The following is a 56,302-nucleotide window of genomic DNA, read 5'->3' on the forward strand; positions in this document are numbered from 1 at the left end:
ATTATTAAACTAGTGATTGGCAACCAAGACATAAATTCGATGTTTAAATTTGTTCTGGTCTGTACAAAAACGAATACAGCTAATAAAAGTAATGATAAACCAAAAAATATACTAGAAAAGATAAGTAGAGTTTTTCGTCCTAACTTGTCAGTTAAGTACGGGGCAGGTAAACTAAAACAAAATATGGAAGCACCAACTATGAGGGAGCTAATATCTGAAGGTATGCTACTACCTGACATTTCAAAAATTGGTTGGAGATAAAAGGTGATAGCATTCCAACCAGACAGTTGCTGAAATATTATTAAAGATAAAGAAATGACAAACGCTTTCTTAATTCCCGGATTTATAAACATTTTCCATAAGCTTTCCGGTTCTGTCTGCCTTTCCTGATCTAAAGAGTATTTTATGTGCTGTAATTCACCTTCTACCCCAGTGCTGTCTTTACCCCTGAGTAACATTAATACTTTTTGTGCCTCGTCCAGTTTATTTGCACCAATTAAATAAAATGGTGTTTCTGTTCCCAACAGAAGAAAAATAACAAAAAATAGAAGCGCAACGCAAAGATTGACAAGATTGAATATTTGAACAGTAAGAAATGGACCTATCAGGTATGGTAGAAAATTTCCTAGTGCCCAAAATATAGCCAAAGTTACAGAGTAAGGTCCTCTTTTATTTTCTTCTGCTACTTCAGCAATATATAGCGGAAGTAAAGTATAACCAGCACCTACAGCTAAACCTCCAAGAATTCTTCCAAAGTAGAACAATTCCACGCATTGAGCAAAAGCCATTGTTGCATAAGCTACAATATGAAAAACACCAATAGCTAGAAGTGCAGTTTTTCTTCCATAACTTTCAGATAAGTAGCTAAAGGGAATTCCTCCAACCATTGCTCCAACATTAATCAATGACGCTATTAAAGCATCTTGCTCTTTGGTGATGGGTTGAGATAATGGGTTGATATTGGAATCATTTGAATACAATTTCGAAAACATTGGCGAAGTCCATGTCATTGTGATATCACCTGTGGTAGCTAGTAAGTCAACTGCAAAGAACATAAAAAATCAGCATTAAAAGGAAGAATTAAATAAAAGAACAAAAGACTTTACATTAAAAAAAAAGAGATGTCAACTAATTCCTCATTATAATATGCATATGGTTTTATTGGTTAATATTTTTGCCTGTCCCTTATATTTTATAGAAATATTATCCGAAATATGGATTTTAAATTTAATTTTAACATCAATATTGTTAGTAAAGTGCCTAAATATAGTGTTAGTAAATGTGTGAACTTTACCGTTATTGTATGATCTAGAAAGACGAAAACGGAATTCCAAAGGCGCTCGTCCTTTAATAGTTATTTGTTGATAGTTGATTTCATGAATTAAAGACCAAACAACTTTGGCAATGCCTAACCAAATTATTAAATACATAAATGACAAAAATGTACCTCTAAGTACTAAGTACTTAATTATGCAGTAAGAGAGCTTATTAGTCAGAGATATAAGTCAGAAAACTGCAATATCTGGGACATATCATGAGGGGCGAGCATTATAACTTGTTGCAATTAATAATGCAAGGAAGAATACAGGGTAGAAGGAGTCGCGGAAGAAGACGCATCTCCTGGTTAAACAATTCGAGAGCTTTGTTTAACTGGACTTCTGCTGGCCTCTTTAAAGCAACGGTATCGAAAGTGGGAATTGCCATGATGGTTGCCAACCTTCTTAGAGGAGATGGCACATGAAGAAGAAGAAGAGCTTATTCATAGCAACATTTTTTTGAAACAGTTTAACAAATTTATCATTTTTTTGGCCATAGTACCAAAAGATGGAATATATTATCAAGTTTTATATCAGATAATAAAAAGGAGGCTTTAACTTTACGATATCATTAAAAATATTGAACTCCACTAGATGAGTAGGACGTTATGATGCTTTTTGCATCAAAATTCAGTTTTTTGAAAGGCCAAAAAGCGCTAATAAAAACGATTCTATTAAATTGCAAATTAGATGAAAGAAAAGAAACTAATTCACTTAAGAAGAAGATTCAAAACTACAATTTTATTACGTTATAGTTTTTTTACTACAAAATCCTACAAACTATCAATTCAGCCTCTAAAGCATTTCAATCGAAAGCCAATACCGATCTTTCAAATAACTTAAAACGTTTGAAAATTTGTTTGGAAGAATTGTAAAGGTATCGACATAAACTTGAAAATTTAAGAAAGGAAGTAAATAATGTTGCAGAAAAGTGATCCATCAACCCTGAGTTTTCTAAAACTTGTCAGAGGAAGGTGAAATGCCGTTTTGACGAACATTGCGAAGATTAGCGTGTTCAGGATCCAGAAAGTTTTTCAAAGTGAACATATTTTATCATGTATTGGACATCATTATTAATCAACTGAAATCGCGTTTCCTTCCAATGAATGAAATTGTTTGCAATAAGACAAATGACGCAAAATTTAAATGATACTGGTCTATTAAATAAAGTACTAGAGTTTGTTGAAATATATAAAAAAGACACCTATCTGAATCATTTGCCAGAAGAATTCTCAATTTTCAGTTTACCTTTAGAGATAAAATAGAAAAGGCAACATGTATTAAAGAACTTGCTGATTTATTAATAATAAAGAATAATTCTATGTCATGTTAAAACTAAAATTAATAAAAACATATTTAAGAAACTACGGGACAAAACAGGCTACGTAACTTGGCTTTATTTATTTATTTTCAACGGGCTGCTTCCCAACGAGATTAACCCATTATACTGTCTATTGAAGATTCTATGACCCGATTTTTCAAATTTGATGATGTTATTAATATTTTTGTGAATTTTATTAACAAATATCTTGTTTAGATTAAGCTATTATAATAGTTTAGCTGCTTGCTTATTTTGTTATTAGTTATTATTATTTCATTTTGATTTAGTTGTTCATAGTCTGTTTTATGTTATTTTTAGCTCTACTTTTTACTAAACAAAGACCAACGTACTAGGGCCTGATGATGAAGCATATATTGTAAACCTTGAAACCGGTCGCCCAAAATTTACCATCAATGACAAATATACTTAATATTGTGAGTATTAACTCATTTACCATATACTAGTATTATGTACTCACACTGGCAACCTTTTCATCATTTATTATTTTAATAAAAAATGGAATACATATGCTTTTGAAAATTAGATATTTAACTTAAATGGATACTCTGGTGTAATCAGGAATCACTCTACCGCGCTTCAATGCTCCAGACCATCTCTTTTCCCCCTATAGCACTTTGATGCGCGATAGCCAAATGCTCTTCGTGTGGAAACCCTGGGTAGGTACAAGAACTCCAATACGATATCCTAACCCGATCGATGCAGGCTTGCGTGAGGAGCTCTTTTCCTAGTTTCTCTAGTGACGTATCATCGAACTAAAATTGCTTGCTCGGGCCTCGAGTATCCGCTCTGGGCTACGCGCAGTTCGGCGTCTCGGTGCCCGAGGATATGGGCCCTTAATGCCCAGGTTTAGGGGTTTTGTTCATTTTTTTTGGATTGATTTATTAAAATACATTGCAATATCACGATTTCTATTGAGGCCCATCAACTTAGCCATGGGCTTCAGATGGTATAGTTACACTACTGTAAGTAACGTGTGGCAAGAACTGGAGTAATATGCAAACCGCCATGAAAGTCATGAAATATTTGAAAAGTTAAATATTTGGCACGAGAGTTTAAGCCACAACTTCAAGCCATCCAAGATCATAATATAGAAGTATAAACGTACATAAAGGCATTGCAGAAACCTATAGAAATTACTATTTAGAATAAAAAAAAGACACTTCAAAAGATGCATCAATTTCAGAATACAAGAAACATGCAATTCAAGAGGCAAAACCAATAATTTTATAAGCATAAGTGGAGAAGGCTATTAACCAACTAAGAAACAAAAAAAATTCGGTGATAGATGGCATACCAGCGGCAACTCGAAAAGCAATAAGTGAGATTGTCATAGATGTATTACTAGATATATACAACATGATATAGATTACAGGTGAATAGCCTGATAAGTGATTCGAATCAACCTTTATCCCTATTCATAAAAAAACAAATGCGTTCAAAACAAAAAAATGGCTAGACAGGGCTGCACACTATCAGCATTATTATACAACATAGAATGAGGAAAGTAACATAACAGAGAACATCTGATATGCAAATGACACACATTATACTAGCCGCAGTGAAGTCTAAATGAGTACCATCATCTAACGACTAAGTCAAATTAGCAAAGAATTCGGACTTCAGATAAACACCTGAAGAAGAAAAAATTTGATGGTAGACAAGGCAAATAAAAAGCTATCGCACATAAAATAAGTGGCGAATTTCGAAGTGGTAGACAGACTTGTATACTTGGACTCCCTGATAGCCAACAATGGAGACAGCTCCTCAGAAATAAGCCTAGACTAGCAATATCCCGAACTACAACAGTTCAATTAATTTAAAATATAGAAAGACCAAACAATAACGAGGAATACTAAGCTCGGGTTGATCAATGCCCTTATTTTTTCCATTGCTACCTACGTAGCTGGAACATGGATTCCCAAAAGAATTGATAGAAGTAAGAATGAAGCTTTCGCAATGTAGGTCTACAGGAGAATTATACGTGTATCCTGGATACAACACAGAACCAACCTGTCAATTCTGGGAAAGCTCCATATAAATGACAGGCTATTAAAAAAGTAAACCCATCATAAATGTAGTTTGGCGACATAGCCAGAAGAACAGGGACTATGGAACTATTGGTAGTATAAGGAAAGATAGAAGACCAAAGTGAAGATCAAGGTGAAGATCCCCACAAGGATGAGCAGACCAAATAAAGACTCTGGTCGGAAAATCACTGCATGAAGCCATTCATCTGGCACAGGATCTAACCAATGGAGACAGCAAGTTAACAATATTTAGAGTGCTACCACGCCCTCACAAGGGCTCAAGGAATGAAGAGGACCCATATGAATTGTCTGTATCAATAAGCAAGTGAGTGATCATTACAAATACCTTGTTTAAACTTAGATTGTTTACTTATAAATCACTAGTTTAAAAAATAAATCTCACAGGAACGTAACGAAAGTTACTTTAGTACTTTAGTTTAGTAACGCTAGTTAATTATTGTTCTGAAAAGCCTGGACTGTAAATCTTAAGGCTCAAAAATATTTTAAAATGTTTAGTTTATTCAGAGGAACTTGTTCATAGGGTTTCGTTATAATATACTTTACCTGCTAAAGTTGTAACCAATGCATAACTAATAAACGATTTCATAATTAAAACTCTTTTTGACTAACTCTAATCTATAAATCTACACTGTAACACTTAATTTATTAAAGCATTTAAAAATTTTGGTCTCTCGAATAACTTAAATATACAAACCCAGAGCATGTTTATCTCGATAACCAAATATATTAGATATTACTAATTCCCGTTCTCATTGTACTCGTGGTTACACAGCAAATATGTTTACTTACAAAAAATTCCCGCGTCATAAATTTTAAATTCAGAAGAAGGATTAATTTTTTACGTAAAATCTAAATGTTTTAATAATATCTGGATAAAATGATATGGAAATTTACAAGTTTAAAAACTAACAACAAACGCTCAGAGTGCCCGAATTCTGTTTAAAGTACATTTATCAGACAACAAAAATGACATTGCAGCGATCACCACTGCTTAGAAAATAATTGGGAATCTAAAAGTTAGATAATAAATAATTGAATATGAGTATAAATAACCAGAAACAGAAGAACAAATTGGATTCAGGATTTAAGAGGATCATATATTCAATTCAAAATAAATAATTGAAAAGAAAGTAGAAGCCTCTATCTTTAACATTCCAAAACCTATAGAAAGTTTATGAAAATTTACCGGAAGTTAAACTGGGGAAAGCAATCAAAAGGACAAATATATATTAATAAAAGCTATAGAATAATTAAATAAATGCACACAAACATAATAATAAATATACCCAAAAAGGGATTCTTGTTATCTATCTTATTGTTATGATCCGAAAATGTGGAAAACTGAAATAGAAGTAACGTAGACAATAACGTTAATAATAGTAACTTGAGACTACATCTCAAGGGTCTCCTCTTGGACTTCGCCTCACAGGCCGATACAAATACCCTAGTAGTACTTTTGGGCATTGTTTTTTACGATTAAACAAAATTCAACACAAATATTGAAGAGGATGAAGAATCGTAAACAGGGACTCTACAACATGTTCTAACCATATTTAATAAAGTTACCCTACCCTTTTCCTAATGCGTAACATTGGTAGCAGGCCTAGAAATACTGGAAAGTTCTGCTCGAATATCAGGACAAAGCTCTGACTCGACAATGGCAAATGTAACGTTTCCGAAACGTTGTCAAAACAATGATTTTTCTAAAAACTAAAATTATTAATTATTGAACGAGGAGTCAAACCCAGGAAACTACAGAAGTCATACCAGAAGTCACAATATATATATATATATATATATATATATATATATATATATATATATATATATATATATATATATATATATATATATTTATATATATATATATATATATATATATATATATATATATATATATATATATATATATATGTGTGTACACACTGTCTATATGTATCTATGAATATATATTCAACGACATATTCAAACTATTCATTAATTTTAAAAATAAATCAAAAATTGAACATCAAATACAAAAAGTAATCGTATGTATATATGACATTGGTTTCTTGAAATAGACTTCATAGTATCCTTACCAAGCCATATATTCCTGCGTGCAGTATTGTGTTGGTTTTTCTCTTTCCAACATACTCTTTTTGACATAAATATATTCTTTTTAACTTTGAAGACCTTGTGAAGACAATTCAACGTGTTGGTAATACAACTAACATTTTTCATCTTCTTCTTCTTCAGTCTTAAGTAATCCAACTTTGGACATAGGCCTCCTTTAAATTAATCCAGTGTTTTTTATTTTGCGCCACTTGCTTCCAGTTGTGTCCTCCGATCTTCTTAATGTCATCAGATGATTTCATTTGTGGTCTTCCTCTGCTTTTTTTTCCTAACCATGGTCTCCATTGTTGTATTTCGTGGTTCCATCTTTTATCCTTTAGTCTGGCATTGTGCCCTGCGAAGCTCCATTTTAATTTGACAGCATGTTCTCCTGCGTCTTTTACTTTGGTTTTGCTTGTAATCCATTTATCCAGTTAATCCAGTTTGTTTTTTTGTCTATAAGTCTCACCCCGAGCATTGATCTTTCCATCGCTCTTTGTGCTTTTACTATTTTATCCATATTAGACTTGGTAAGAGTCCACGTCTGTGAACCATACGTGAGTATAGGGAAGATACACTGATCGTAAATTCTGGTTTTCAAATATTGTTCTATTTTAGTGCTTTTCAAGATCCAACTCAGTTTTCCAAATCCTGCCCATGCCAAACTTATTCTTCTGGTAATTTCGGCAATTTGATTTTCTTTGTTAACTCTTATTATCTGTCCCAGGTAGATGTATTCGCTTACTGTTTCTAAATTTATGTCGTTCAACGTTATTTCTCTAATGTTTGGTGTATTTGTCATTAGTTTTGTTTTTTCCAATTCATCTTAAGACCTACTTTCTCCGAAGCTTGAAAGCATCATGGTCTGTAGTTCTTCGAAACTTGTAGCGAATATTACAATGTCATCAGCGTATTTTAAATGACTCAGTTTGCTTCCATTAACATTTATTCCTTTATCTACCCAGTTAATGTCTTTGAACACGTATTCCAGTCCAATTGTGAATAGCTTTGGTGAGATAACATCTCCCTGGCGAACTCCTCTGTTGATTGGTATAGCTTTGGTTTTCGCATCTATTTGTATTTTCATTGTAGCTTTCTTGTAAATATTATGTATGAGCATTCGGGAGTCTATCCTGCAGTTGTTCATGCTCTCTATTGCCCAAAGTTCTAAGGAGTCAAATGCCTTTTCATAATCAACGAAGTCAATGTATAAGTTCAAGTGATATTCATTGGCTTTCTCTATTAGCGTTCTGACTGTAAGAAGATGATCCTCTGTACTGTAACCCTTTCGGAATCCTGCCTGCTCTACCGGTTGATAGCTATCGAGCTTCGACGTTAACCTGTTAGTTATTACTCTCGTAAACAGTTTGTATATTTGGGACAGCAGGGAGATTGGCCTAGAGGTCCTCAGATCTCTCCTGTCTCCCTTTTTGAAGAGAAATATTGACAGACTTTCTTTCCATTCATCTGGGACTTCTCCTCTGTGAAGATATTCGTTGAAAAAATTTTTCAATTCTTCGAGAATAATTTCACTCCCCTACTTCAACATTTCTACAAGTCTTACATCTGAGCCCGGAGCCTTAGTGTGCTTTAGTTGTGACATAGCTTGTTTTATTTCGAAGGATTCTATATTAGTGAGTATTTATGAGTAGTTGACATTCGTTATCTTTCTCTTAAGATCTTCCTTGGTAGTGATATCTGGGTTCTTGTGTGATGAATATAAATCACGGTAAAATGTTTGAGTAACTTTTAGGATTTGGTTCTTTTCTCTTATTTTTTTTCCATCTTTATCCTTCAATGAGATTATTATAGGCTATTTTGTTTGTTCGTATCTATTTTGGTGCGTTTTGTTGAGCTTGTGCCTCCCCAGAATCCGTGAGGCTGACCGGTTTTCCGGTGTGGGATTCTGAGCTGCTAGCTCTACCCACCTGGGATATCATCCCATTTCATTTCAAGTTCAACATGTTGTGTTTTGGGGGTATATTGGCATTAAAACACCACGCTTGCCGGACGGGTTGGTGAGTGTTCGCAGTATCACAGCCGATTAAATCAGTATTTGATTTTTGCCTGCTACTTTGTGGTACCGCACCTGTGGTATTTTCTTTAATTCAGCCCTGAAGAAGTGAATAACCATTCACTAAAACGTTATGCCTTACAATGATTCACAATCATACATCTTCAGCCTCATATACATATATACAGATAATTTCATGATCCACCTGAAGTCTAGCCACACATCTGAATATCCGCTTATCAGGCATAAATCCTTAGTAACATGGTATTTAAATCAATCAATCTTTCTGACCACCTCCTACATCAATCAATATAATCACACACCATTCAATTTTTCACTCGGTAAGAACACACATAATTCACAATATATAGTAATCTCCACATATTTGGTTAACTATATCATCACCAGTTCATCTTTACACTTTATTTTACTTATCCACATATATTTCCTTCAGGGTATGGTTTCGGATCTCTACAGATCTCAGCCTCTTATAGATTCTTTTCTCTTCTGACACCAATATTAAAACATCACATATTATTAGTTTAAATTTAACATAGCAACAACCCATCTACTTTTGCAGTTTTTACATATTTTGTCAATACACACCAACATTCTCTTAACTTTATCTATCCACCTTATGCTCACTAACTTATAACTTATACTTCTTATATTTCTCAGGTACCAAATGTTGCTTTTTAATATATAGGGCCTTTTCTTTTTGTTATAAGTTGAATAATATACGAACAATACATTACAAAACCACCTATTGGCCATCAATTTTTTGTTTGTTTTATGTATTTTGTTAACACACAATAACATCTAACCAACTTTATCCTTAAACACTTAATCAGTTATTTATGTTCATGACCTTATAACTTATATTGTTATATTTTCCAGGTAACTTTTTAACATAGAGGGTCTTCCATGCTTAAGTTATAAGTTAAGTACTACCTGAACAGTACATTGCAGAAATTTTATTTTATTGGCTTCGGCCACCTTCGGCCAATATTTAAACCTTCGGCCAAAATTCGGCTTCGGCCAAAACAAAGCCGAAGGTTTCGCCGAAGGTGGAATAATAAAATGCTCTGTCAGTATACTATACGAAGGAAATGAAATAATCTCTGAACAATATGCTTCGGCGAGTCTTTGATAATTTGAATAGTATTTACACCCTATTTTATACCCTTAACTAAAACGTTTTACAAACTTTCAGGTCAGGTAGTAGGTAGGATATAAATTTTAACAATAGGCCAAGATGTCTCAAAGATCATCATTTGAATATTTCTCACGTAGTAAAATTCCGATAATAATTTTATTGTATTTCTTAAAACTCATGATTACTGGCGCTTATACTACTTGGCGTTTTACCTAAATGGCAAAACATCGACCATCGACTATGAATGTTTCGAATTTAATGTTTTTTATTGTTATTTAATTTTTTATCGCTTCTATTACCAAATAATGTATAAATGTTTGACTTTTTTATCTCGTAATTTCATATTTTTGTTTATCACATATCAGGTAATAAAAATATAATGCACATTATTTAAATTATTAACATATAATAGGAAAATGTATATTTTTAGTCACCTTCGGCTTCGGCTTCGGCTGAAGGTATCCTACAGGCCGAACTTCGGCCAAAAAAATCACATTCGGTCGGTCTCTACTTTCAAATACATCATTTACCATTTCACTCTTCAACAATAAAATTTAAATAACCCAACTTCCTACATATATCTGTTTTTCCATTTTCCAGGTACCAAATGTTGCAAAAACATAAAGGACCTTTTGTAAAAATCGTTAGTTTACCACCACTTAATTTAGATAATTTTTATAGTTGGTTACCTATCAGTACCCACAAAATTTTACCCAACTTCAGTTCACCTACATTAATTTAAAAAAAAATTTCAATTTTATTAACGTAAATTTAGGATAAATTCATAATTCAAACTACAACCCTGATGGTTGCTAATGTTATTTTATTATAATTTTAACTTATTCAATTTTAAATATTGCTGGCTACTGTCATATTTAGACAAATACCTCAAGTTACACTGACTGCTTTGTTCTGACTTCCATCCTAACATGTCATTATTGTCATTTCAATCAATTCCTATCAACAAGTCCTCGTAGACACTCTGTCTCAGGACCAGCAACCTCCAGCGAAGTCTTACGTTGCCATGTTATCAATTACAGTTGTAACTTAAACGTCATAGCATATAAGATCCAATAATGTAACTTAAATTCAAATCAAAAACATTTAACGGGTTTTTACCCAAATATTTATTGGTTCAAAACATGTACAAAGTATTAACCACATTTTGTATCAACCTTGGTCAAAATTTTAAATTTCATGTTTTCGTTAATTAAAGTGGTTATGTACTTTTAAGACACACTGATGATGGAATATGATGGATGATGGGTGGTTTAATTATATACCTTTTATAAAGGATTTTTAAATAACTTTTTAACCCTATTTGTTTAATATATATTTAACAAGTAACTTTTTGGCTAATATCACCAAAGGCCTTTGACATAGTGACGTTATTAGGTATGATACACCTGCTATATAATAGATAAATACTATTGAATATCATAAAAATATAAAAGAAAATATACGAAAGAAACAACGTAAGTTTTAGTAAGTACAAGTAAAAACTCAAACAGAAACAACTGAACTGATAGACATTACAGCTAACTGAAATCAGACAAGGGGATTCATTAAAGATAAATAATAAATAAATATAAACAATAAGGATAATATGCAACGCCGACGACGCAGTTCTGATAACAAAGAGTAAAGATGATTTACAACGAATTCTACACCAGTTTAATACCAAAACATCGGAATTTAAAACACATAAAACGAAAAACTTAGTAATATCAAAGAAATCAGTAAAGTGAAAACTTAAGATTAAAAAGCAAATGAGAGAAGTAATGAAATTTAAATTTCTGGTAATAAAGTTATCGAGCGACATTAGGGATGTAGAGAAAGTAGTGGAATAAGTGTCAAAAAGCAAGCAGAGCAGCGAGATGTCGTAACAATACAATATGGAGAAACAGACACTTAAAAAAGAAAAGAAAAAGCGCTAATACACAAGTTTGTAATATGCCCTGTAATGACGTTTACCGCAAAAACCAGACCAGACCCAAGCACGACAAGAAGATATTTGGAGAATTGGAGGTAAATGAAATGAAAATGCCAAGAAGAATAGCCTAGAATACCAGACAAAACAAGTAATAATGAGATTAGAGACCTATGAAAACTAAAAAACATTAATAAATGGGTGAAAGAAGGAACAACAAAACTCTTTACTGTTTAATGAAGAACTTTGGACATCCCTGAAAACGTTGTATATATTTTTGACCAAATCAGTGGATTCTTCAATCAAGATCACACAAATACAACACAATCAAAATTTAAACTCTGTACCTATGAAAAGTTAACTAAATATAGATAAGGCATCCTTAAAACTGGAAATAACCAGATTTCTCTAAAAAAATGTGCTAAATATAAATGGATGTTTGGGTTTTTTTAAGTAATAATCTATTATAACATTGTATTAAGGTGTTATTTACTTTTTAATAACTTAATCCTACAATAGTATATTAAATAAGTTGAGAAAATAAAGATTACTATGCGGATATAGCTTCTAGAGACGAGCGAGCACAGCCATTAAATAAATTATAAGCTATTTCAAAATAGTAAAACTACTGAGAGTTATATTTGTTTATACTATATTTTTGCATATTATGTTAGTAAATTAGACTAAATAAACTAAATAGACCCATAGAAAATCTATTGGTCTAGAATTATCTAGAATTAATAAAAGCTATCAAATACCATACCACAATATCCGCCATATACCTGTCAATAGCCGTCAAATACCCATAACAAAAATAAAAACTGGGACACTAATAACAACAGAGTTTGGTTTGCAACGTCAGAGGGATTGAAGCGAGAATGTTGTCTGTCCCCACTTTATTTAAAATATACTTCGAAAGTGCTTTAAAAAGATGATAACAAAAATGTAGAACAATGCGTATACCACTAACCAATTCTATGATAAATACGCTCAATTTTGTAGACAACTAAGTAATAGTGGCTCAAGATTATGATGATTTAAACAAATGACTCGAAAATTAATTGAAGAATACGATATATGGGGTCTAAAAGTCAATCAAAAGAAAATTGAATACTTGTGTATTTCAGGACAACAAAAAGATCTCATATTATACGACAGAAAGAAATTCGGCAAGTAGAAAAACCATTACAATGTTAAACAGTATTTTATCGGGACAATCAATCAGCAAAATCAGCAAAGAAAATAAAAGAGGATACAGAAGACTACACTGTAAAGTACAGCTGTGAGGAATGGTCACTGAAAGAAAGAACATTGGAAACGCTGAGAGCAACGGAAATGGATTTTTAGAACACATTAGAGAATCAAACGAACAATCACAAATGACTCATCAACAAAACAACTTATCTGGTTCGAACATATACAAAGAATGGTTTAACAATGAATACAAAAGTAAATACTAAAATGGCAACCAAAAGCAAGAGAAAACGTGATAGATCGAGAACAAGTTGGAGATAAGGAATAAACAAAGAGACAAGAAAAAGAAACATAGTAGTGTTAAAACCTAAATGACCTGACAACGCCCCTGTCATCTTATGCAAAATTTAATCCCGGCGACAGTTTGTCGCGAAGATAAGATAATCGACCACGGCTGATCGTGAAGAGATCTGGCTGAAATCAACCCTCCTGTTGGCAAAGACATTCGGTTTCAAAAAGCTGAACAAGCAAAATATATTAATATATTTGTAACATTTATTTGTAATTTATTATTACAAACAATTAAGTTTTTTATATTTTTACATTTACATAGAAGTATTAAACAGTTTCATTTATGGCCTTGAGTTCTTTACTAAAACCACGGAAAGTCCTAATAACATTAACCAACACGTAACTGGAAGAATTCAAGATTCCGTTTTCCACTGGACATTTACCATCAAGTAGTAATTCAAGTCCTTGGAGCTTGTTAACTTGTGTAACAGGAACAGACCTGTTATATATGTGCTCTCTACCAACACCTATAAACCTTTTATTAGGCCCCGGTACAACACCGTGAGCAGTGAAAAAACGCTCACAAGAAGGGATTTAAAGATGACAACAATACCATATGTAATGGGCTTATCAGAAAAACTAAAACGGATAGAAAATGAATACAACATCACGGCAGCATTTAAACCAACCAATACACTGAGATTTATTCTGTCCAAAACCAAACCAAGATCACACAAAAGAGAATATAGAACTGCATATAAAAAAACCTGTGGATGCAGCAATGTTTACGTGCGAGAAAGCCCAAGAGCGCTTACTGACAGATTACAGATATATGCAAACATGCCTGGGATAATGTGCACAGAGTATAATGTAAAGATGCGTCAATAGTCATAAAAGAATCAGACATGAAAAAAAGAAAAGCAGCGAAGCAGCTATCACCTTACGAAATTAAGAAAAGTGTGTAGCAAACACATCAGCAGAATATCGCAGGTTCTGGTTGCCAATACTAAAGGAAGAAGCAAGCAGCAAGAATATACCAACATTAATGGATTAATAGAAGGTCAGAGATACATCATCTATACACATATAATACACAATACATTCACATACAATACACAAACACAGAACACATAAACACAGAACAAATCAGAACTTGATATCGACCCCAAGGTAAAAAAATTCAAAACATGGCTATCTGCCTGCAAAATCGATGCCAGGTCAGTTGCTTGTCAAATTTGTTCAAAGCGTAAATCTAATATATATATATATATATATATATATATATATATATATATATATATATATATATATAAATATATATATATATATATATATATATAAATATATATATATATATATATATATATATATATATATATATATATATATAACATAAGGAGGTGTAATAACTTCCTTATTTTAATTTTAAATTTTTGTTTAATTTCTGGGGTAGAAGTTGAAACGTCAAAAACAAATAAAAATTGTAATTTTTATTATAATAAATTGTGATTTAATCCTATATAAATGTAATATTTAAGTAGTACCATAAAGCCTAGCCATTGAAACAATAGCACATTGACGATATCTATAACATTACTCCTTTGTCATTAGTTCTGGTTTAACCATATCCTCTGTAAATGAAATTCATTATTGTCGTAGCCTGCCAATGCTTTGAATAAGGATAATGGATAATATTCCCGAAACATGTGGAATTCATGTCTTCATTATATACCCCCGTGTTCTTCAATATAAAAACAAGTTCACCATTTTGCAGAAAATTCATATCCCTGCTAATATGGACTACAATTAGATGATGGTAGTTACCTGACGAACAAAGGTGTGTAACTTTGAACTGTGGTGTTACAGAAGAATCCTATAAATATCATGGATTCAAAGAATTTTATAATTAAAACAACTTAAAGATGATAATGTAACATCACAAAATGCTTTGTTATGGCTACTAAATGTCTTATTGAAGAAAAGCTTTTATCTTCTCCTTTGGTGCCGTATCCGTATTCGTTGGCCGTCATTAAGTTTACAATTTCCCTTTTCTATCGCTTCTTAAGTTTCTATACTGGCGTTGTATTACTTTTTATCTATTGTAAAATGCTGAGAACCCAAAATATGTGGTTTATGCAAGATGGTACACCACTACTTTCTAGAGAGAGGGCAGTGAGAACATACTTAAATACAACTTTTCTGAACGTTGGATTGGTTTGGATTGGTCGTGTAGTCATATTCCTTGGCAATGTGGTGAGATATTGATATAATTATTTAATTTATAAAAAATCCCAAAAGGATGCCTAAAAATTTATTAGGACAATTAGAAACCAGAGCACAGTTATTGAATAACACATATGTGTCTTGTTTCATAATACTCTTGCTACAAATCTAACCTTAAAGACTCAGCATTCTTACAATAACATCATCGTTGGCCTAATAACCGATATTGTTATAAATATAGTAAACACACAAGCAATTTAGTTCAGCATAATATTAGTCCATTAGTAAATCATAATAGTCCATTTGTTCGAGATGTAATTAAAGTTACTCGTAAGCTGTAACGTAATCATATAAATAAGTAATGTCATCAATACGTTGAATATAAGTATCCGTGTGAATATAAGTAACCAATAAACGAGATACATCACAGTTGAATACATTAATCAACCTCTACGACAACTAAGATGTAGTGTCATAATATACCATAAGATTTGGATATGTATCCAAACGAATATATTCATCCATTATACATTATAGCCACCACGTAACCCAGAATTAAATCCGCCCGATTTTGGTGTATGGTGCGCATTAAAACAACATGTCTATAATAATCCCATAAACAGTCACAACCAACTATGGGAAGAAATATATACTGCAACATTATTTAGAACCAATGATGCTATTTAATGTGAGACGATATTTTATGCAATATATTAATAAATGAATTAAAGAAAATGGTAGACATATCGAACAGTTACTTTGACAAAAAGTTATGTTATTTAGTTGAACTATTTCTTAATTTGGTTTGTAAATAAAATGTTTTGATTATGACTTTAATTTAATATAAAACGTAAAATGTTTTCTTATTCGGTTATTTTGTCAAATCCTATTATTAATAAATTATCCTGCTGATATATTTATTTTATTTAATATTTCTGTAATTATTAACTTTAGTTAAAGGTATTTTATACCAAAATTCAGAAGTATTGATGTTTTTGTGTATTTTTCCTTAGTTGCCTGGAGTAATTGCGTTAAATCAGAATTATGCAGCTGATTTGTAAAATACGATTATCTCGAAAACTGTTGAGTTTTGAAGTTATTAACAGGTATACCATATTTTGGTTAAAATAATGTATCTATAATATTTTTTGTCATAAATACAGGTAACTTGGGGAGTAAAAAAGTTAAGGGCAAATGTATGCCACATATGTGACATGTGTGGCGCCTCTATGAGCTACATTAAATTGTGCATCCAATTATAATTTCTCATATTTAAAAGTACCCAGTTCTAAATTTTTATATATAAATGTTTATAAGTATGAAAGTTATAGCAAAAAATAAAATTTTAAATTTGCACTTTAACACCCTGTATCTTTCTTAATATCAACATTTTATTAAAACAATTTGGATTACATCGTAATATTTTAAAGTGTAGAATCTACTGTTTCTTTATGTACAATTACTTAAGGACCACCCTGTATATATATATATATATATATATATATATATATATATATATATTATAAATATATATATATATATATATACATATATATATATATATATATATATATATATATATATTATAAATATATATATATATATATATATATATATATATATATATATATATATATATATAGATTATAGGATTATAGAATAAATCTTTTAGCAAAAGCTGCTTTCGCTTTGTTGAATTAAATGGCCAAATATATGGCGTAGGAGAACAAATTCGGTAAACTTCCCGTGCTCGAATTGGTATCAATAGAGTGTTATGACTCATTTCAGCATCCCTGCTTCATCAGACTTGTTTTTTTATCAGCCCGAGTGTCTATTTGGGAGGAAGTACCGATAGGGTATATCTCTTTTTAATTAAATGTTATACGCTTATTGTAGATATTGAAAAGATGCACTTATTTTTAAAGTATAACAATAATAGGACCACAATTAAGAAGATTTACTATATGAGAATATTTACTATATGAGAATTTTATTTTAATATTAATATATTTATATATTGCATTTTTCTGCTTTGAACAGTCCTGTGTAAAAGACGGTTATAATCTTATTATCTTCAAATAATAAACATGTGCTATCAGGTATTTCCAAATCGAGCATAACAAATAGTTTATAATAATTCTCGAGCTCCCATTTGATCTAACCAATTCTAAATATTTCTTTGTCTAGACCTCTTTAGCATTTTTAAGAAACTTAATATTTTTGTAAATGCCAAAATAGGTCGATTTTTATTTTTAAATTACGACTTTTTTGACACATATAACCAATTTGGCATGAGGTTAACCTCAAATTATATCTGACCTCAATGTCAGATTTGCATCTCAAAAATTAACTAGACAAAAAAATATAATTCATTTTTAGCCAGTTTCTCCCTCAAACAAGTAATGTAGTCTACTTTTGTACACTACAAAAAAACTGCAGTTTTGCGGAATAATGCTAGATTTACGTAATCAAAATCCACGCTTCATTAATCAAAACCTTTTTTGGAACAACCTTCTTTTTACATGGAACAGTAAATCAAAACTGCAGCTATTGAATCCTACCCCCAATATCCCCATATCTTACACCACTTAATTTTTTTCTATGGAATTACTTAAAATCGAAAATTTACATCGATCGTCGACAAAATTTAAAAGATTTAAAAATATAACTAGATTAGAAATTCGTAATACAACTCCAGAAATGATCCATAACGTTCAAGAAGATTATCGTCCTCGCTTCAATTACTGCTAAGATTCAAATGGGAGGCAATTTGAACATTTAATTTAAGCTAAAAACAAATTTTAATTAGTAAAATTCACATTTTTTTTCTGTTTTCTATCAGTAGTTAAATATATTTATTATTAAAAAAAATAAATATGTAATTCAAAAATTAAATATTTTTGGCCACCCTGTGTAAATAAATATGGTAATGTATATATTACTGAATAAATAATTAAATAAGCTTTCAAATGAGCTAGCACATGACACCTATTCTCTTTTAAAGAAATCATCGTCATCATCCATTACGTCATCACTACAAGATGATATCGTCACTAGTAAGTATGATATACAATGTCAAAAAATCATAATTTAAAAATAAAAATCGATCTGATTCAAATTGATTTGTCTTTAGAATCGCTCATTCTCGAAAAAAAAATAATTTATTCCATAGTTTTGCCCGTCACTATATGTATGTGATAAGCCATAACGTGATCGTTTCTATACAAATACTAACAATTTATTCATGAATTTTTATTTATTCACCCTTACAAATTAAGTAACTAAAACTAATCTTAATAGTTTTATATGTCTGTAGCCAACTGGTTATTGCCATCTCTAAAAATTTTGGACACAAATCGGCCCACTCATTAGTTTCACAAAAAACCTGAATACCTTGGAATTATATTATTATATTTAATTATTTGATTACATGTTCAAAACAAAACACATTTAAGAAAATACAAGATCCTACGAATGGGAAGTAGTTTTTATTTAAATACATTTTAATAGGTATCAAATTCCAAGAATTAATAAACATTCGAATATACTTCCTCGATATAATCAAGCCTGGTATACGTAATACATTATATTCTCTGACTTGCAATAATTTGATTTATACAAAGTTCGATAATTAAAAGTCCAAGATAAATGCATAAAAATAGGTATTTTATCATAAAATTCATTATTTTTCGTAAAATTATTCTAAGCTCCATTTTATTCTACTACAAATAGCCGTAGATACCAATATATAAGCAGTATGGTTTAAGATCTTCACTAGGCATTACAGTGATGTACACTCAAGGAAGCTGATAAATGTTAAAATTCCTTAGAAAGGCTGACTGACAAAAGCCGTTAATCAAATATAATCATTTTTATGAGTTTTTAACGTAGCAAATGAAAATTGGAACATCTAAGGGAGACATCTAACACAAAAGAAGACACATCTGAAAGAGACGTAAAGTAAAAACTAAGACAAAGCTGGATACAAACACTCACCTCATTATTTTGGTCTACTAAAATTAGCCTTAAAATAAAAAATGTTAATCTAAATTATGACCAAAACAGACATTAAATTATTCTCCAAGGAATACAAAGAGAGGAATACCAGCATTGGAATGGAGAGAAAGAATTAAAGCAATAATGGCCACTGCTTGACCAGTCTCATTTTCAAAGAAGTATGGTACAATGATGCCTACATCCCAAAATCCGTACCAGACACACGTTGTGTGTTCTCAGAACCCGAAATGCAGCAATGTTGACGATTAACAAAGCCATCAAGGTGAAAACGTGCTTCATCGCTTGGATAATTTTGCTCGAAAAATCAGCATCCACTTGTTGATGTTCAATTATCCATTCAACGAACTCTCTTTTGCTGTGTATGGTCAATAGGCTTCAGTTTTTGTGTCAATTAAACTTTTTAAGCATGGAAATACAGATCTTCAATGAGTATACGCTGTAAAGAGATTCTTAAAATTTATAATTCTTGTCCAAGACGCCGAATTGATGTTCCTGGAATTTCACCAACACTCTCACGCACTACTTGGATTTTGACATTTGAGCGGGTTGTTTTTGGATGACCAGTATGTTTAGTGTCACCAATTAATCCAGTCTCCCTGAATGTTTAAATTCCTATCTTCACAATTACCAAAGTTAAATCAATATTCCCACTATATTTTGCACGAAATTTTCGAACTGTAATCGCTAAACTTTCATTATTTTTAAGATATTGTTCAACAATGAAAAGTCGTTGCTCACTCGTATAACGCTCCATTTTTACTAACCCTAAACGGCCAGCTGTCAAACTGATATTGTTGTTAACACTTCACTGTACAAATGGAGACAAATTCCAATACTTCGTGAATTTTAGGACAGCTTTTATATACAGTGGTGGAGCCATATTTCAATAATTTATTAAAATCAAGAAAAAAACTGTATGTAATACAATAATGTATACAAAACGTATTTTGGAGTGGAGACCAAGGCAAAAAGCAATACGGAGCAGAGGACACTCACCAACTAGATGGGCTGACGACCTGAAGCGTGTTAGCAATAACTGGATGCAAGCCGCACAAGAGAGAGACAGTTGGAAAGCAAAATATAAACAATATAAAAACGAAGAACCGAAAACGCACTAGGTACCTTACTACTTAAAATTAACACTAAAATTGAGGACCCTAGAAGAAAAGGGGTATAAGTGACATTTTTGTAAATATTGAGATAACTGCATCGCCGAACTGGAAATCTTTCATTCTATTTGGATGTAAAGAAATCTAAGCGATAAGTCTAACATGTGCTGCGTTCTAGCGGCAAGTTGTTGCCGCTCACATGTGCTGCTGTTGCTAGCCAACTAGCAGTAGGGCTTGGAAGAGAAGAGGTACAAGTGCACTTGTACCCCTTTTCCACCGTGTCAGACTGTTAGTTGAGTTTGTTATCATTTTGGATGGGTAGTAATATTATAGCTTCTCTAAAGCACTATTAATTTGTTGTTATTAAACTACAGTGTTTTTAAGAAGAGTTCGTTTTTTTAAGCTTTAAAGGACATGGATGTATGTAACCTAAAAACTGAACGTAAGTTAAAAAAAAAGTCCCTCAGGCATGGCATGCATAGAAAAAAGACGAAAGAAATCACCCATGAACAAAATTTCTGAAAGGCCAATTGAAATCATAAAAGAGCATATTAATAAATTCCCTAGGTACACAAGCCACTTCACTAGAAATTAGACTTCGAATAGGAGGTATCTTCCTCGGGAGTGTCAATTTGAAAATAATGTACAAACTTTATTATGATTTCTTTAAGGAGGAAAAACAGGAAGAACCTGTAAAGGAAAGCTTTTACAGGAATATTTGTAATACTCAACCTTACTCTAGTTCAACCTTAGTGTCAAAAGACCAAATGCAGACGTCTGTGACAAATTTCAGATAAAAATAAATCTTACTTTTACTCTTTTTACTCTTACTTACAGAAAGACCTACACTTGCGTAAGGCGAAAATCATAAGAACAGCAAAAGATGAGTGTCATGACCTAAAGATTACTAGCAAAATTGGGATCATCTTTGACTGAAACGACCCATTTCTTTATCTGGCACGAAGGTCAGGCGTCACGTGGATGTCAGAAAATATCATCTTGTCTTAAAATACTAATATTTAAACAGTAGATCTTCGCTTGTTTATAAGTGGCCATTCTTATAATGAGTGTAACCAAAACTTTGGTTTAATAAAGTTAAAAAAGAAAAGAACCAAAAAGAACCTTTATGTACATCAACATTGGATGGAGCTGGTCACTTTCTAAGTAGAAAGTTCTTTACAGTACAGATGAAAAATGATGATTTTTTGGACTTCCAAACACTTGCGCCATACTTCAAGAAGAGCGTAAACGGAATACAAAGTATGCAATGGTTACATTTTCAGCAGGACAAACCTTTCACCCAGTTTTACAAAAACAACAGCTGGAGGTAAAGAGTTTAGTGAGCTATCTATGAGACCCACTCGAGCTGGCAAAAATTCTGTCCTGCCAGATCTCTTGCCATTACCGATTGACTAAGGCCTCTCATTAAGCAAGCTAAATATTCAAATTTTCAACAGTTATTTAACTACGTACCTACAATTTATCATGAGTTCTTCATAAATCTGCGACATGATGGTCAACAAGCTGAAGAACTAGCAAACTCAGAAGAAGCAGAAGTCGAAAATGACGATTTAGATCAACATTACTACACTGATATTGACGAATCATAAGTCAACTATGTATTAGTGTTATGATGAAAAATAAATTTGTATAAAAACTTTATGATTTATTTATATTTTTACCTTTATGTTGCATTTCTTAGAATGTGCTACTTAGCAACCTACAAATAACTCCAAAATGAATAAAGTCATCAATCAAATTATGAGTTTTTGTAACAAATAATAATAATAATGCCTAGTTACTAAACCGAAGAAGAAAAACTAGCATTAAATAATCATGGCAATTACAGTGAAGGCTCAACTTTGAACGGCGTTTACTCAAAATTTACTTTTTGTCACTTAAAAAAAACTTCTAGGGTCCTCAGTTGTTATAGAGCTCACGAACATTAACAATTAATAAAGTACTTACAATAAAACTAGCGGAGTATCCAGCATTGTGTTCTTAAGTCAAAGTGGAGGAAATCAATGGCGAAGAAGGTAACTACGAAGAACAACGTAATAAAAAAATGGAATGAAATAAAATTAAATGAAAACACTACAAAGAAAAGCATATTAAAATATCTCCCTGTATATTACACTGACACATAAAGATAAATCTAAAACTGCTAAGTTAACCAAAACTATCTCAAAACTATGTAAGACGCATAACTAAATTTTTATAGTAACTAAAAATAAACAAAAAATAAAACTACAATATGATCACGTACTCACCTCTGGCCAGAAGGTTTTTAATCATGGTATAGATACCAAAATCTACTCTTCTACAGTGAATTTATCACCAATAAATACTGGCTACCCCTATCGATTAGATAATTTAAGGCCTGCAAATTACACTTCTTCTTCTTCCTATGCCGTCCCCATTAACGGAGGTTGGCGACCACATTTTTAAAAGCTTCAACGTGGAATAATTCGTCTACAGTCATGTTTGTCCAGTCTCGAATATTTCGCAACCATGACTTCCTCTTTCTACCTATTCCCTTTTTGCCATCGACTCTACCCTGCATGATGACCTGCAGAAGACTATATTTATTATTTCTTAGTATGTGTCCAAGGTATGCAGTCTTGCGTACTTTTATCGTTCTCAACAATTTTTTGTCTCGACCCATCCTTCTCAGCACTTCCTCATTGGTGACCCTGGCAGTCCATGGAATTCTCAACATTCTCCGGTATATCCAAAGTTCAAAGGCTTCAATCTTTTTAACTATTTGCGCTTTTAGTGTCCATGTTTCTACCCCGTACAATAATTACGACCAGACGTAACATTCAACAAACTTCAGTCTCAGCGCAGTATTGAGATTTTTGTCACAGAACAATTGTTTGAATTTTAAGAACGCTGCCCTTGCCATTTCTATTCGTACCCGGATCTCTTGGTCTGGATCTAATTCTGTGTTGATGTAAGCTCCCAGATATTTATATTTTGTCACTCTCTCTATTTGCTGTCCACCAAGAGTTAGTTGTTCATTATTTATTGGACTCCTTGATACTATCATAAATTTGGTCTTATCTGTGTTGATGTCAAGTCCCATTTGAATGCATTCACTATTTATTGAAATTACACTAAAAAAAATATTTAACTCTCAGAGAACACTAATACACAAAAATATGTTTGTATATCAACAATAGGCTTATTGTAGTGCAAAAGAAAATGTATTACACATACATGATGTTATATTTCTTTACGGTGGATTCAGAAATCATTCCAGTCTACCTGTGAAATGGTAGCGTGGATGTATCTCCCGTAAAATACGGCTTAAGCTTAGCAACTACTCAAAATATACCTACAGTAACACTCCAATATGCCTTCAAGTTATAGAACATAAGTTCAAGCTAATATTCCCAGGGTGATCTATACAAAACCAATTGTCTGATAACTTATTTTCCATTTCCCACCAAATACCAAAAACAACCCTTGTCAAATTAAAAAAGCTACTACCCAAATATCACTAACATAAATAAATTGGGACACAATATGTTTACTGCAACAACTTTTGCATATGGGATAATGGAGTAATCTTCTTGACAGAAATAATATTTTATTTGGATGGTTGAATTTTTAAAACGTAACAACTTAACCCCTTTTACTACTTAAAATTAAGGGACTAGCTGTCACCTGATAAGATTGCATCAAAATTCCGAAACTTTGGTACCATTAGATATTAGTGTCCAATAGTGTCATCGAACCAAGGGTTACACGAAGCCGAACAACTAGCCCAGGACAAAGAAGGATGGAGAGAAATCGTTAAAAAACTGTAAAGGCCTGATGGTGTCACCACATCCCAAAAGGGATTAGGACTGAGGAGGAGGAGTGTCATCGAGTGTCCAAGCGATGTTGTTTTATATTTAAAATAAACACACTGAGAGAGAGATGTAAGACTTATTTTCTTATTGTATATTCTTGTACTAATTATTATTGAGTGGTAAACAGTTTTTAATAACGCTCACAGTCTAAAAATATGAATATGAATATTACTATTAATTTCATAAACAGCTTTCAGTAACACAGTTCATGATTCAGAAAAGTTATGTATAGTGTTTTTTCTCTTATTAACACTAGAATAATAATATTACCTTTCTTGTCGCATTATATCGGTAAATTCAATGTTTTAGCACTTACAGTTCATAAATATACTTTCCTTTCAATTTGTTTTCTTACCGTTGAACAAAACGTCATCCTACTTCTGACGCCAATTGTAACAATCTTTTAAAAAATTGTAGAAACGTAAATTTGCTGAATCATCAGAAATTCGAAATAGCCTCAATCATTGCATAAAAATTGTTTTAAAAACAAATTATTTAGAAATAAATCTTTTCGTTTATTAAGTTATTCCTTATTATTATTTTTTAAATATTTAAAACAAATTAAAGTTTAATCATTATTGCAGAAAAAACAGTTAATCTACAAACTAATTTAAATTAACTAAAATAATTTTAACCTAATAAAATAAAAATAAGATTATAATGATTGTTACAAAAAAATTAACTTATATAAACATATTATGTTTATATAAGTTAATTTTTTTGTAACAATTATTATACTCTTATTGAACTAATACATTTAATCAAGATTAAAAACATCAGACTGAACTTGATTTTAGAAAATGTATCAAGCTGTACATCGCCATGTATATATTAATAAGATATCCGACACTCCAAGATAGAGCTCTAGCTGGTTGAGGAATAGGAACAACAGCGTATACGATAGTATGTAAATATCTCGTGACTACATATACTACAAATATCACCTTGGCTGCTGTTTCTCCAGGATTTGCAAAAGTGTATATTAACCCAGCAACGAAAAAGAGTGGGATGTTTTCCAGGTCATTTAAATGTGCCCTAAAAATAATTAAACAATGTCATGAATCTTCTTTAAGAGTCAAAGTAAAAACAACAATAAAAACGAGTTCAAGCAACTTTACTAATATTTTTCTAAAAATTATATTTTTCTCATCCAAAACGTTTTTGATTCACTCAAGTTTAGCGATGGTCACAAATTCGAGCTTAGCTCGGCTTGCTTCGAGGTTCAGCTCATTTGACGAATCGAGCTCAAGCCGGTTTGTTTCTTGCGAGCTGAGCTTCGAGCCGAACCAAATTTTTTTTGAGTCGAACAAAATTTTTTTCGAGTCGAACCGAGCTGAATTTGAAATGAGCCGAGCTGAATTCGAAACGAGCCGAGCTTTCCTTAACGAGCTTGTAAATATTTTAGCTCAGCGATTCCCTAACTGTGGTACGCGTACCACCAGTGGTACGCGACGATTATTAAGGTGGTACGCAAGCAGCCATAGGACATACACAGTAAAATTTACTGAGTTAATAACCCCACGGCGCGTGGGGGCGCCGTCGCGTCTAGTTTGCATTAAGCTCCGCCTATTTTGCTGGCCAGCGCATCTTTCTCTTTCTGCGACCGCGACGCGAGTCAAACAGTGACAAAGCTATCGAGCGTCCGCACGCACGTTATTACCTATCTAATTTGTTTTAAGTCAAGTTTAATATATTTGAATTAACATGGATAAGTGGCTTAGTAGTGTAAAAAGACCTTGTGCTCAAAATAATGTACCACCAAGTTCATCTCAAGAATTAAATTGTGCAGTGATTCAAGATGATGTTAAAAATTCTTTACCATCGAGTTCCACTTCGGAGCCAGATTGTGCGGTAATTCAAGAATATGAAATACCTACTAAAATTCGAAAAATTACTAGAAAATATGACCCAGAATACATAAATATTGGATTTACGGTGACGGATGTAAATAATGAGCCACGCCCTCAGTGTGTCATCTGCTTTGAAACTTTATCAAATCAAAGTATGAAACCCTCATTACTGAATCGTCATTTTAACACAAAACATTCTACATTAGTAAGAAAACCGAAGGATTTTTTCACCCGAAAATTAACAGAAATGAAAAGCACTAAGAAAGTCATGTCTTCATTTACTGGTAGTACCGAAAAATCAGTAGAGGCATCATTCTTAGTTAGCCTAAGAATTGCAAAGTCAGGAAAAGCTCACACAATTGGCGAAGAGTTGTTGTTACCTGCAGCAAAAGATATGGTTACCTGTATGTTGGGTGAGGCGTCAGCTAAAAAGCTAGAACTGATATCACTGTCCAATAATACTGTTCAACGTAGGATCGACAGTATGGCATCAAATGTTAAAAATAAAGTCATCAATCATGTAAAAAGTAGCGATTTCTTTTCGATACAACTTCATGAGAGTACAGATGTAACGAACTATGCTCAACTTATGGTTTACGTGCGGTATATACATGAAAATAAAACAATTAAGAAAGATTATTTATTCTGTGAGCCGTTATCAACACGAACTACAGCGGATGAAATTTTCAACAAACTGGATGAATTCTTTGCTGAAAATGGACTTGACTGGATGAATTGCGTTGGCTTCTGCTCTGATGGCGCTCGAGATATGACAGGTAGATTCGGTGGTGTAGCCACAAAAGTAAAATCTATTGCTAAGAATTGTACTTTTATGCACTGCAGTATACACAGACAAGCGTTAGCAGTAAAACGAATGCCCGAACAATTTAAAAATGTTCTCCAAGATGCAATCAAGGTGGTAAATTTTATTAAATCTCGCGCACTTAACTCTCGTTTATTTTCAAACTTGTGTTCCAAAATGGGCAGTAACCATATTCAGTTGCTGCTACATACAGAGGTTAGATGGCTTTCGCGAGGCAAAATGCTGAACAGATTATTCCAGTTACGTTCTGAGGTGCAGCTGTTCCTGATGGGGACTGATTTTGAATTACGCAATCGACTGAAAGACGAACACTGGCTTATATCATTGGCTTACTTATCAAACATTTTCAATCGCATCAACGACCTAAATCTAAGTTTGCAAGGTAGATCTACAAATAGATTTTCAGTAAATGACAAAATAAAAGCATTTATCAAAAAATTTCAAATGATTGAAAAGAGCCTGTCGAATGAGAACCTAAACCCTATTCATTCTACAAATTCCCAATCGTCAACATAACCACGTGTAAGCCAAACAGGGTCGTACTGATGTACGACCTATGTATCATATGATTTTTAAAAATATTTACTTTTGAAACTGTTAGTGTAAGAATTTCTTGAAATTTAATCATTATATCACAATTAAACTAAACTCTAAAAAATAACACGACCAGTAAATAACTTAACAATAACTATAACATAAATATAACACAATATATTAACTTAAAAATCAACACGATACAATTTGAATTTAAAATGATGGCAAGTTAGGATCTGTAACATGAGAATATGTCTCGCTTACGGTAATAAATTATATTTTATAGCCTCTTGACGAATGAGACGGCGAATATCAACACGTGCTCATGTTTACTGATGGGAATTTGGTAAACGAATAAACTTTAGCATCTTTTTCTAATTTAGAAAAATTTATAACTGAAAATGAACTTACAGTGAGTGAAATTGTGATCAATAACATCAAAAATCACAGCCCTATGATCGTTGAAATATTTGAAGAATATTTTAAAGAAGATTATTCGGAGTTCAATTGGATAAGGAACCCATTCGTTTCGGATCTGGATAGTGTTCGTGAAAATTTAAGTGTAAATGAAAAGGAATCTCTGATAGAGTTATCTTGCGATGGAGCTTTGCAAGTGGAATTCAACAAAGAAGAGCTGTGTGAATTTTGGCTAAAAGTTAAAAATGAATACCCATTGCTGTCCAGAAAAGCATTACTGTTTCTAATTCCATTTACAACCACATATCTCTGTGAGAGCGGATTTTCTGCTATGTTGATAATAAAAAATAAATATCGTAACAAGCTTAACATAGACACTAATTTGCGCCTGAAATTAAGTACAACTGAGCCAGATATTTCCTCTCTTGTCTCGAACATGCAGCATCATTTTTCGCACTGAGTATATTGTGTTTTATCCTATAATTAATAAATAATAATGTTGTCATAAACAGTTGTTGCAGTTTTTATTACTTTACCATTTTCAAGGTTTTTTAAAGATTACCACAGTTCAGTGGTACGCTACTAATTTATAATTTCGTGTGTGGTACGCGAGATTAAAAGTTTGGGAACCACTGTTTTAGCTAATACTCTATTACTTTTTCTAGTTTATTTCTGCTCGGCCTGATCATTTTGTTTGTGAATAAGTAATTCAGACTACAACTATGTATTTTCAATATACAATGCGTCTGTAAAGTATGGAATAAATTGAATACAACAGTCCAGAAATAATATTATAACATACTCTATATTAACGAAAATACTAAAACATTAATTAACAAAGTAATATTTACCTTCTCACCCTCTCCACATTTTCATTTACTTGTGGTTCTACTGCCATTTGTTTTGTGTCTTCGGGACTTGCAAAAGCCTATAAAAATTTAATTAGTCAATAAATTTGATGGTTAATACCTTTAAAATAAATTAAACAAAACGAATAACTAAATATTCTAGACTTATAATTTTCAAGACTAGGTCAAAGTGAACTCTAATAGCTTCCGTCATATTGTGTAACCAGAGGTTAGCGAACTTGAAATTGTTGAGTTCAATATCATATATGTTTTATTTTACTATGTCATCATATACGTCTTATTTTACCTTTTACTTGGTATCTTTTACTTATTGCATTTTTCCATTATAAATTGAAGTAGAGATACAGGGAATTTTATCGATACCTTCTACCTGTGTACAGATTTAAAAACAGTTTATAGTCTCATAAGAAAACATATATTTCGAGCAATTTTACACATCTGATTCTTATCAGGTTGATACAATGAATAAATATGATAATGCCAAAAGATACATGTAAAGTAAAAGTACGGTAGACAAGTGAGGTAACAGGGCTAGTGCTACACTTCAACCGTTCTCGCTGGCGCTGGGATTCGATCCTCACTCGATTCTACGTGGAAGTTAGACACTATATAGCCTAAGCTATCCGGCTCCTATTCGGCATAATTTTTAATATTGAGCTAATGACAGGTATACCGAATATACACTGAACAACAGAAGTACTGTATTTAATAAATCGATCTAAATATTGACATATGCAGATAACTTCAAGAAGCTGTTTGATATATAATGAATATATGTTTGATAAGCAACAAAGACAAAAAATAATCATAATATCCGAGACAGACCACAGAACCAGCAACATAAGACAAAACTTTAATATTGACCATATCATCATCATCATTATCATCATTGGTGCTACAGCCCTATAAAAGAGCCTCGACCTTCCCAAGTCTATTACGCCAGTCAGTTCTATCCATTGCCAACTGTTGCCAGTTTGCTGCGCCTATTTTTCTACCATCCTCATCTACACCATCCCTCCATCTGAGTTTTGGCCTACCCCTACTTCTACTTCCCACAGATTACGACATAGGGATTCTTTTAGGAGTGTTGTTCTGCTGTGATCTTGCCAGATGTCCTGCCCATCTTAGTCTTCCTACTTTTATAAGTACGTCTACGTCTTTACCACCAAATATATGTTTATATCTGTGATATATCTCGTAGTTGATCTCCAAATACCATTTTCACAGATGCCACCGAATATTCTTCTCAGGATCCTTCGTTCAAATATAAGCAGAAGGTTTTCATCTGCCTTGGAAATGGTCCATGTCTCCGACCCATCAACATTCGTCAACACTGGTTGTATAAGGGTTTTGTATATGGTTATTTTTGTTTTTTGGCTTAAAGTTCTTCTTCTCATAGGTCTACTCAGTCCAAAATAGCATTAGTTTGCTAGGATTATTTTTCGCTTGATTTCTTCCGTCCTGACGTTCTCCTTGATGATCAGGGAGCCTAAGTATGTGAATTTGTCCACCACTTCAAAGGTAGATTTATCAACCGTAAATTGGTGGCCGATGTTTCTGGCTCTATTGTTGGGTGTTGATGCCATTACCTTAGTTTTCTCCTCATTTACTTGCAGGCCCATATTTTTTGAGGCATTTGACAGGGTGGTATACATTTCTTCTAGCTTGCGTGTTGTGCGGGCAACTAGCTCAACATCATCTGCATATGCCAAAATTTGGGATGATTTATTAAAAATGTTTCTTCTGTTGTCTATTTGGGCATCCCTGGCCGCCTTTTCCAGAGCTATGTCCCAGCGCATCTCCCTGTCGCAGCCCAACATGCGTTTCAAATGCCTGATTGTTCGCCCTGTATTTCGACTTTGCAAACAACTTTACGCATTGTAGCCTTAACCAATCTTATCAGTTTATCGGGGATGTGGAATTCATCCATGGCTTCATACAATTTGTTTTTTAGGACACTATCATAGGCCAATTTAAAATCTACGAAAAGATGATATGTGTCGATATTGAATTCATTGGTTTTTTTTTCCAGTATTTACCTTAGCACAAAGATCTGGTCTGTTCTGTTAGGACTTTGATATTCGCCAAGAAGCTCCTCTGAATATGTACTTAGGCGACCATATAAAATACTCGAAAATATTTTGTATGCTGTATTAAGGAGGGTTATTCCCCTATAGTTTCTACATTCCAATTGATTACCCTTTTTGTGTAGCGGGCCAACGATCCCAATACACCACTCTTCCGGGATTTGTTCCTCATTCCAGGCTCTCAGTATGATTTTATATATATGATTAGTCAGAGTAGCACCTCCACATTTAATAAGTTCCGCGGATATACCATCACTTCCTGGAGATTTATTATTTTTTAGGTGTATTATTGCATCCCGTACTTCTTGCATTGATGAAGGTTCCAATGGTGTATTGTTGCTTGCTCCTGGATGTGGTTGATTTGGATCTTCTACTTCGATAATAAGTAGTTCTTTATAGTGTTCCACCCACCTTTTCAATACTTCTTCTTTTGTATTGGGTATATGCTTCTCCTTATCCTTACATAGTCCGATTCTTGGTTTAAATTCTTTTCTTGCTTTATTTAGATTTTAATAGAATTTTCTTGTTTGATTTTCCTTTTTTAATGACTCAAGTTCTTCCAATATTCTATTTTCATAAGTTTGCTTTTTTCTCCGATGGATGTACTTCTCTTCTCTTCTGAGATCTTTATATTTTTGTTCTTTTTCTCGGGTTTTTCTTTGCTGCATCAGTTTATATGCATTGTTCTTTCTTTTTGTAATGTCCTCGCACTCAACATCGAACCACTCATTGCGTGGTGGTGGTCTTTGCGGCCCTAGAATGTTATTTGCTGCGTCTTTAATATAATTTTTACACACTTCCCATTGTTCACTAATTGTAAGATTCTCTTTAGTTATGTATTTAGTTTCGATATTGACGATATAGTTTGGGTAAACAGCTGAAGTCGAAGATTCCATTACTGCAATAAAAACTAGACATCGCGTCGGCAGGTGGCAGTACACGTAAATGAAGTCTGAGGAAAGTAATGATAAATCAAAAAATTAAGATGGATGGATGATATGAATGCCATAAAATTTAATATGGTTAAATCACATAAAGCTGCATGAAGTAAGACCAAATAGAGAAGTAAGCTTAGAGAATTGCTTAATTAAAATCATACAACCAATAATAATAATTATATTTATTATTTTTATCATTTTTCTGTAAAGTTTACTGATGATAGTTTTCTACGATAAAAAACTCAATTAAGTCAGGTATCTTGATTGTGTCCGTCGGCCAATCGATGGCTATGTCCATAAATAAAATCGTATTTTAATCGTTTTGTGATGTCATAAGCTATTTAGCTTTATTTGTAGTTAATCTGGTACCTCAGTCGACATGTTTTGTATTAAAGTTGCCTCCTATAATGATTATTTGACCTTAATCTATCAAGAAACTTTATATAGCTTTCCTCTTTTAATGAATGACACGGATGCAATAAAATACCAGGGTGCAAACTATATAATATATCATTGCTGCGTTGACAGCTGTGGACTGAAACCTCGGAGTCTAATTTCCACTATCTTGAGAGTGTTAAATAGTTTCTTTTTTGTAGTAACCGCAGTGCCCCCATGGTATATTTTATACCCCTTAGAATCTGATATATGATTCTCTAGTAAAATGTGTTTCTAAGATAAGACTTTTTTTGATGAGGAACTGTTTGTAATTGGTATTGGTGATTTAAGAGCATACTGGGGTTTCATTGATTGGCCATTTTTATTTTTGACTCCTTTTTAACGTTTTTCTAAATAAAGCATTCCATCATCCACTTTATTCAGACTATCGACAATTTGCTGTAGTAATACTGAGGTATATAATATAATATAATACTAGGTGATCTAAACGCAAAGGTGGGCATAGAAGACTACGTAATACCGGTGGCAGGAAAATATAGTCTACATGAAGTTACAAACGATAATGGATCACGTTTGGTCGATTTTGTAACAGGCTGCAACTTAGCAATCAAAAGCACCCAGTTCGCTAGAAAAAAGATCTACAAGGCAACATGGAGATCAAACGATGGAAGAACAAATAATCAAATAGATCACGTATTGATTGATGGAAGACATTCTAGCAGCATAATAAGTGTAAGAACTATGAGAGGGTCGGACAGCGACACAGACCATTTTCTCGTAAAGACCAAGCTCAGAACAAGAATTTCAACACAAACAATAGATAAACACACAAAGATCGAACGATAGAATGTGGCGAAGCTGAAAAAAGAAAATAATCAAAGACAGTACCAAGCAGAATTAAGAAATAGGATTCAGGTTTTAGAAATAAATGAAAATGAAAGTGAAGATATAGATCAGCGATGGAACTCCATAAAAACAACTATTAAAGAAGCAGCAGAGAAATCTATCGGAAGAACGAAAAAAACAAAAAAGAAAAAATGGTTCGACGACGAATGTGAAAGAACTCTAAAAGAAGCAAACAAAAGAAGAATTGATTATCTGTCGAATCTATCACAAGAAAAACGTATACGATTCCACAGAGAGAGGGCTGCAGCTAGAAGAAGACTTAGCCAAAAAATGAGACAATATCTACAGCAACAAAAAACGATAAATCCTCTGGTCTGGACAATATTGATGCCGAGCTAATTAAAACAGCCGGTCATGAACTCATAAGTAAAACCCACCAATTAATAGAAATGGCCTGGCAACAAGAAATAATGCCGAAAGAATGGTGTGGTAGTATTATTGTACCAATACACAAGAAAGGAAAAAAGGAATCATGCATGAATTACAAAGGAGTCTCACTAATCAACACTACATATAAAATATTGGCTTCGATATTATTAAAAAGATTAGTACCATACGCCGAAGAAATAGTTGGTGACTACCAGTGTGGTTTCAGGCCTGGCAGATCGACTATTGATCAAATATTTACAATAAGACAAATGCTTGAAAAGTATTGGGAATATAATCACGACGTGCATCAGATATCAGAGTAATATTAGACTCAAAGCTTCCTTGAAATAAGCAGATAGCTCGCAATAACCAAGAGAGTAATTATGTTAATGGTATCCCTGTTGGGCATCCTTAAACTAAGCAAGGTGTATATATGTACTTACTTTCCTTGAAATCATAAGGGCTATGAGAAACAGACCAATGGCAGCTGTGGAGGCTCTACTAGACCTCCCTGCTTTACACAAGTTATACGGGGGAGACAAGAATGGGATATTATTGACTGTGAGAAAACCTGAGCAACGTACCAGATACAGAGGTAAATTACCTTTCCAAGTAGACGTTTTTCCATAAAAGGGATGTGACAAAGAACACTCAACCCAGAGTGCAGGGATATAGTTTGAATACAGAGGGGTTTGTGTGTGTGTTTGGCTTCGAACTATCTTCATTAGCCACAGATGATATTCATCACATATTACTAACTTAAATTAAATGTATTGTAATACACCTATTATTAAAGAGTACGTAAGTACTTGTACGTATCGTTTATTTTTTAGTGACTCAAAAATTTTTAACCTATTTATGATAAAGATTTATTTTCGTTTTCCTGAGAAATTCAATTAAGAGATCATTCAATGATTTGTTGAATAAGACAATTAAACATAATATATATTAACTAGACCCTTAATGTGTAGTCTGTACAATTAGATAATAACTCTTTGGATGATCCCATGTGTTTGGTAAAAACCCGAAAAATATATGGTTTAAGTCTGCCACTGAATTTCTGTTACACTCACAAAAAGGGGCTTTTAAATTCTCATAGTTTAAATAGATGAGCTAGAAAGCAACCATGATGAATTTTAATTCTAGTAATGGTGGAAGCGTATGCTTTGTAAGCAGAAAAGGTTAGGTAAGGAATGCTATTGGACAGAGTTGGATGAATTGAATAATAGTGACTGTTATGAGCTTACTTTTATATAAAGTTTTTCATTTATTCCTAACATATTTTTTTATTAGTGGCAAGAAATCATTATTACTTTTAATCGTTGCTTATATTCGAGTGTCACAAGCAGAGTTTCATCACTCTGTAATAGTGTCACAGAGGGGTTTAAACCTGCAGAAGGGTCGCGAGCAGAAATATTCAGTAATGGTTGAAATTACTGGTTGAACACTTATATTCCACAAGGACAATCTATCTTTGTATTTCAGGTAAAAATCCTGGATATCCTGCACTGTGCAAGAGAAAATAACTTAAGGGCTTTCGAATTGAAGCAGGTCAAAATGTATACAGATAGCCAAGCCTCCTTGAGTCTCTTACAAACCTTAAGATGGACTCTAGTCTGGTGTAAAAATGCCGAGGAGAACTCAATGTACTGGTGGATCATAACAGTGTCATACTAGTATGAGTTCTATGTCATAGTGGAATACACGGCAATGAAAAACCTAATGAACTTGCCAGAAGAGCACAGACTATAAAATACTTCGGCCATGGGGGTGCCAAAGAGTATTGTCCTCGACTGGAAAAAGGCAACTGACTCCGAAGGCAACATAAGTATCACTGGAATAATATAACCGGTAAAGCATATAGCAAAATGTATATTGAGCCGACATGTTCTAGTTGGGCTGAAGTTCGGCGAAAAATAAGCAGGAATCAGCTGAAGGAATCAGAACATGCGCCAGTCAAGGGACAGCTGAATATAATCGAATTGTTTCATGAAGACTTAAGCTTAACTCTGTAGTAGAGGGCCTAAAACAATCAACCATATCTTGCATGACCGAGAGGCATTAGATTACTGCCAGCAAACATTTTTCGTAGATTACCTAGTGACAAAAAATATGGTATCCATCGTCTAGACCTGTAGACGCTGTTATAGAGTTCCAGAATCCTGTAATAGATATCATGAGTAACTGGAATATATACAATCAGTCAACCGGCTGCAGTTCGACTGGTTTACATAAGAGTGCTTCTAAAATGTCTCTTATTAGTAATTTCTTCTTCCGTATCTCAAAAGTATGGCTTATATCTTTTATTGTTATCGAACACGCCGAGCACTTTGAAGGTTATCTTATTATCAAATTATTAATGTATCGCTCAATGTGTTTTTACTGTTCTAGGTTTAAGTTGCATTTTTTATATTATTTTTTTATTGTTTATTATTTGTTTAATCATCTTTTACTTTTCAAATCTGATCTTCTAATACGTCTTAAAAGAAAAAAATTTAATCAATGTTGGCTTATGGATTAGAAATGCTGACCATACGGAAAACAACACAGAATATCCAAGCAGCTCAAAAGGCCAGTTTTCGTGAGTTTCTCTGCTTAAAGCGGATGCGACTATCAAAAATGATGACCGGGATGCGAGATATATGTTTAGAGTGGACACTGAAATAATGAATAATGATTATAATTGTCTTTTATCTCTAATTTTCTTTAAAACAATATAATTATACTTAATTAGTCATACTGTCATATGTTGCTCCTCGACTTATTTTAATATCCTACTGATTTTAAGTTTCTCTTTAGGATTTCTGTCAAAGTTGATGTATTGAACATATTAGGTACTTCATTAAATTTCTTTTAACAAAAAACTGTAAACTTTCCAAATTAAAAATAACATTTACCTAGAGCACGTGTTGTAAATAATTAGGAATTTTTAAGATGTAAAACCTACAATTGTTAATGCTTTAATTTGATAACGGTATATATCTGTTTTAAAACAAATAAATATGTTTTAGCGTATATGATTTTATTAGGATTTGTTGACTTTGTCATATATTATTTAAATTCCTAGCTTACTGTTTATTTAACAAAATAGGGATAATATTTAACAGTATTTGGAACATTATGGAGTAGCATCTACATTATCAAAAAACTATACTTCCAGAATAATTCATAAGAAATTTATAATAGATATACACAGTAAATAAATTTCAAACTGCTAATAATCCGGTCAATATAGACATAAAAATAGTTATCAAATAACAAAAATTCCCGAAAAGCCAAATATTGGTGGAGGGCTTGGGTTTACCATTACAAATAAAGTTATAAAAATCCCCGTCGATCGTATGTGAGCTACAAAAGTTATTCGGAGTCAAAGGTAAAAATTTGAGGTTTTTTGGATTTTTCTCGAAAACGGTAAGTTGTAGATCTTAAGATTCTCTACGAAGCTAGTCTTTATGATTTTTTTCCTAAGAGTTACCATTCCTGAGATATCGCGATTCTAAGAGTCACATTATACATGATATGCACATACATAATAAGCAATAAGCCACGTTTACACATATCCGGCACTTAAGATAAGTAAAAATACCTATTTATGTCTCTTTATATTATATTATACGATTCTGAAAACATTTATTATTATTCAATACACGTGGATTGCAAAAAATCATATACCCGGACAACTTTAATAGCTGCAGTGACACTCTGCGATGGAAAAAAAATTTCAATTCATAGAAACAAGTGATGATTTCCAGTTTTCGTTGGATGAATTAAGGAATGTTTGTCAAGATGTAGCTTTAGATAGACAGAACTATAAAAATACAATAGAAATTGAAGTATGACAGTAGAGTTATTATTACAGAGAAGCCTAGAAAATTAACATTTATTTGTTTTATTGACAATTACCAAGATATTTTAGGTTAAGTCTGGTCTGGTCTGGTAAAATATCTAAAGAAGTCAAAATAATAGTTAATGCAATAATCAATAGCAATATCAATAATTAGGTAATATCTAGAACTTGACGGGTATTGTTTCCTTAAATTATCCTAAAATTATCATGACAGTTAGTGGAGTAGGGCTACAGGGGAAACCACGGTAAAAAACACGCCGAGGACACTACCTCACAGATGGCGTGGAAATATTTGCACAGTAAAGAAATCAAAATAATAGTTAATCCAATAATCAATAGCAATATCAACAATTAGGTAATATCTAGAACTTAACGGGTATTGTTTCCTTAAATTATCCTAAAATTGTCATGAAAGTAAGTGGAGTAGGGCTACAGGGGAAAACACGGTAAAAAACACGCCGAGTACACTACCTCACAGATGGCGTGGAAATATTTGCACATCATCTATAATCTTTTAGAATCGCGATATCTCAGGAATGGTAACTTTTGGGGAAAAAAATCATAAAGACTCTTTTTGTAGAGAATTTTAAGATCTACAACTTTGGTTTAAAGTTTGTTTTTTGATAAAACTTACCGTTTTCAAGAAAAATTCAAAAATATCTCAAATTTTCACCTTTGACCCCGAATAACTTTTGTAGCACACATACGATCGATGAGGATTTTTAAAACTGTATTTGCAAAGATAAACTCCAGCTTTACACCAATATTTGCCTTTCCGGGAATTTTTGTTATTTTAAATGTCTATATTGACCGTAGTATTATACGAGCGGTGAACCCCAAAAAGACGGCCATGGCCTATTACTCGTTGGCAACCGAACAAATTTGGTACCAAAATGTTTATACTCGTAATAAAAACCTGCACAACTTTTCTATTATTATTTTTGATTTGGGTGGAGGAACATGTAAATAAATCAAAAAAAGCCAATATTTTGATTTTATAATGTTCCTAAAATTGTATATTTAACGGTTTACATATTTAAATTTCTAGTTTTAACGCAATATACTATAAACAATTCTGCAAAAAGAAAAAACTCTCGAAACTCTTAATTTATATGATACTGATTATACACACAAGGAGTTGAACATTTTCAAAACCAGAGGGCACAAGAAGTAGAGGAAGACTACGAAGGAGATGGATTGATGATGTGGAGGAAGACCTACAGTCTTTAAGGGTCAGAAGATGGAGGGAAGTTGCCAGGAATCGACAGGAGTTGCGACTTCTTTGTGAGCAGGCCTAGATCCACAACGGATTGTCGAGCCACTTATGATGATTATGATACACAAAAGGCTCGTCGGATATTCTTTTTTATTTAAACATTTGTTCTAGTTACAACTTTTTGAACCTCCCTTTTTCACCAACTCTACAGTTTAAATTTAATATTTAAAGATTTAAGATTTCCTTTTATGGTCAAAAAGTCCAAACACATAAAAAAGAAAGGAATAACTCTAATTTTCAGAACAATAACTTAGGCAAACATATTAAGAACAAGAGCCAAAAGAAAAAGCACTTACACAGTGGTGTATACAGACTTAAATGTGACGACTGCCCAAAAACTTACACCGGTCAAACTGGTAGAACTATTAACAAATGTATTACAGAACAGAAAAGGGCTTTTAGTAATAGAAAAACATATACGTACGCACTTCACCTTCTATATTATAATCATTCTTTTAATGACCAATTTCAAATTATTCACATTCAAAATAAAGGACTTAAGCTATCTTTATTGGAATCTATGGAAATTAACAAGTTGAAAAATACAGATATAATTCTAAATGATCAACTTGAGACAAACAGTTCTCCCCTCCTCAACATATTCAGTTAGAGACTATAAAGTGTAAACACATACCAAGAATAGATTACTTGAGAAAGGCACTCTGCCGAAACAGCTGTAGTGATAAGATATTATAATAAATTTTGTGGAAGATTTGGAAACATAAGTTTTCAGTGTTGTATTGTTAAATTAAAATTGGAACCATGTTACAAAATTCTAGTTGCTATAGTTTCCCTTAAAGTAAGGAAGACCGCTATTGAATTTGAAATCAACAGAACCTTATCTTTATATTAACTAAATAAGCAATTCATATCCCTCACAGATAAGATCATCGGAGAATATCAGGCAGAATTTAGATAGGAAAGATCAACCATCGACTAACTGTTTACGATTAAACAGGTCTTAAGCAAAGCAAACATGACATAGATGTCTATAATACTTTCATTGACTTTAAATAGCCATATGACTTTAAACAGGGCACACGTATACAAAATATTAAGTGAATTTGAAATACCCTCTAAATTAGTTAGGCTCATCCGAATGACAATGTCGGACACAGTGGCTTAGGTACAGATACAGCGCGAGATGACAGACCCGTTTCAAATAAAACAAGGATTAAAAAAAGGATGATGGGCTGGCACCAACATTGTTTAATTTAGCACTGGAATACGTAGTAAAAAAACATCAGAAGATAGAAATAACACACTTATGAATAAATCAGTCCTGGCAGCGTATGCAGATGACATAAATATTGTGAGCAGAACCCAAGCAACAGGTGACAATACGTATAAGGAACTTAAATTATGTACTATATAATAGGTCTGTCAATAAACGAAAAAAAGACTAAAATCCTAGTACAAAGTCGGTTTGAGGGAGCAACACGACCCTACTTTACAGTTGACAACTTAGAAAAACTAAATAGCTTTATCTATTTAGGAGTCAACATCACAAAGGACAACATTGACGATGCAGAGTTTAGCAGAAGAAAAAATATCAAAGAACTATGATACTAATCTACAAGACCATAATCCGACCAATGTGAGTTTTGGATGTGAAACTTGGATGTTGACTCAAAAATATGTATAGTCCATAGACATATTTAAAAGAAAGGTACTGAGACGAATACTAGACCCTAGAAATCAAAACAACTGGTAGCGAATCAGATACAATTATGAAATATATAATATATATAAAGAACCACCTTTATATTAGTGTGTACGCCGACACCGTCTTCAATGGGCAGGCCATGTATATAGGATGGAAGAAAACAAGCTTCCCAAAATACTATTGAATGAAAGAATGCAGGCAATAGACCTACTGGAAGACCGAGAAATCGATGGGAAGATGATGAGGATGAGGACGCCAGAAATCTCCTAGGTAGTCAATCTTGGTGGAGAATGACTACAGACCGTCGTCAGAGCACGAACTGGGCTGTAGAGCAATAGAATCGAGGGAAATTATCAATGATTCTATTGACTATATGTACAAATTGTTTTATATATATATATATATATATATATATATATATATATATATATATATATATATATATATATATATATGTATATATATGTTATTATCTTTCAGTGCTTAACGACCGTAAAAGGGTAGACATTAGTCTAAAATTAATATTTTAATTTAATCTCTTACAGGAAATACCAATATAAAAATAAATAGAAAAAGAGTCCACTCAAAATTTTTAAGAACTATGAATCACGAATCATGTTTTGGTATTGTGTTTAATGATTAAACGGGCAGTGTTAAGGTAAAAGACGTAAAACTTGCCCGTATCATTCAACAATCTGATCGCATATTGTTTTGCCTTCTTCTTCTTTTTCCGTTTTGTATGTAGGCCTTAAAGCCTGTTTCTTCTTCTTCAATACTAGCCTCCTAAATTGTTTAAATTATCGCATCATCCTTTTCTCGATCTGCCAATACTTCTTCGTCCATTTGGTGACTTATCTCGTGCTATTCGTACTATCCTATCCTCTGCCATTCTACTAACGTGTTCGTTCCACTCCTATTTTAATTTTGTTTCCCATCTATTTATTACTTCTATATTGCATGCTCTTCTTGTTTTCGCTTCTCTTCCTATCCAACAGACTTTATCCTAATATTCGTCGGAGTATTTTCATCTCAGTTGGTTCTAGTAGTTGTCTCGTTTTAGATGATCTTGTCTTCGCCGAGTATGTTAATATAGGTCTAATTGCTGCTTTATAGATTCTTGTTTTTGTAGCTTAGGTGTTTGTTCTTCCAGATTATGTCATTAAGCTTTGTTGTCATACTTCTTCTTCAACATCTCCCTAACTCGTTATATCTATTAACATTAATTAATAACATAATATTTGGATTTCTTTCTGTAACCATGACCTTTACGTACTGCTTGTTTTATTTCATTCATTATATTAGAGAAGTGGGCTTAACGAGTCACCCTGTCTGACTCCGCTTTGTCCTGGTATACACTGTGTTAATTTTCCATTTATCTTTGACTGTATTCGATTATGTAAGTGGATGTTTTCGATGGTTTGTATAATATTGATTGATATGTTTCTTTTACACAGTAGGTGTAAGACGTCTTCGACTTGGATGCGATCGAAAGCCTTCGTCAGGTCTATAAAACATAGATATGCTGGTTTATTGTACTCGATGGCCTCTTCTGTGATTTGTCTTAGTACAAATACAGCGTCTATGCAGGATCTTCCGGATCTGAATCCTTATTATGCATCTGATAAAGTTGTTAGTTTATTGATTTTATTGGTTAGAACTTTTGTGTTAGGTTTAAGTGCGGCTATAATTGTTGGGGTCTTTTTTATCTCCTTTCTTGAACATTGGTATCATTATGCTATTTCTCCATGAGTCTGGTATCTTACAGTGCAATATTAGTTTTTGTATAAATTTTCTCATCTCTAGGGTTACACTTTCTTCTCGGTGTTTTAAAAGCTCGTTGGTTATTCCGTCTGGTTCTGGTTTTTTTTTTCTATTTTTGAGTGAGTTTATGCCTATCTGTACTTCGTGAAAACTGATTTCTATTTCGTATCTTAATTCTGGTACGTTATAGGGTTGATTATTATTTTCCTTTCCTTTAAACAGTTCCGTCAGGTATCTTTCCCATTCGTTTGCTGGTATGATATTATTCCTTTAATTCTACCATGTCTTTTTGTTGGTTTCTTATGAATCTCCATATTTGTTTTTGTGTACCGTATGAGTCGCATTCCATCCTTTTTGTAAACTGTTCCCAGTGTTCATTTGTTGTTCTTCTTACCAACTGCTTTGTTTCATTTCTTATTCTCTGCCTGGGGGTTATGAGCGCGAGGACTGGGTGGATTGAGTAGCTCATAAGCCGCGTTTATGCCCACAGCCGGTCCCAAACCCGGATAAAAGAGGAGAGTGGATGGCCAGGTTAGCATCCTACCCATTGTAAAAGAAAACAAGGCTCAAAGAACTGATATAAAGCCTCGGAACCAGACGGAATCTAAGATGTTGTTTTGCCAAACGTAATATCATCAATTAGCCTATATTTGTCCACTGCTGAACGTAGGTCTCCCGTAAAATTTTCCACCTATTTCTATCTTGAGCTTCTTGCATCCAGTTTGTGGTGATGCACTTGATATCATCCGTCCATCTAGTCGGTGGTCGTCCTCTGCTTCGATATGCCTCTTGCCTCATTCCAGAATATTTCTTGTCCATCTATCATCCGTTAATCTGGCAACATGTCCGGCCAAAGCCCATTTAGCCATGGCTTTTTCAACTGCCTCTGTGACTCTTGTTCTTCTTCTTATTTCTAGGTTTGGTAGATAAATAGACTTAAAAATGTTATTCAATCTACCAAAGGCAGCTTATGTGAGACCTATCCTTCTTTGTATTTCAGTTGTCTGATTATCTCGACCTAAGCGAATCTCGGCCTATGGCTCTCAATCAGAATTTTACCGCTAACTACAAGGTTGGTCATAAATTTTGTCTTTGAGGTGTTAATTTTAAGACCAATTATGTTTGACACTTTATAGAGCGTGTGCAGCATTTTTCTAGCTTTATCAACTCTATCAGATATTAAAACGATGTCATCGGCAAATCTTAGGTGGTTCAGATCTTCCCCATTTATATTAATTCCCATGTTATCCTCTCGTTTCATTTGCTTGAACATATATTCAAGAACAGCTGTAAACAATTTAGGGGAGATAGATTAGGGGGTATCTTCATGAAGGCGGACACAAGCTATACCAGTTTCGTAAATACTTTTAATCAAGGCGATATATCGGTAGTCAATGCGGCAGTCAGCGAATGCTCGAAGCATTTTATAATGATCTATAGTATCAAACGCCTTTTCATAATCTACGAATATAAGAAAGATTATACACTTTTCTATTAGCGTTTTTATAACTTGTAGATGATCATTTTGTTCCGTATCTGGAGCGGAACCCAGCCTGTTCACAAGGTTGGTAACTATCCAGTTTGTTCACAAGCTGTTTTGTTATTATCTTTATGAATAGTTTGTATGTATGGGAGAGCAAACTAATAGGTCTGTAGTTCTTTAGGTCTGAAATGTCACCTTTTTTGTGCATTATGGTTATTATTGCATTATGCCACTGGGAGGGGGTTACGCCTCTTGTCAAACAAGTATTGAACATCTTTTTCAACACATTTACTAACGTTCTTCCTCCATCTTTAATTTGTTTAATGACTATCCCATCTTCTCCAGGTGATTTATTGTTTTTCATCTCCGAGAGAGCTGATTTTATTTCCTCTGTTGTGATATCTGGGATGTCTTCTGAGCCTACATTTTGAACTTTTGGTATTTGATTTTGATCAGGATCTGGATCTAGTTTTTCTCGCTTATACAATTCTGAGTAAAAATCTTAAGCAATTTTTAAAATATCTTCCTTATTTGTTGTAGTTTCTCCATTTTTATTTACAATTTTACAAATATGTTTCGATCCTTTAGTTATTTGTCGGCGCAGAACCTTTAAACTTTTATTTTTATCAATGGCTTGAGTTCCGTATTCGGTGTTGTAATTTCTGACATCTTTTCGAATGGATTTTGTGATATCTTTGTTTAACTGTCTAAGTGTTATAAAATTATCTGTGTATTTGTCTTTCAATTCTCTTCTTTTGTTTATAAGATCTTTAGTAGCTTGAGTGAGTTTATCCATCTTGTTTTTTCCTTATATTTTCTATGAGCGTTTCGAATCGCACTATTTATTCGCATGTTTGTTACCTCTATATCTAATGCAATTTTTTTAGATGTTCTACTTCTTTCAGTTCTGAAGTTATGAGATTCTGATAAGCTACTCTATCTTTTATCGATTTCCATTTATTAGAATGCCTCTCTGTTATCATTGCTGTCCTCTCCAACTAATGTTGATCATTATTTTTGCTCTAACCAACCGATGGTCACTCCCAACAGTGATTTTATTAATTACTGTAACTTTTTTCATTACAACTCAAAATAAAAATTTTAAAATTATGCATTAATTTTGGAGCGCAGTGTATTTTAGTTCAATGTATTGTTCCATATATGTATATTGTATTAGATATATAAACTCCTGGACAAAATTAACGCACCACTTTAAATAATCTAAATATTTACAATATGAACACAAAATAAAACTAAGTTATATTGAAATAATAATAAACACCTACAAATAAGTCCAACATGACTTTATCATGACCTTAATTTGCCTTATTGTTTTTTTAAAATTTGTTTTTGCCGGAAATGCGTAAATAGGCTAGAATAACTCCAAATTGCAAAAAGAAAAAAATCAGTAAATTAACACAATAAAATGCATCTGGGTCAACACTAATACCGTGCGGGCCCTCCTCTACTTCTTAGGACTGCATTTATGCGTCGAGGCCTGTTTGATATCAAATGTTCAACAAAAACTTGCGGAACATTCTTCCATTCTACAATGAATTGGTTGTGGTTGGCAATAGGGCGTCTACGACTACGAATCTTTTTTTTGAGATATTCCCATAGATGCTCTATAGGATTCATGTTCGGACTGTTAGGTGGCCACTCTAATAATGGACTATTAACATCATTTAGGTAGCCATTAACCTGTCGAGCCACATGAGGACGAGCGTTGTCTTGCATGAATAAAAAATAGGTCCAAGAAACGGAGCAAAAGGCATTACATGTTCGACAATAATGTTGTCTAAGTAATAATGGGCATTCATAGACCTCGTACGTATGGGGACCAACTCCTTACGAGCTTCAAAACAAATTCCCCCCAAAACATTTTAGAGCCACCACCAAAAGGTACTTTAGGAGAGATATTGCAGCTGGTAAACCTTTCTCCTCGCCTTCGCCAGACACGCTCATGACCAACTGGAGCTTTTAGGCTTACTCTAGTCTCATCGGAGAAAAGAACTCGTTTCCAATCATCGATGGTCCAATTTTGATGCAATCTTGCAAAATTCAATCTCTGAACCCTGTGTTCTCTGGCAAGCAAGAGTTTTTTGGCCGGATTCCTGTTGCTCAATTCTGCTTCATGTAAACGTCTTCTAACTGTTCGAGACGATATCGTGACATTTCGAACAACTGCCAGTTCATTTTTTAGCAAATTGCTGGTGACTCTCCTATCTCTGAGAGCACGTTGTCTCAAAAAAAGATCATCAATTTGATTAGTGCAACGTTTTTGCCCTTGCCCTGTTCTTCGATGGTACGACCCTGTTTCATTATATCACCTCACCTTGCGACTGATGCTGGAATGATGTCTTCCTAACAAACCTGCCACGTATCTCATTGAATATCCTTCATCTAGGAGAGTCGATGCTCGCACTGCCTCCTCCATTGACAAATTTCTTTGTCGGTTTATTTTTTTATTTGATCTTTATGCAAATGAACTTCCAAACATGCATGTGATAAAAAATATCACAATAAAAAGCTTGTTCCTCACAAGCACTTTGCTTTAATCGGCACTTTTTATGAAAAGTTTAACTCACTTTTAGTCTAAAACGATGTTTAATATAAATTATTGTTAAATCAAGACTATTATTAGCTTACGTAACAACTGTCACTGTCAAACAAGGTCCATAGGCAACTTTTCGCACAGTAAATTATTAATAAATAAAGATTATTGAGAAAAATATGAGCGGTGCGTTAATTTTGACCAGGAGTTTATATATATATATATATATATATATATATATATATATATATATATATATATATATATATATATATATATATATATATATATATATAATATATATATATATATAATATATATATATATATATATATATATATATATATATATATATATATAAGATGTAAATTTTTATATGTTTATTATTAGATGATGTTTGATAGCTGTATGCCTAAGGTTTGATGATAAAGAAACAAGAGCAATAAGAAAAACAGTGGACAAATTTGCACACATACGCGAATTATATGAAATCTTTATAAGTAACCGTAGGTATATCATACTAAACACCGCGTTTTGTACTATCGATAACCAGCTCGTAGAATTCAGGGGAAAATGCCCATTTAAAATTTATATGAGTAGTAAGCCCGATAAATATGGAATTAAGATGATGACGTTGAATGGCACTAAAACATTTTATATAGTTAACGCTATTCCATATACTGAAAAAGTCAGTGTTCAGTATACCTAATAAGTCAGTGTCCGCTTCTTAACTTTGAAAATATAACAGTAGATAACTCGATCACCTCAGTATCTCTCGCTGATCAAATTATGAGGCAATTTGAACTTTCTTGGGTATATTGAAAAAAAAGGTATAGTAGGTGGTACAGTATACTAGCGCAAAGCTTTATACTATGTTTTCTGTATTATCAAAATTTAAATAATATTTTTAAAATTGAATAAAATAAGTTAATTAATAAATAAATTTAATACTTATATTTTTATATTATATTTATATTGTATTTTTAAACAAATTATATTATATTAATATAATTCAATAAATTGTTAGGTTTGTTTCTAATGCCACCTGCTAACGTATTTACAAAGCATACGTTGTTTATTTCTGACAGATCTGTCAAAGTTAGACGAAATATGAAATTAATTAAAATATAAATAAATACCATTTGATAGTGAATTAAATTATTATATCAACTAAATAAGTTGTTTAAAAATAATAATTTGATTCAATATTGTTATTATGTCATCGACAAGTAATAAAACTATTGCGAAGTTCGGCAACGATTCAAAACAACGCAAATTAGACATGTGGCGCGAAAAAGAAAATGTGAAAATATAATACAAATGAAAGTGGTAGAAAAAGAACATCCTGAAAGAAGAATTAAGGACTTTGATTAAGGATATCGTCTGAAAGAGCTTAAATTATAAGAAAAGATCTAAACCCTAAACCAAATTTGTTTTAGGAGATAGGGTACATATATAAAGATTAATAATATTCCAAAAACTTAAATCGGTACTTACCTTATGTATCACTCTTTTTATTGTCGTCAGAACCGACATAAACGACAATTTTAAAATTAGAAAACAACAACAAACGAAGTACCATCGTAGAACATGATTGTCAAATGATATTCCTGAAGTAGTCCCCATTTAAGATCACTGGCAAAGAACTATTTGTTTCATATAAATATTATCCTAAGTGCCGCAATTGTTTGTACCAGTCAAATTTCCAATACGAATCAAGAAACATGTAATTATATACTTAAATAAATTACAGGTAGAGATGAGAAACGCTCTTTACAAATTATTTTATAACGAGAAAAAAATTACGAGGTCATGAAATATTCGTTTTTATTCATTTTTGTTAGTTCACTGCAACGAGATTTTTCAGAGCAATATTTAAAGATGTGGGTACATAATCCAGTTACGACGAATGAAGAGTAACTTTATAAATTAAAAAAGTGCTAAAAGACTTCTTCTATTTCTTAGTCGTTAACCTGATGCAGGTATCGTGATATCATGAAGCTATTAACTAAATTTCCCAATGTTCCTCCACGTTTTTCTATCTTCTGCCATTCTAGCACATTCTGACAATGGAGCGCCAATGGTAGCAACAATATGGTCCGTGTATCGTGTGGGAGATCTACCTCTATTTCTTTTGCCTTCTACTTTTCCCTGGATGGTAAGTTTTTCAAGACCATTTCTTCGAAGGACATGTCCAAAATAGCTTATTATTTGTTCTGATATTTGTGTTCTTAGTCTTTTCTTTATGTTTAGCTGGTCCAGTATGGATTCATTTGTTCTTCGGGCCACCCATGGTATTCTCAGCATTCGTCTCCAGCAGTACATCTCAAATACATCTATGTTCTTTTTGTCTTTCTCAGTAAGGGTCCAGCATTCCGATGCATAAGTAAAAACTGGAAAAACTAGACTTCTTACTAGTCTCATTTTTGTATCGGTAGTTATTTCATGGCTTTTCCAAATTTTTGTTAATTTTGCCATAGCGCTTTTTGCGATTGCTGACCGCCGCTTTATTTCTTCAGTACAGCCTCCTTTGTTGGTTATTAATGAGCCCAGGTACACAAATTTATCTACAACAGCGATATTGTTTATCATCACCAGATGATTTTGATTGTTGTTAGCTCTGTCAATTATCATGATTCTCGTTTTATCTCTGTTTATTTTAAGACCCATCGTTAAGCTTACGTCTTCTATCCGTTGTAGCAGGTGAATCAATTCAGCTTCAGAACTAGCGAGGATAGTAGTATCATCTGCATATCTCAAGTTGCAAATCTTCTTCCCGCCAATGGTGATGCCACCGTTCCAGCCCTCAGTAGCTTTCCGCATTATCCATTCACCATAGATGTTAAATAGAATTGGGTATGTTATCTGGACCGGCAGCTTTCTGACTTTTTTGCCTCATAATTGCTGCTAAAAGACTACTTTCATAATAAATAAAATTTTATTTATTATGTTAGTAATTAAGGCCATAGTGCATTCTTTAGAGGATTGCTATACTGGCTCATTCTTTTTATCGACCATGTTTTCTTGCATTTTTCTCAGATGCAGTCTCAGATGCAGTCTTAGATGGTTTAATCAATATAGATAAATACAAAATATTGATCATAGTGATCGCCTGAAATTTTTTTTGAAATTTCTCCAAATACCAATTCACGGTGGGTTCATTTTATCAATTCTATTCAACTTTTATTTACTTAAGCATGGTCCATTTAATTTAGAATATTGCATTTTAATTTGATTTTGTTAAAAATACCTAGATAAAATTAAGTTGGGTTCAAGATGAGGGCGCTGCACTACCTTTCCACTCGGCCTAAGAGGTCTATTGTCGCTCATCCCTAGTTTAAAGTTGTCCCTTCAGCATAACCTTTTTAACAAAGTCTATTATGACCTTAGGTGACACTTCTACGAATCCGTTGTAGTCGAGTTAATAATGTTCACATATATTTAGCCTTATCCTATCCAACCCTGGGCAGTTGCAGAGAACATGTTCCACCATCTCGTCATCAGCCTGATGACAAAATCTGAAATCTGCAATTTGCACTTTCTCTCAATCCGATTTTGTTCAAGTACCTTAAGGAGACCTAAAATAATTAACAGATCATTCCTATTGACATCTAATAGTTCTTTGATCAATTACTATTTTAATGGGAATAAGCCACAATTCAAGTTTAAAATAAGTTTATTGGCGTTTCAATTTCCACTTCGGAAATCGTTCTCAAAATACAAACATTAATAAATTAAATAAATTTTGTTTTTGTTGCTTTTCGAAAAATTCTTCTAATAATTTAATTTTATCTGACTCATTTATATTGAAAATTCAGACATATATAATACATTTTAAAGTAGACGACTTTAAAATAATATTGCCAATATTGTTGGGTTGCGTTCCTGGGACGACTTTACTTGTAAGATAGTTCATTCGATTACATGAAATAAACTTTAACTTGAGAATATTTATCGGAAAAATCATAGCATGTGATTCGTCTTTAAATATACTACCACATGCCATAATGGCAGTAAAATTTTCCTGTTAGTGATTCCATAGTAAATCATGACGAAAAAACCAAAAAAAACCTCATAATACTATCCCGACGTGGTAAATATTTGGTCTTACATTTAGTTTACTCTCAACAAACACCAAACTCTGATTTTGTATGTACGTTATTTAAAAAACATCCAATCTATACCTCGGAAAAAAACTGCATTAAGTCCAAAATTTCAGTTTTCTACTTTTTTGGCTGACTGGGATTAAAATTCTCCATTCTATTTACGTACTGGTGTTTCTTATCCGCTGTTTTGACTGAAATTGGCCAAAGTATGAATACTTCGTCAATGTGAGTAAAAATATAACATCAACTGTTTTTCCACAACAAGATACTATTTTCTATCTCCCCAATTTAAAAAAGGTCTCGAATTCATTCTTTATAAGACCAGTTGATAAATCTGAACTGATCCAAACAATCAGTAGTATCAAAAGCAAATCTTCCTGTAGTACTGATGGACTATCCATAAAAATTTTCTTAAATCTCCCAAAAATGTGTAGAAAGTCCTGGAAATCACTAATTAACGATTTGTTTAAAAAATGTATATTTCCAGCCATATAAAGACAGCCATTATTATTCCTCTTCATAAGGGTGGTGAAAAATCTAATGTCTGCAACTATAGACCTATTGCCTTACTACCGGTCCTATCCAAAATTATTGAGAGACTTATAAAAGCCTGATTTATGTCCTTTCTCGTTGAAAACAGCATTTTATCACAAAGTCAGTTCGGCTTTTTAATAAATGTACCAGCGATGCTATGTTTTGGTATGGTCCGACTTTCATTTACTTTCTTTTAACGTGGATAAGACAGTAGCATTATCCTATAAAGAAGCTCTTCAACCATTGCTTCTTAATAACAGCCAGATAAGTATCGCTGATCCTGTAAAATTTCTTGATATTTTTATAGACAGCAACCTTAAATGGTCCCTTCATATCGATTTGTTAAGTAAGAAACTAGATTCAGCCTGCTTTGTAATAAGATCTGTTTCGAAGGAAATAAATTTAGCATCTTTCAAAATAACATATATTTCTTTGTTCGAGCCTCATCTTCGATATGGCCTTCCTTTTTGGGGTTCTAGTACAGCTGCCGAATTTGATGTTCCCTCTTTATATATTCTAGAAACTGTTTGCTTAATTCGTTAACACCTACATGTTTTTCCAGCAAGACCTAATCATGACTACTCTACCAGAAATTCAAGCTTTGAGCACTGAATTAGGAAAGAAATCTATATTATATTCGACAAAAAAATTATACAACCATCTCCCTTTGCAACTTAAATCTACAACTTCTTTCCTTAAGTTCCGTAAATTGACAAAAGCCTATCTATCTGAAAGACCATATTATTCAGTGGAAGAGTTTCCTAACGAATAACTAAGAAATTACAGTACGTTTAGGTACAAGCAACTAAAGTATTTTTATATATATTTGGGTATCACATGCAGCAACTTAAATTTATTCGTAAACTAGTTCGTAAGGTTTTATTATGCAATGTGCAATTTAATTAAATTTTGCAATGAATTGTATATTTTATTATCTTTTATTTTGTGATATTGATGATTTATGTAATTTAAGTAAATTTTAATTATCATTGTTATTTTTTTGTCTTTTTGTAAGCTTTGTCCACAAAACTGTACAATTTTCAGCGACAATAAAGCATATTTCTTTTCTATACTATTCCCTTATAGTTCAGTTAAATTGTATTTTTGCTAGGAGAGTTTTGGGGTAGTTCTGATTTTTTTATTCCATATGTTTTTGGGGTGCTTAATCCGAATCTGGGGTTTGCGGACAAAATTTCGTGACGCAACATTAAAAAAAAAACCGAATAAACCGTTTTTTTTTTTCTTTTTTCGGGTGTTTTGCTTAAAACTCGAAAACTATCAACTTTTGGTAAATGGTCTGTTTACAGAAATTAAAGTACTTGAAATTTTCTACAAATACCAGTATTTAGTTTTTTTTCAGACGAATCGTTCGGTTTCTAGTGCGAGTTGAAAATTGTAAATTTTTAGCAGTTTATGCAAAACCCACTTTTTACATTTCAATATTTAATTTTAATGGATGCTGTCATTTGATAAATGTCACCTGGTTTTCCACACAAGTAATTAAAAAGAAAAAAGGCAAAAATTATGCAAATTCAGTAGGTAGGTAGAACTCGTAACAAAATAAAACTTAAAATCTCGTTACTAATGATCATATATTATTATGATTATAAATTATAATATGCAAAATTTATATGAGCCGTTGTCTTTTGGAAGGCCCTGGCTGAGGTTCTTCGATAACGATGAGTCCTGGTTCTGCTTGTTCTCGAAAATAAAAGTTTAAAGTTAAGTCATTTATCAAGAAAAGATGAAGATTGCAAAATAGATTGTGAGATTAAACATACCTTCCGCATCGTACTGAGGTTCTTCGATGGCATCGGGTCCTGGCTCAGGGTCTGATTGCTCCATCGTCAGCGTCGGGAGTCGTTCTCCTGGAAAATAAAAAGAGGAGAGACACATATCATATATCAAGGAGAGATGAATGACTACAAAATAACTTGTCAGATCCAACATACCTCTCTCTCTTTCTTCAGTTTCTTCTACGTCTATGTCAGAGCTGTCTTCAGGGGGTTCAACATTTTTACACAGTCCTTCGCATGATGCGCATATTGGGGAACAATGGAGTCCCGCCTTCCTGCATCCACAATTGCGTTGACAGCCCTTTTTACATTTACATGAAATGTACCGAAGTATTGAGTTTGATGCAGGGTCCAAAGTAGTTGGTACTGGCACAAGACCACTACTAGTTTTTTGCCATTCCCACTCACTTGGGTCTTTGTGTTGCTCGTCAGGTGTGGCTTGACCGGATAACCACTGCTGCACCTGATAGTAAACTCTCAGTGAATGTTCTCGTGCAGCAGCTTCAGTTGGGGGCAATGAGGAAATGTTGGTCTTATTTTTGAATGATGAAGATACGTATTGTTTATATCTTAAATCGTTTAGTTTTGTCTCTTTTTTTTCCATATAGAGCCGTGAGAAACCTGCTGGGCAATCTCATCTTGACTTGAATTAGGGTCTTTGAAAGCTTCAATTACCGATTGCAAATCTTTGTTCTTCTGCAGGACTTTAAGAAATTTCAGTTTCCCTTGATTAAACAATGCAGAAGTAGTATCACAACCACTCATCGAATGCAGGAATAAAATATGATCTAATAGGATTTTCTCAGCAGCCAGATGAGGGTTGTAGAGGCTTTGCGAAACCTTTCCTTTTCCTGGCTTAAAAAAAAATACATTTTTTATATCAGGGCTACAAAGGCCAATCAAAATGACCAGTAGGTCGATATCTTCCCACACCACTGTCACATCTTCATTTGACGGGGCCATCTCAAGAGCTGTTGTGATAATTAGGATATCAGCATCTTCCACAGCTTGCTTTGAACGAATTTTTGCATCATGAAGTTTCTCCATTAACATGGATATAAACCGGCTCTTGTTTTTTTGGGTTTGCAAGAAAACTATCCTGCGACACAGTGGGCACCATCATTTCTGTAAATGATATTGCAGCAGATTGTTTCCTTTGTGCTCTTCTCAATCGTTCTAAACGCTTGGTGCTACCACAAACCTCGTCAGGCTAGCCATCAAAAACGACAATAGCACTTGATTTGTAGTTTGATTTGACATATGATACATAACTGCTGCATATGTTTGCATCTGTCTGACCTTTGCGCCATTGTACCCGGTGTAACAAAAACCCCCATCGATGACATATTTTGTATCGTTAAAGTCAGTCTGTTCAGTAAGTGTAAAAGCCTTGTACAAACTGGATTTTGTTCCTTTCCTCATCCCATGCTCATCAAAAAGAGCAAGAGGATAGGGGCTAAGTTCGTAACGTAACGTTATGTATGTGTGTGTGTGCGATGCCGAATGCCGACCGAGTGCCATCCAGTTTATAGTGCGCTAGTGTGCGCTACACGTACACACATACTACGTCTACAACAGTTTAGCACATTGTTGCCGTTTGGAATGTAAAGCGGCTTTAACTGCTTTTTAACTGAGTTATTTTGATTTTTTGCAATCTAGCTATAATATTTGAGTCAAAACGTGAATTATCCGTGTGACTCGGTCTTTATTTTAATTAACTTAAATACTAGGGGAAATTAACTGAAAACCTTTCAATACAAATCTAAAAAGTGGGTTTTGCAGTCACACCGGTACAAATTGCCAATTTTCAACTTGCACTTGAGACCGACCGGTTCGTCTGTACAATAACCAAAATAGTGACATTTGTACAGAACTTTAAGTACTTTAATTTCTGTAAACAGACCATTTACTAAAAGTTAACAGTTTTCGAGTTTTAAGCAAAAAACCGGAAAAAAGCAAAAAAAAAGCCGATTTCTTCTGGTTTTTTAAATGTTGCATCACGAAATTTTGTTCGCAAACCTCAGATTCAGATTTAGCACCCCAAAACACATATGGAATGAAAAAATCAGAACTTCCCCAAAACTTTCCTACTAGTATCACTTTACAGTACAAATTTACTGAATTATTAATGTAAGGAAGAATCTTATTGTATTAAATTTTAAACCAAAAGATTTTCTTCTTATAATATTCTTACGTTTTATTTTTTGGTTGAAGAAAAAGTTTCAAAATCTTGAGACTCGTTACCTAGGTTCCCCTTAGGAGAAGAAAAAACTCCATCTGCCTACAAGACGGAATGAGGCAAAAGAAATCCAAAACTCCACCTGTATGACTGCTAGATGAATTGAGTAGTTTATGTCGTTAAAAAGTGATGAATTAATTTGTTTGTAGAAGTTTTAAACAAAATTGAACAGTAAACGTTCGCAGTTTGGTTAATGGAAGCTATAGATCAATTGAAAACAAACATTTTAAGCTTTGCTAAATAATTCTCTGTTAATTTTTTGCCCAGATATTTAAAATTGATTTAAGCGCACGGTTTACGCGCGCCCTTATTTAATGCGATCTGATCGTGCGCCTCAGACCGCGGTATTAAAAATTTCATATTTTTTTCAAAAATTAACACAGAAACATTTACCAAAGCTTAAAAGGTTCATTTTGAGTTGTTCTATAACTTCCATTAGCCAGATTTTCAAGTTTATAGCTTAATTTTGTTTAAATCTCTTAAAAACAAATTAATTTGCAACTTTTATTGAAAGTTTTAATGTTTAATTGTTACTTTAACGTTTAAATTTAACTTTTTTATTGACAAAAATAAAGAAATTTTGCAAAGTTTTTTTAAAGCTGAAACAATTACATTTAAAATGAGGGGTGTTGAAAGTTAATCTAACTTCGGTTAATAGAAACTCCAGTTCTGACAATCTGACAAAATAATGAAATTAAATATTTCTTATAGTTTAGGAGATAATATTTATTTATGTACCAAGGGTATGAAATAGATTTTTATGCCCAGAGGGCAACAATGTTACAAACCCGAGGGCCTCTGGCCCGAGAGTTTATTGCTTAGTTACCAACTACGTAATAGTGTACTTTATGCCCGCGGGGGCATACAGTGTACTTTATGTCCCGCACGGGCGCAAAGATACAAACAAAAAGATAATAAGATTTCCGTAGCGTAGCAACATAACACGGACGATAGAATGTCTACTAGTAGATACATTGTCAAAATGAAATCGAATTTTTGGATTTTTTAGAACATATTTATTTGTAGATGCAATAACGAACTAATATGACATAAAAGTTTGTATGTACCGTGGGTATTAATAAATGTATATGCCCTTGGGCGACTTACAAACCCTCGGGCCAGAGGCTCTCGGGTTTGTAACATCGTCGCCCTCTGGGCATAAACATTTAGTTTAATACTCTTGGTACATAAATAACTATTTTGTTTGTATCTTTACGCCCGTGCGGGCCATAAAGTACACTATTAAGTAGTTGGTAACTAAGC

At 33.0% G+C, this 56,302-nt stretch overlaps 2 protein-coding genes across 2 annotated transcripts in view; both read right to left on the reverse strand.

The window, feature by feature from the left end:
- The window catches only part of LOC140438380 (facilitated trehalose transporter Tret1-like), a 6,112-nt gene extending 724 nt beyond the window's left edge, over positions 1-5,388 (reverse strand). Inside the window, exons 1-2 of the mRNA XM_072528062.1 lie at positions 5,250-5,388; positions 1-1,042 (exon numbers count right to left, since the gene is read on the reverse strand). The exon at positions 1-1,042 is cut by the window's left edge and continues 724 nt beyond it. Of these exons, the coding sequence (XP_072384163.1) occupies positions 1-1,042; positions 5,250-5,292 (1,085 nt within the window). The 5' untranslated portion in view covers positions 5,293-5,388. The remainder of the gene's footprint in view (positions 1,043-5,249) is intronic.
- A 19,891-nt stretch (positions 5,389-25,279) lies between these two features.
- Positions 25,280-48,085, reverse strand: LOC140439935 (microsomal glutathione S-transferase 1-like). The gene is made up of 3 exons (XM_072530123.1): positions 47,862-48,085; positions 29,064-29,140; positions 25,280-25,623 (listed from the first exon to the last, which is right to left on the reverse strand). Exons 1-3 carry the CDS (start codon positions 47,988-47,990, stop codon positions 25,365-25,367), a joined length of 465 nt encoding a protein of 154 aa, XP_072386224.1. The 5' UTR covers positions 47,991-48,085; the 3' UTR covers positions 25,280-25,364.
- Between the last annotated feature and the right edge of the window lie 8,217 nt (positions 48,086-56,302).

This window comes from Diabrotica undecimpunctata, chromosome 4 (assembly GCF_040954645.1).
Source record: "Diabrotica undecimpunctata isolate CICGRU chromosome 4, icDiaUnde3, whole genome shotgun sequence".
NCBI lineage: Eukaryota > Metazoa > Arthropoda > Insecta > Coleoptera > Chrysomelidae > Diabrotica > Diabrotica undecimpunctata.

Bases quoted from the DNA above. Each gene is read 5' to 3' on its own strand.
- LOC140439935 (XM_072530123.1), bottom strand. From the start codon at position 47,990: ATGGGGACTACTTCAGGAATATCATTTGACAATCATGTTCTACGATGG. The intron at 29,141-47,861 runs GTAAGTACCGAT...AAATTTTTATAG, and splicing joins TAAAAAGAGTGATACATAAG to GCTTTTGCAAGTCCCGAAGA. The intron at 25,624-29,063 runs GTAAATATTACT...AATTATTTTTAG, and splicing joins AATGTGGAGAGGGTGAGAAG to GGCACATTTAAATGACCTGG.